The sequence below is a fragment of the Anser anser genome (assembly GCF_964211835.1).
Source record: "Anser anser genome assembly, chromosome: 13".
Taxonomy (NCBI): domain Eukaryota; kingdom Metazoa; phylum Chordata; class Aves; order Anseriformes; family Anatidae; genus Anser; species Anser anser.
This window is the reverse complement of record NC_139734.1, coordinates 935,292-1,007,380: the sequence shown is the minus strand read 5'-3', so window position 1 is coordinate 1,007,380 and position 72,089 is coordinate 935,292.

The window sequence follows — 72,089 nt, the reverse complement described above, 5'->3', positions numbered from 1 at the left end:
TGCATCCCCAGTGGTGCCATTGCACTCTCTGGACTCACTGCAGTACATCCCCAATGGTGCCAGTGTACTCTCTGCACTCACTGCAGTGCATCCCCAGTGGTGCCAGTGTACTCTCTGGACTCACTGCAGTGCATCCCCAGTGGTGCCAGTGCACTCACTGGAGTCACTGTACTGCATCCCCAGTGGTGCCAGTGCACTCTCTGGACTCACTGCACTGCATCCCCAGTGGTGCCAGTGCACTCTCTGGAGTCACTGCAGTGCATCCCCAGTGGTGCCAGTGCACTCTGTGGACTCACTGTACTGCATCCACAGTGGTGCCAGTGCACTCTCTGGACTCACCGCACTGCATCCAGAGTGGTGCCAGTGCACTCTCTGGACTCACTGCACTGCATCACCAGTGGTGCCAGTGCACTCTCTGGACTCACTGCACTGCATCCCCAGTGGTGCCAGTGCACTCTCTAGAGTCACTGCAGTGCATCCCCTGTGGTGCCAGTGCACTCTCTGGACTCACTGCACTGCATCCCCAGTGGAGCCAGTGCACTCTCTGGAGTCACTGCAGTGCATCCCCAATGGTGCCAGTGCACTCTGTGGACTCACTGCACTGCATCCCCAGTGGTGCCACTGCACTCTCTGGACTCACCGCACTGCATCCCCAGTGGTGCCAGTGCACTCTCTGGACTCACTGCAGTGCATCCCCAGTGGTGCCAGTGCACTCTCTGGACTCACTGCACTGCATCCCCAGTGGTGCCAGTGCACTCTCTGGACTCACTGCAGTGCATCCCCAGTGGTGCCAGTGCACTCTCTGGACTCACTGTACTGCATCCCCAGTGGTGCCAGTGCACTCTCTGGACTCACTGCACTGCATCACCAGTGGTGCCAGTGCACTCTCTGGACTCACTGTACTGCATCCCCAGTGGTGCCAGTGCACTCTCTAGAGTCACTGCAGTGCATCCCCAGTGGTGCCAGTACACTCTCTGGACTCACTGCACTGCATCACCAGTGGTGCCAGTGCACTCTCTGGACTCACCGCACTGCATCCCCAGTGGTGCCAGTGCACTCTCTGGACTCACTGCAGTGCATCCCCAGTGGTGCCAGTGCACTCTCTGGACTCACTGCAGTGCATCCCCAGTGGTGCCAGTGCACTCTCTGGACTCACTGCACTGCATCCCCAGTGGTGCCAGTGCACTCTCTAGAGTCACTGCAGTGCATCCCCAGTGGTGCCAGTGCACTCTCTGGACTCACTGCAGTGCATCCCCCGTGGTGCCAGTGCACTCTCTGGACTCACTGCAGTGCATCCCCAGTGGTGCCAGTGCACTCTCTGGACTCACTGCACTGCATCCCCAGTGGTGCCAGTGCACTCTATGTAGTCATTGCGCTGCATCCCCAGTGGTGCCAGTGCACTCTCTGGACTCACTGCATTGCATCCCCAGTGGTGCCAGTGCACTCTCTGGACTCACTGCAGTGCATCCCCAGTGGTGCCAGTGCACTCTCTGGACTCACAGCACTGCATCCCCAGTGGTGCCAGTGCACTCTCTGGACTCACTGCACTGCATCCCCAGTGGTGCCAGTGCACTCTCTGGAGTCTCTGCAGTGCATCCCCAGTGGTGCCAGTGCACTCTGTGGACTCACTGTACTGCATCCCCAGAGGTGCCAGTGCACTCTCTGGACTCACTGCACTGCATCCCCAGTGGTGCCATTGCACTCTCTGGACTCACTGCAGTAAATCGCCAGTGGTGCCAGTGTACTCTCTGCACTCACTGCAGTGCATCCCCAGTGGTGCCAGTGCACTCTCTGGACTCACTGCAGTCCATCCCCAGTGGTGCCAGTGCACTCTCTGGACTCACTGCAGTGCATCCCCAGTGGTGCCAGTGCACCCTCTGGACTCACTGCAGTGCATCCCCAGTGGTGCCAGTGCACTCTCTGGACTCACTGCACTGCATCCCCAGTGGGGCCAGTGCACTCTCTGGAGTCATTTCAGTGCATCCCCAGTGGTGCCAGTGCACTCTATGGACTCACTGCAGTGCATCCCCAGTGGTGCCAGTGCACTCTCTGGACTCACTGCAGTGCATCCCCAGTGGTGCCAATGCACTCTCTGGACTCACTGCAGTGCATCCCCAAGGTGCCAGTGCACTCTCTGCATTCACTACACTGCATCCCCAGTGGTGCCAGTGCACTCTCTGGACTCACAGCAGTGCATTCCCAGTGGTGCCAGTGCACTCTCTGGACTCACTGCAGTGCATCCCCAGTGGTGCCAGTGCACTATCTGGACTCACTGCACTGCATCCCCAGTGGTGCCAGTGCACTCTCTGGACTCACTGCACTGCATCCCCAGTGGTGCCAGTGCACTCTCTGGACTCACTGCAGTGCATCCCCAGTGGTGCCAGTGCACTCTCTGGACTCACTGCACTGCATCCCCAGTGGTGCCAGTGCACTCTGTGGACTCACTGTACTGCATCCCCAGTGGTGCCAGTGCACTCTCTGGACTCACTGCAGTACATCACCAATGGTGCCAGTGTATTCTCTGCACTCACTGCAGTGCATCCCCAGTGGTGCCAGTGCGCTCTCTGGAGTCTCTGCAGTGCATCCCCAGTGGTGCCAGTGCACTCTCTGGAGTCACTGTACTGCATCCCCAGTGGTGCCAGTGCACTCTCTGGACTCACTGCACTGCATCCCCAGTGGTGCCAGTGCGCTCTCTGGACTCACTGCAGTCCATCCCCAGTGGTGCCAGTGCACTCTCTGGACTCACAGCACTGCATCCCCAGTGGTGCCAGTGCACTCTCTGGACTCACTGCACTGCATCCCCAGTGGTGCCAGTGCACTCTGTGGACTCACTGTACGGCATCCACAGTGGTGCCAGTGCACTCTCTGGACTCACCGCACTGCATCCCCAGTGGTGCCAGTGCACTCTCTGGACTCACTGCAGTGCATCCCCAGTGGTGCCAGTGCACTCTCTGGACTCACTGCACTGCATCCCCAGTGGTGCCAGTACTCTCTCTGGACTCACTGCACTGCATCCCCAGTGGTGCCAGTGCACTCTCTGGACTCACTGCACTGCATCCCCAGTGGATCCAGTGCACTCTCTGGACTCACTGCAGTGCATCCCCAGTGGTGCCAGTGCACTCTCTGGACTCACTGCACTGCATCCCCAGTGGTGCCAGTGCACTCTATAGAGTCACTGCAGTGCATCCGCAGTGGTGCCAGTGCACTCTCTGGACTCACTGCACTGCATCAGCAGTGGTGCCAGTGCACTCTCTGGAGTAACTGCACTGCATCCCCAGTGGTGCCAGTGCGCTCTCTGGACTCACTGCACTGCATCCCCAGTGGTGCCAGTGCGCTCTCTGGACTCACCGCACTGCATCCCCAGTGGTGCCAGTGCACTCTCTGGACTCACTGCAGTGCATCCCCAGTGGTGCCAGTGCACTCTCTGGACTCACTGCACTGCATCCCCAGTGGTGCCAGTGCACTCTCTGGACTTACAGCACTGCATCCCCAGTGGTGCCAGTGCACTCTCTGGACTCACTGCGCTGCATCCCCAGTGGTGCCAGTGCACTCTCTGGACTCACTGTACTGCATCCCCAGTGGTGCCAGTGCACTCTCTGTAGTCATTGCGCTGCATCCCCAGTGGTGCCAGTGCACTCTCTGGAGTCACTGCACTGCATCCCCAGTGGTGCCAGTGCACTCTCTGGAGTCACTGCACTGCATCCCCAGTGGTGCCAGTGCACTCTCTGGAGTCACTGCAGTGCTTCCCCAGTGGTGCCAGTGCACTCTCTGGACTCACTGCACTGCATCCCCAGTGGTGCCGGTGCACTCTCTAGAGTCACTGCAGTGCATCCCCAGTGGTGCCAGTGCACTCTGTGGACTCACTGCACTGCATCCCCAGTGGTGCCAGTGCACTCTCTGGACTCACAGCACTGCATCCCCAGTGGTGCCAGTGCACTCTCTGGACTCACTGCACTGCATCCCCAGTGGTGCCAGTGCACTCTCTGGACTCACTGCACTGCATCCCCAGTGGTGCCAGTGCACTCTCTGGACTCACTGCAGTGCATCCCCAGTGGTGCCAATGCACTCTCTGGACTCACTGCAGTGCATCCCCAAGGTGCCAGTGCACTCTCTGCATTCACTACACTGCATCCCCAGTGGTGCCAGTGCACTCTCTGGACTCACAGCAGTGCATTCCCAGTGGTGCCAGTGCACTCTCTGGACTCACTGCAGTGCATCCCCAGTGGTGCCAGTGCACTATCTGGACTCACTGCACTGCATCCCCAGTGGTGCCAGTGCACTCTCTGGACTCACTGCACTGCATCCCCAGTGGTGCCAGTGCACTCTCTGGACTCACTGCAGTGCATCCCCAGTGGTGCCAGTGCACTCTCTGGACTCACTGCACTGCATCCCCAGTGGTGCCAGTGCACTCTGTGGACTCACTGTACTGCATCCCCAGTGGTGCCAGTGCACTCTCTGGACTCACTGCAGTACATCACCAATGGTGCCAGTGTATTCTCTGCACTCACTGCAGTGCATCCCCAGTGGTGCCAGTGCGCTCTCTGGAGTCTCTGCAGTGCATCCCCAGTGGTGCCAGTGCACTCTCTGGAGTCACTGTACTGCATCCCCAGTGGTGCCAGTGCACTCTCTGGACTCACTGCACTGCATCCCCAGTGGTGCCAGTGCGCTCTCTGGACTCACTGCAGTCCATCCCCAGTGGTGCCAGTGCACTCTCTGGACTCACAGCACTGCATCCCCAGTGGTGCCAGTGCACTCTCTGGACTCACTGCACTGCATCCCCAGTGGTGCCAGTGCACTCTGTGGACTCACTGTACGGCATCCACAGTGGTGCCAGTGCACTCTCTGGACTCACCGCACTGCATCCCCAGTGGTGCCAGTGCACTCTCTGGACTCACTGCAGTGCATCCCCAGTGGTGCCAGTGCACTCTCTGGACTCACTGCACTGCATCCCCAGTGGTGCCAGTACTCTCTCTGGACTCACTGCACTGCATCCCCAGTGGTGCCAGTGCACTCTCTGGACTCACTGCACTGCATCCCCAGTGGATCCAGTGCACTCTCTGGACTCACTGCAGTGCATCCCCAGTGGTGCCAGTGCACTCTCTGGACTCACTGCACTGCATCCCCAGTGGTGCCAGTGCACTCTATAGAGTCACTGCAGTGCATCCGCAGTGGTGCCAGTGCACTCTCTGGACTCACTGCACTGCATCAGCAGTGGTGCCAGTGCACTCTCTGGAGTAACTGCACTGCATCCCCAGTGGTGCCAGTGCGCTCTCTGGACTCACTGCACTGCATCCCCAGTGGTGCCAGTGCGCTCTCTGGACTCACCGCACTGCATCCCCAGTGGTGCCAGTGCACTCTCTGGACTCACTGCAGTGCATCCCCAGTGGTGCCAGTGCACTCTCTGGACTCACTGCACTGCATCCCCAGTGGTGCCAGTGCACTCTCTGGACTTACAGCACTGCATCCCCAGTGGTGCCAGTGCACTCTCTGGACTCACTGCGCTGCATCCCCAGTGGTGCCAGTGCACTCTCTGGACTCACTGTACTGCATCCCCAGTGGTGCCAGTGCACTCTCTGTAGTCATTGCGCTGCATCCCCAGTGGTGCCAGTGCACTCTCTGGAGTCACTGCACTGCATCCCCAGTGGTGCCAGTGCACTCTCTGGAGTCACTGCACTGCATCCCCAGTGGTGCCAGTGCACTCTCTGGAGTCACTGCAGTGCTTCCCCAGTGGTGCCAGTGCACTCTCTGGACTCACTGCACTGCATCCCCAGTGGTGCCGGTGCACTCTCTAGAGTCACTGCAGTGCATCCCCAGTGGTGCCAGTGCACTCTGTGGACTCACTGCACTGCATCCCCAGTGGTGCCAGTGCACTCTCTGGACTCACAGCACTGCATCCCCAGTGGTGCCAGTGCACTCTCTGGACTCACTGCACTGCATCCCCAGTGGTGCCAGTGCACTCTCTGGACTCACTGCACTGCATCCCCAGTGGTGCCAGTGCACTCTCTGGACTCACTGCACTGCATCCCCAGTGGTGCCAGTGCACTCTCTGGAGTCTCTGCAGTGCATCCCCAGTGGTGCCAGTGCACTCTGTGGACTCACTGTACTGCATCCTCAGTGGTGCCAGTGCACTCTCTGAACTCACAGCGCTGCATCCCCAGTGGTGCCATTGCACTCTCTGGACTCACTGCAGTACATCCCCAATGGTGCCAGTGTACTCTCTGCACTCACTGCAGTGCATCCCCAGTGGTGCCAGTGTACTCTCTGGACTCACTGCAGTGCATCCCCAGTGGTGCCAGTGCACTCACTGGAGTCACTGTACTGCATCCCCAGTGGTGCCAGTGCACTCTCTGGACTCACTGCACTGCATCCCCAGTGGTGCCAGTGCACTCTCTGGAGTCACTGCAGTGCATCCCCAGTGGTGCCAGTGCACTCTGTGGACTCACTGTACTGCATCCACAGTGGTGCCAGTGCACTCTCTGGACTCACCGCACTGCATCCAGAGTGGTGCCAGTGCACTCTCTGGACTCACTGCACTGCATCACCAGTGGTGCCAGTGCACTCTCTGGACTCACTGCACTGCATCCCCAGTGGTGCCAGTGCACTCTCTAGAGTCACTGCAGTGCATCCCCTGTGGTGCCAGTGCACTCTCTGGACTCACTGCACTGCATCCCCAGTGGAGCCAGTGCACTCTCTGGAGTCACTGCAGTGCATCCCCAATGGTGCCAGTGCACTCTGTGGACTCACTGCACTGCATCCCCAGTGGTGCCACTGCACTCTCTGGACTCACCGCACTGCATCCCCAGTGGTGCCAGTGCACTCTCTGGACTCACTGCAGTGCATCCCCAGTGGGGCCAGTGCACTCTCTGGACTCACTGCACTGCATCCCCAGTGGTGCCAGTGCACTCTCTGGACTCACTGCAGTGCATCCCCAGTGGTGCCAGTGCACTCTCTGGACTCACTGTACTGCATCCCCAGTGGTGCCAGTGCACTCTCTGGACTCACTGCACTGCATCACCAGTGGTGCCAGTGCACTCTCTGGACTCACTGTACTGCATCCCCAGTGGTGCCAGTGCACTCTCTAGAGTCACTGCAGTGCATCCCCAGTGGTGCCAGTACACTCTCTGGACTCACTGCACTGCATCCCCAGTGGTGCCAGTGCACTCTCTGGACTCACCGCACTGCATCCCCAGTGGTGCCAGTGCACTCTCTGGACTCACTGCAGTGCATCCCCAGTGGTGCCAGTGCACTCTCTGGACTCACTGCAGTGCATCCCCAGTGGTGCCAGTGCACTCTCTGGACTCACTGCACTGCATCCCCAGTGGTGCCAGTGCACTCTCTAGAGTCACTGCAGTGCATCCCCAGTGGTGCCAGTGCACTCTCTGGACTCACTGCAGTGCATCCCCCGTGGTGCCAGTGCACTCTCTGGACTCACTGCAGTGCATCCCCAGTGGTGCCAGTGCACTCTCTGGACTCACTGCACTGCATCCCCAGTGGTGCCAGTGCACTCTATGTAGTCATTGCGCTGCATCCCCAGTGGTGCCAGTGCACTCTCTGGACTCACTGCATTGCATCCCCAGTGGTGCCAGTGCACTCTCTGGACTCACTGCAGTGCATCCCCAGTGGTGCCAGTGCACTCTCTGGACTCACAGCACTGCATCCCCAGTGGTGCCAGTGCACTCTCTGGACTCACTGCACTGCATCCCCAGTGGTGCCAGTGCACTCTCTGGAGTCTCTGCAGTGCATCCCCAGTGGTGCCAGTGCACTCTGTGGACTCACTGTACTGCATCCCCAGAGGTGCCAGTGCACTCTCTGGACTCACAGCACTGCATCCCCAGTGGTGCCATTGCACTCTCTGGACTCACTGCAGTAAATCCCCAATGGTGCCAGTGTACTCTCTGCACTCACTGCAGTGCATCCCCAGTGGTGCCAGTGCACTCTCTGGACTCACTGCAGTCCATCCCCAGTGGTGCCAGTGCACTCACTGGAGTCACTGTACAGCATCCCCAGTGGTGCCAGTGCACTCTCTGTAGTCATTGCGCTGCATCCCCAGTGGTGCCAGTGCACTCTCTGGACTCACTGCACTGCATCCCCAGTGGGGCCAGTGCACTCTCTGGAGTCATTTCAGTGCATCCCCAGTGGTGCCAGTGCACTCTATGGACTCACTGCAGTGCATCCCCAGTGGTGCCAGTGCACTCTCTGGACTCACTGCAGTGCATCCCCAGTGGTGCCAATGCACTCTCTGGACTCACTGCAGTGCATCCCCAAGGTGCCAGTGCACTCTCTGCATTCACTACACTGCATCCCCAGTGGTGCCAGTGCACTCTCTGGACTCACAGCAGTGCATTCCCAGTGGTGCCAGTGCACTCTCTGGACTCACTGCACTGCATCCCCAGTGGTGCCAGTGCACTATCTGGACTCACTGCACTGCATCCCCAGTGGTGCCAGTGCACTCTCTGGACTCACTGCACTGCATCCCCAGTGGTGCCAGTGCACTCTCTGGACTCACTGCAGTGCATCCCCAGTGGTGCCAGTGCACTCTCTGGACTCACTGCACTGCATCCCCAGTGGTGCCAGTGCACTCTGTGGACTCACTGTACTGCATCCCCAGTGGTGCCAGTGCACTCTCTGGACTCACTGCAGTACATCACCAATGGTGCCAGTGTATTCTCTGCACTCACTGCAGTGCATCCCCAGTGGTGCCAGTGCACTCTCTGGAGTCTCTGCAGTGCATCCCCAGTGGTGCCAGTGCACTCTCTGGAGTCACTGTACTGCATCCCCAGTGGTGCCAGTGCACTCTCTGGACTCACTGCACTGCATCTAGAGTGGTGCCAGTGCACTCTCTGGACTCACTGCAGTCCATCCCCAGTGGTGCCAGTGCACTCTCTGGACTCACAGCACTGCATCCCCAGTGGTGCCAGTGCACTCTCTGGACTCACTGCACTGCATCCCCAGTGGTGCCAGTGCACTCTGTGGACTCACTGTACGGCATCCACAGTGGTGCCAGTGCACTCTCTGGACTCACCGCACTGCATCCCCAGTGGTGCCAGTGCACTCTCTGGACTCACTGCAGTGCATCCCCAGTGGTGCCAGTGCACTCTCTGGACTCACTGCACTGCATCCCCAGTGGTGCCAGTACTCTCTCTGGACTCACTGCACTGCATCCCCAGTGGTGCCAGTGCACTCTCTGGACTCACTGCACTGCATCCCCAGTGGATCCAGTGCACTCTCTGGACTCACTGCAGTGCATCCCCAGTGGTGCCAGTGCACTCTCTGGACTCACTGCACTGCATCCCCAGTGGTGCCAGTGCACTCTATAGAGTCACTGCAGTGCATCCGCAGTGGTGCCAGTGCACTCTCTGGACTCACTGCACTGCATCAGCAGTGGTGCCAGTGCACTCTCTGGAGTAACTGCACTGCATCCCCAGTGGTGCCAGTGCGCTCTCTGGACTCACTGCACTGCATCCCCAGTGGTGCCAGTGCGCTCTCTGGACTCACCGCACTGCATCCCCAGTGGTGCCAGTGCACTCTCTGGACTCACTGCAGTGCATCCCCAGTGGTGCCAGTGCACTCTCTGGACTCACTGCACTGCATCCCCAGTGGTGCCAGTGCACTCTCTGGACTTACAGCACTGCATCCCCAGTGGTGCCAGTGCACTCTCTGGACTCACTGCGCTGCATCCCCAGTGGTGCCAGTGCACTCTCTGGACTCACTGTACTGCATCCCCAGTGGTGCCAGTGCACTCTCTGTAGTCATTGCGCTGCATCCCCAGTGGTGCCAGTGCACTCTCTGGAGTCACTGCACTGCATCCCCAGTGGTGCCAGTGCACTCTCTGGAGTCACTGCACTGCATCCCCAGTGGTGCCAGTGCACTCTCTGGAGTCACTGCAGTGCTTCCCCAGTGGTGCCAGTGCACTCTCTGGACTCACTGCACTGCATCCCCAGTGGTGCCGGTGCACTCTCTAGAGTCACTGCAGTGCATCCCCAGTGGTGCCAGTGCACTCTCTGGAGTCTCTGCAGTGCATCCCCAGTGGTGCCAGTGCACTCTGTGGACTCACTGTACTGCATCCCCAGTGGTGCAGTGCACTCTCTGGACTCACTGCACTGCATCCCCAGTGGTGCCAGTGCACTCTCTGGACTCACTGCAGTACATCCCCAATGGTGCCAGTGTACTCTCTGGACTCACTGCAGTGCATCCCCAGTGGTGCCAGTGCACTCTCTGGACTCACAGCAGTGCATCCCCAGTGGTGCCAGTTCACTCTGTGGAGTCACTGTACTGCATCCCCAGTGGTGCCAGTGCACTCTCTGGACTCACTGCACTGCATCCCCAGTGGTGCCAGTGCACTCTCTGGACTAACTGAACTGCATCCCCAATTGATCCAGTGCACTCTCTGGACTCACTGCACTGCATCCCCAGTGGTGCCAGTGCACTCTCTGGAGTCACTGCAGTGCATCCCCAGTGCTGCCAGTGCACTCTGTGGACTCACTGTACTGCATCCCCAGTGGCGCCAGTGCACTCTCTGGACTCACCGCACTGCATCCCCAGTGGTGCCAGTGCACTCTCTGGACTCACTGCACTGCATCCCCAGTGGTGCCAGTGCACTCTCTGGAGTCACTGCACTTCATCCCCAGTGGTGCCAGTGCACTCTCTGGACTCACTGCACTGCATCCACAGTGGTGCCAGTGCACTCTATGTAGTCATTGCGCTGCATCCCCAGTGGTGCCAGTGCACTCTCTGGACTCACTGCACTGCATCCCCAGTGGTGCCAGTGCACTCTCTGGAGTCACTGCAGTGCATCCCCAGTGGTGCCAGTGCACTCTCTAGAGTCACTGCAGTGCATCCCCAGTGGTGCCAGTGCACTCTCTGGACTCACTGCACTGCATCCCCAGTGGTGCCAGTGCACTCTGTGGACGCACTGTACTGCATCACCAGTGGTGCCAGTGCACTCTGTGGACTCACTGCAACGCATCCCCAGTGGTGCCAGTGCACTCTCTGCACTCACTGCACTGCATCCCCAGTGGTGCCAGTGTACTCTCTGGACTCACTGCACTGCATCCCCAGTGGAGCCAGTTCACTCTCTGGAGTCACTGTACTGCATCCCCAGTGGTGCCAGTGCAGTCTCTGGACTCACTGCAGTGCATCCCCAGTGGTGCCAGTGCACCCTCTGGACTCACTGCAGTGCAACCCCAGTGGTGCCAGTGCACTCTCTGGACTCACTGCACTGCATCCTCAGTGGTGCCAGTGCACTCTCTGCACTCACTGCACTGCATCCCCAGTGGTGCCAGTGCACTCTCTGGAGTCACTGCACTGCATCCCCAGTGGTGCCAGTGCACTCTCTGGACTCACAGCACTGCATCCCCAGTGGTGCCAGTGCACTCTCTGGACTCACTGCACTGCATCCCCAGTGGTGCCAGTGCACTCTCTGGACTCACTGCACTGCATCCCCAGTGGTGCCAGTGCACTCTCTGGAGTCTCTGCAGTGCATCCCCAGTGGTGCCAGTGCACTCTGTGGACTCACTGTACTGCATCCTCAGTGGTGCCAGTGCACTCTCTGGAGTCACTGCACTGCATCCCCAGTGGTGCCATTGCACTCTCTGGACTCACTGCAGTACATCCCCAATGGTGCCAGTTTACTCTCTGCACTCACTACAGTGCATCCCCAGTGGTGCCAGTGTACTCTCTGGACTCACTGCAGTGCATCCCCAGTGGTGCCAGTGCACTCACTGGAGTCACTGTACTGCATCCCCAGTGGTGCCAGTGCACTCTCTGGACTCACTGCACTGCATCCCCAGTGGTGCCAGTGCACTCTCTGGAGTCACTGCAGTGCATCCCCAGTGGTGCCAGTGCACTCTGTGGACTCACTGTACTGCATCCCCAGTGGTGCCAGTGCACTCTCTGGACTCACCGCACTGCATCCAGAGTGGTGCCAGTGCACTCTCTGGACTCACTGCACTGCATCACCAGTGGTGCCAGTGCACTCTCTGGACTCACTGCACTGCATCCCCAGTGGTGCCAGTGCACTCTCTAGAGTCACTGCAGTGCATCCCCAGTGGTGCCAGTGCACTCTCTGGACTCACTGCACTGCATCCCCAGTGGTGCCAGTGCACTCTCTGGAGTCACTGCAGTGCATCCCCAGTGGTGCCAGTGCACTCTGTGGACTCACTGCACTGCATCCCCAGTGGTGCCACTGCACTCTCTGGACTCACTGCACTGCATCCCCAGTGGTGCCAGTGCACTCTCTGGACTCACTGCAGTGCATCCCCAGTGGTGCCAGTGCACTCTCTGGACTCACTGCACTGCATCCCCAGTGGTGCCAGTGCACTCTCTGGACTCACTGCGCTGCATCCCCAGTGGTGCCAGTGCACTCTCTGGACTCACTGCACTGCATCCACAGTGGTGCCAGTGCACTCTCTGGACTCACTGCAGTGCCTCCCCAGTGGTGCCAGTGCACTCTCTGGACTCACTGTACTGCATCCCCAGTGGTGCCAGTGCACTCTCTAGAGTCACTGCAGTGCATCCCCAGTGGTGCCAGTACACTCTCTGGACTCACTGCACTGCATCACCAGTGGTGCCAGTGCACTCTCTGGACTCACCGCACTGCATCCCCAGTGGTGCCAGTGCACTCTCTGGACTCACTGCAGTGCATCCCCAGTGGTGCCAGTGCACTCTCTGGACTCACTGCAGTGCATCCCCAGTGCTGCCAGTTCACTCTCTGGACTCACTGTACTGCATCCCCAGTGGTGCCAGTGCACTCTCTGGACTCACTGCAGTGCATCCCCAGTGGTGCCAGTGCACTCTCTGGACTAACTCAACTGCATCCCCAATTGATCCAGTGCACTCTCTAGACGCACTGCACTGCATCCCCAGTGGTGCCAGTGCACTCTCTGGAGTCATTTCAGTGCATCCCCAGTGGTGCCAGTGCACTCTATGGACTCACTGTACTGCATCCCCAGTGGTGCCAGTGCACTCTCTGGACTCACCGCACTGCATCCAGAGTGGTGCCAATGCACTCTCTGGACTCACTGCACTGCATCCCCAAGGTGCCAGTGCACTCTCTGCACTCACTACACTGCATCCCCAGTGGTGTCAGTGCACTCTCTGCAGTCTCTGCAGTGCATCCCCAGTGGTGCCAGTGCACTCTGTGGACCCACTTCACTGCATCCCCAGTGGTGCCAGTGCACTCTCTGGACTCACTGCAGTACATCCCCAATGGTGCCAGTGTACTCTCTGCACTCACTGCAGTGCATCCCCAGTGGTGCCAGTGCACTCTCTGGACTCACTGCAGTGCATCCCCAGTGGTGCCAGTTCACTCTCTGGAGTCACTGTACTGCATCCCCAGTGGTGCCAGTGCACTCTCTGGACTCACTGCAGTGCATCCCCAGTGGTGCCAGTGCACTCTCTGGACTAACTGAACTGCATCCCCAATTGATCCAGTGCACTCTCTGGACTCACTGCACTGCATCCCCAGTGGTGCCAGTGCACTCTCTGGAGTCACTGCAGTGCATCCCCAGTGCTGCCAGTGCACTCTCTGGACTCACTGCACTGCATCCCCAGTGGTGCCAGTGCACTCTCTGGAGTCACTGCAGTGCATCCCCAGTGGTGCCAGTGCACTCTGTGGGCTCACTGTACTGCATCCACAGTGGTGCCAGTGCACTCTCTGGACTCACCGCACTGCATCCAGAGTGGTGCCAGTTCCCTCTCTGGAGTCACTGTACTGCATTCCCAGTGGTGCCAGTGCACTCTCTGGACTAACTGTACTGCATCCCCAATTGATCCACTGCACTCTCTGGACTCACTGCAGTGCATCCCCAGTGGTGCCAGTGCACTCTCTGGACTCACTGCACTGCATCCCCAGTGGTGCCAGTGCTCTCTCTGGACTCACTGCACTGCATCCCCAGTGGTGCCAGTGCACTCTCTGGACTCACTGCACTGCATCACCAGTGGTGCCAGTGCACTCTCTGGACTCACTGCAGTGCATCCCCAGTGGTGCCAGTGCACTCTCTGGACTCACTGCACTGCATCCCCAGTGGTGCCAGTGCACTCTCTAGAGTCATTGCAGTGCATCCCCAGTGGTGGCAGTGCACTCTCTGGACTCACTGCAGTGCATCCCCCGTGGTGCCAGTGCACTCTCTGGACTCACTGCACTGCATCCCCAGTGGTGCCAGTGCACTCTCTGGACTCACTGCACTGCATCCCCAGTGGTGCCAGTGCACTCTATGTAGTCATTGCGCTGCATCCCCAGTGGTGCCAGTTCACTCTCTGGACTCACTGCATTGCATCCCCAGTGGTGCCAGTGCACTCTCTGGACTCACTGCACTGCATCCCCAGTGGTGCCAGTGCACTCTCTGGACTCACAGCACTGCATCCCCAGTGGTGCCAGTGCACTCTCTGGACTCACTGCACTGCATCCCCAGTGGTGCCAGTGTACTCTCTGGACTCACTGCACTGCATCCCCAGTGGTGCCAGTGCACTCTGTGGACTCACTGCACTGCATCCCCAGTGGTGCCAGTGCACTCTCTGGAGTCTCTGCAGTGCATCCCCAGTGGTGCCAGTGCACTCTGTGGACTCACTGTACTGCATCCCCAGTGGTGCCAGTGCACTCTCTGGACTCACAGGACTGCATCTCCAGTGGTGCCATTGCACTCTCTGGACTCACTGCAGTACATCCCCAATGGTGCCAGTGTACTCTCTGCACTCACTGCAGTGCATCCCCAGTGGTGCCAGTGCACTCTCTGGACTCACTGCAGTCCATCCCCAGTGGTGCCAGTGCACTCACTGGAGTCACTGTACTGCATCCCCAGTGGTGCCAGTGCACTCTCTGGACTCACTGCACTGCATCCCCAGTGGTGCCAGTGCACTCTCTGGACTCACTGCAGTGCATCCCCAGTGGTGCCAGTGCACTCTCTGGACTCACAGCACTGCATCCCCAGTGGTGCCAGTGCACTCTCTGTAGTCATTGCGCTGCATCCCCAGTGGTCTCAGTGCACTCTCTGGACTCACTGCACTGCATCCCCAGTGGGGCCAGTGCACTCTCTGGAGTCATTTCAGTGCATCCCCAGTGGTGCCAGTGCACTCTATGGACTCACTGCAGTGCATCCCCAGTGGTGCCAGTGCACTCTCTGGACTCACTGCAGTGCATCCCCAGTGGTGCCAATGCACTCTCTGGACTCACTGCACTGCATCCCCAAGGTGCCAGTGCACTCTCTGCATTCACTACACTGCATCCCCAGTGGTGCCAGTGCACTCTCTGGACTCACTGCAGTGCATCCCCAGTGGTGCCAGTGCACTCTCTGGACTCACAGCAGTGCATTCCCAGTGCTGCCAGTGCACTCTCTGGACTCACTGCACTGCATCCCCAGTGGTGCCAGTGCACTCTCTGGACTCACTGCAGTGCATCCCCAGTGGTGCCAGTGCACTCTCTGGAGTCTCTGCAGTGCATCCCCAGTGGTGCCAGTGCACTCTGTGGACTCACTGTACTGCATCACCAGTGGTGCCAGTGCACTCTCTGGACTCACTGCAGTACATCCCCAATGGTGCCAGTGTACTCTCTGCACTCACTGCAGTGCATCCCCAGTGGTGCCAGTGCACTCTCTGGACTCACTGTACTGCATCCACAGTGGTGCCAGTGCACTCTCTGGACTCACCGCACTGCATCCAGAGTGGTGCCAGTGCACTCTCTGGACTCACTGCAGTGCATCCCCAGTGGTGCCAGTGCACTCTCTGGACTCACTGCACTGCATCCCCAGTGGTGCCAGTGCTCTCTCTGGACTCACTGCACTGCATCCCCAGTGGTGCCAGTGCACTCTCTGGACTCACTGCACTGCATCACCAGTGGATCCAGTGCACTCTCTGGACTCACTGCAGTGCATCCCCAGTGGTGCCAGTGCACTCTCTGGACTCACTGCACTGCATCCCCAGTGGTGCCAGTGCACTCTCTAGAGTCACTGCAGTGCATCCCCAGTGGTGCCAGTGCACTCTCTGGACTCACTGCACTGCATCACCAGTGGTGCCAGTGCACTCTCTGGAGTCACTGCACTGCATCCCCAGTGGTGCCAGTGCGCTCTGTGGACTCACTGCACTGCAACCCCAGTGGTGCCAGTGCACTCTCTGGACTCACCGCACTGCATCCCCAGTGGTGCCAGTGCACTCTCTGGACTCACTGCAGTGCATCCCCAGTGGTGCCAGTGCACTCTCTGGACTCACTGCAGTGCATCCCCAGTGGTGCCAGTGCACTCTCTGGACTTACAGCACTGCATCCCTAGTGGTGCCAGTGCACTCTCTGGACTCACTGCGCTGCATCCCCAGTGGTGCCAGTGCACTCTCTGGACTCACTGTACTGCATCCCCAGTGGTGCCAGTGCACTCTCTGTAGTCATTGCGCTGCATCCCCAGTGGTGCCAGTGCACTCACTGGAGTCACTGCACTGCATCCCCAGTGCTGCCAGTGCACTCTCTGGAGTCACTGCAGTGCTTCCCCAGTGGTGCCAGTGCACTCTCTGGAATCTCTGCAGTGCATCCCCAGTGGTGCCAGTGCACTCTGTGGACTCACTGTACTGCATCCCCAGTGGTGCCAGTGCACTCTCTGGACTCACAGCACTGCATCCCCAGTGGTGCCATTGCACTCTCTGGACGCACTGCAGTACATCCCCAATGGAGCCAGTGTACTCTCTGCACTCACTGCAGTGCATCCCCAGTGGTGCCAGTGCACTCTCTGGACTCACTGCACTGCATCCCCAGTGGTGCCAGTGCACTCTGTGGACTCACTGTACTGCATCCCCAGTGGTGCCAGTGCACTCTCTGGACTCACTGCACTGCATCCCCAGTGGTGCCAGTGCACTCTCTGGACTCACTGCAGTGCATCCCCAGTGGTGCCAGTGCACTCTCTGGACTCACTGCAGTGCATCCCCAGTGGTGCCAGTGCACTCTCTGTAGTCATTGCGCTGCATCCCCAGTGGTGCCAGTGCACTCTCTGGACTCACTGCACTGCATCCCCAGTGGGGCCAGTGCACTCTCTGGAGTCATTTCAGTGCATCCCCAGTGGTGCCAGTGCACTCTATGGACTCACTGCAGTGCATCCCCAGTGGTGCCAGTGCACTCTCTGGACTCACTGCAGTGCATCCCCAGTGGTGCCAATGCACTCTCTGGACTCACTGCACTGCATCCCCAAGGTGCCAGTGCACTCTCTGCATTCACTACACTGCATCCCCAGTGGTGCCAGTGCACTCTCTGGACTCACTACAGTGCATCCCCAGTGGTTCCAGTGCACTCTCTGGACTCACAGCAGTGCATTCCCAGTGGTGCCAGTGCACTCTCTGGACTCACTGCACTGCATCCCCAGTGGTGCCAGTGCACTATCTGGACTCACTGCACTGCATCCCCAGTGCTGACAGTGCACTCTCTGGACTCACTGCACTGCATCCCCAGTGGTGCCAGTGCACTCTCTGGACTCACTGCAGTGCATCCCCAGTGGTGCCAGTGCACTCTCTGGACTCACTGCACTGCATCCCCAGTGGGGCCAGTGCACTCTCTGGAGTCATTTCAGTGCATCCCCAGTGGTGCCAGTGCACTCTATGGACTCACTGCAGTGCATCCCCAGTGGTGCCAGTGCACTCTCTGGACTCACTGCAGTGCATCCCCAGTGGTGCCAATGCACTCTCTGGACTCACTGCACTGCATCCCCAAGGTGCCAGTGCACTCTCTGCATTCACTACACTGCATCCCCAGTGGTGCCAGTGCACTCTCTGGACTCACTGCAGTGCATCCCCAGTGGTGCCAGTGCACTCTCTGGACTCACAGCAGTGCATTCCCAGTGGTGCCAGTGCACTCTCTGGACTCACTGCACTGCATCCCCAGTGGTGCCAGTGCACTATCTGGACTCACTGCACTGCATCCCCAGTGCTGACAGTGCACTCTCTGGACTCACTGCAGAGCATCCCCAGTGGTGCCAGTGCACTCTCTGGACTCACTGCAGTGCATCCCCAGTGGTGCCAGTGCACTCTCTGGAGTCTCTGCAGTGCATCCCCAGTGGTGCCAGTGCACTCTCTGGACTCACTGTACTGCATCCCCAGTGGTGCCAGTGCACTCTCTGGACTCACTGCAGTACATCCCCAATGGTGCCAGTGTACTCTCTGCACTCACTGCAGTGCATCCCCAGTGGTGCCAGTGCACTCTCTGGACTCACTGCAGTGCATCCCCAGTGGTGCCAGTTCACTCTCTGGAGTCACTGTACTGCATCCCCAGTGGTGCCAGTGCACTCTCTGGACTCACTGCACTGCATCCCCAGTGGTGCCAGTGCACTCTCTGGACTCACTGCAGTCCATCCCCAGTGGTGCCAGTGCACTCTCTGGACTCACTGCACTGCATCCCCAGTGGTGCCAGTGCACTCTCTGGAGTCACTGCAGTGCATCCCCAGTGGTGCCAGTGCACTCTGTGGACTCACTGTACTGCATCCACAGTGGTGCCAGTGCACTCTCTGGACTCACCGCACTGCATCCAGAGTGGTGCCAGTGCACTCTCTGGACTCACTGCAGTGCATCCCCAGTGGTGCCAGTGCACTCTCTGGACTCACTGCACTGCATCCCCAGTGGTGCCAGTGCTCTCTCTGGACTCACTGCACTGCATCCCCAGTGGTGCCAGTGCACTCTCTGGACTCACTGCACTGCATCACCAGTGGATCCAGTGCACTCTCTGGACTCACTGCAGTGCATCCCCAGTGGTGCCAGTGCACTCTCTGGACTCACTGCACTGCATCCCCAGTGGTGCCAGTGCACTCTCTAGAGTCACTGCAGTGCATCCCCAGTGGTGCCAGTGCACTCTCTGGACTCACTGCACTGCATCACCAGTGGTGCCAGTGCACTCTCTGGACTCACTGCACTGCATCCCCAGTGGTGCCAGTGCGCTCTGTGGACTCACTGCACTGCATCCCCAGTGGTGCCAGTGCACTCTCTGGACTCACTGCACTGCATCCCCAGTGGTGCCAGTGCACTCTCTGGACTCACTGCAGTGCATCCCCAGTGGTGCCAGTGCACTCTCTGGACTCACTGCAGTGCATCCCCAGTGGTGCCAGTGCACTCTCTGGACTTACAGCACTGCATCCCTAGTGGTGCCAGTGCACTCTCTGGACTCACTGCGCTGCATCCCCAGTGGTGCCAGTGCACTCTCTGGACTCACAGCACTGCATCCCCAGTGGTGCCAGTGCACTCTCTGTAGTCATTGCGCTGCATCCCCAGTGGTGCCAGTGCACTCTCTGGAGTCACTGCACTGCATCCCCAGTGGTGCCAGTGCACTCTCTGGAGTCACTGCAGTGCTTCCCCAGTGGTGCCAGTGCACTCTCTGGACTCACTGCACTGCATCCCCAGTGGTGCCGATGCACTCTCTAGAGTCACTGCAGTGCATCCCCAGTGGTGCCAGTGCACTCTCTGGAGTCTCTGCAGTGCATCCCCAGTGGTGCCAGTGCACTCTGTGGACTCACTGTACTGCATCCCCAGTGGTGCAGTGCACTCTCTGGACTCACTGCACTGCATCCCCAGTGGTGCCAGTGCACTCTCTGGACTCACTGCAGTACATCCCCAATGGTGCCAGTGTACTCTCTGGACTCACAGCACTGCATCCCCAGTGGTGCCAGTGCACTCTCTGGACTCACTGCAGTGCATCCCCAGTGGTGCCAGTTCACTCTCTGGATTCACTGTACTGCATCCCCAGTGGTGCCAGTGCACTCTCTGGACTCACTGCACTGCATCCCCAGTGGTGCCAGTGCACTCTCTGGACTAACTGAACTGCATCGCCAATTGATCCTGTGCACTCTCTGGACTCACTGCTCTGCATCCCCAGTGGTGCCAGTGCACTCTCTGGAGTCACTGCAGTGCATCCCCAGTGGTGCCAGTGCACTCTGTGGACTCACTGTACTGCATCCCCAGTGGCGCCAGTGCACTCTCTGGACTCACCGCACTGCATCCCCAGTGGTGCCAGTGCACTCTCTGGACTCACTGCACTGCATTCCCAGTGGTGCCAGTGCACTCTCTGGAGTCACTGCACTGCATCCCCAGTGGTGCCAGTGCACTCTCTGGACTCACTGCACTGCATCCCCAGTGGTGCCAGTGCACTCTCTGTAGTCATTGCGCTGCATCACCAGTGGTACCAGTGCACTCTCTGGACTCACTGCACTGCATCCCCAGTGGGGCCAGTGCACTCTCTGGAGTCATTTCAGTGCATCCCCAGTGGTGCCAGTGCACTCTATGGACTCACTGCAGTGCATCCCCAGTGGTGCCAGTGCACTCTCTGGACTCACTGCACTGCATCCCCAGTGGTGTCAATGCACTCTCTGGACTCACTGCACTGCATCCCCAAGGTGCCAGTGCACTCTCTGCACTCACTACACTGCATCCCCAGTGGTGTCAGTGCACTCTCTGGACACACTGCACTGCATCCCCAGTGGTGCCAGTGCACTCTCTGGACTCACTGCACTGCATCCACAGTGGTGCCAGTGCACTCTATGTAGTCATTGCGCTGCATCCCCAGTGGTGCCAGGGCACTCTGTGGACTCACTGCACTGCATCCCCAGTGGTGCCAGTGCACTCTCTGGACTCACTGCACTGCATCCCCAGTGGTGCCAGTGCACTCTCTAGAGTCACTGCAGTGCATCCCCAGTGGTGCCAGTGCACTCTCTGGACTCACTGCACTGCATCCCCAGTGGTGCCAGTGCACTCTGTGGACGCACTGTACTGCATCCCCAGTGGTGCCAGTGCACTCTGTGGACTCACTGCACTGCATCCCCAGTGGTGCCAGTGCACTCTCTGCACTCACTGCACTGCATCCCCAGTGGTGCCAGTGTACTCTCTGGACTCACTGCACTGCATCCCCAGTGGAGCCAGTTCACTCTCTGGAGTCACTGTACTGCATCCCCAGTGGTGCCAGTGCAGTCTCTGGACTCACTGCAGTGCATCCCCAGTGGTGCCAGTGCACCCTCTGGACTCACTGCAGTGCATCCCCAGTTGTGCCAGTGCACTCTCTGGACTCACTGCACTGTATCACCAGTGGTGCCAGTGCACTCTCTGCACTCACTGCACTGCTTCCCCAGTGGTGCCACTGCACTCTCTGGACTCACTGCACTGCATCCCCAGTGGTGCCAGTGCACTCTCTGGACTCACTGCACTGCATCCCCAGTGGTGCCAGTGCACTCTCTGGACTCACTGCACTGCATCCCCAGTGGTGCCAGTGCACTCTCTGCACTCACAGCACTGCATCCCCAGTGGTGCCAGTGCACTCTCTGGACTCACAGCACTGCATCCCCAGTGGTGCCAGTGCACTCTCTGGACTCACTGCACTGCATCCCCAGTGGTGCCAGTGCACTCTCAGGAGTCTCTGCAGTGCATCCCCAGTGGTGCCAGTGCACTCTGTGGACTCACTGTACTGCATCCCCAGTGGTGCCAGTGCACTCTCTGGACTCACAGCACTGCATCCCCAGTGGTGCCATTGCACTCTCTGGACTCACTGCAGTACATCCCCAATGGTGCCAGTGTACTCTCTGCACTCACTGCAGTGCATCCCCAGTGGTGTCAGTGTACTCTCTGGACTCACTGCAGTGCATCCCCAGTGGTGCCAGTGCACTATCTGGACTCACTGTACTGCATCCCCAGTGGTGCCAGTGCACTCTCTGGACTCACTGCACTGCATCCCCAGTGGTGTCAGTGCACTCTCTGGACTAACTGAACTGCATCCCCAATTGATCCAGTGCACTCTCTGGACTCACTGCACTGCATCACCAGTGGTGCCAGTGCACTCTCTGGAGTCACTGCAGTGCATCCCCAGTGGTGCCAGTGCACTCTGTGGACTCACTGTACTGCATCCACAGTAGTGCCAGTGCACTCTCTGGACTCACCGCACTGCATCCAGAGTGGTGCCAGTGCACTCTCTGGACTCACTGCACTGCATCACCAGTGGTGCCAGTGCACTCTCTGGACTCACTGCACTGCATCCCCAGTGGTGCCAGTGCACTCTCTAGAGTCACTGCAGTGCATCCCCAGTGGTGCCAGTGCACTCTCTGGACTCACTGCACTGCATCCCCAGTGGTGCCAGTGCACTCTCTGGAGTCACTGCACTGCATCCCCAGTGGTGCCAGTGCACTCTGTGGACTCACTGCACTGCATCCCCAGTGGTGCCACTGCACTCTCTGGACTCACCGCACTGCATACCCCAGTGGTGCCAGTGCACTCTCTGGACTCACTGCAGTGCATCCCCAGTGGTGCCAGTGCACTCTCTGGACTCACTGCAGTGCATCCCCAGTGGTGCCAGTGCACTCTCTGGACTCACTGCGCTGCATCCCCAGTGGTGCCAGTGCACTCTCTGGACTCACTGTACTGCATCCCCAGTGGTGCCAGTGCACTCTCTGGACTCACTGCAGTGCATCCCCAGTGGTGCCAGTGCACTCTCTGGAGTCTCTGCAGTGCATCCCCAGTGGTGCCAGTGCACTCTCTGGACTCACTGCAGTGCTTCCCCAGTGGTGCCAGTGCACTCTCTGGACTCACTACACTGCATCCCCAGTGGTGCCGGTGCACTCTCTAGAGTCACTGCAGTGGATCCCCAGTGGTGCCAGTGCACTCTGTGGACTCACTGTACTGCATCCCCAGTGGTGCCAGTGCACTCTCTGGACTCACTGCACTGCATCCCCAGTGGTGCCAGTGTACTCTCTGCACTCACTGCAGTACATCCCCAGTGGTGCCAGTGCACTCTCTGGACTCACTGCAGTGCATCCCCAGTGGTGCCAGTTCACTCTCTGAAGTCACTGTAATGCATCCCCAGTGGTGCCAGTGCACTCTCTGGACTCAGTGCACTGCATCCCCAGTGGTGCCAGTGCACTCTCTGGACTAACTGAACTGCATCCCCAATTGATCCAGTGCACTCTCTGGACTCACTGCACTGCATCCCCAGTGGTGCCAGTGCACTCTCTGGAGTCACTGCAGTGCATCCCCAGTGGTGCCAGTGCACTCTGTGGACTCACTGTACTGCATCCACAGTGGCGCCACTGTACTCTCTGGACTCACCGCACTGCATCCAGAGTGGTGCCAGTGCACTCTCTGGACTCACTGCACTGCATCCCCAGTGGTGCCAGTTCACTCTCTGGACTCACTGCAGTGCATCCCCAGTGGTGCCAGTGCACTCTCTGGACTCACTGCACTGCATCCCCAGTGGTGCCAGTGCACTCTCTGGACTCACTGCAGTGCATCCCCAGTGGTGCCAGTGCACTCTCTGTAGTCATTGCGCTGCATCCCCAGTGGTGCCAGTGCACTCTCTGGACTCACTGCACTGCATCCCCAGTGGGGCCAGTGCACTCTCTGGAGTCATTTCAGTGCATCCCCAGTGGTGCCAGTGCACTCTATGGACTCACTGCAGTGCATCCCCAGTGGTGCCAGTGCACTCTCTGGACTCACTGCAGTGCATCCGCAGTGGTGCCAATGCACTCTCTGGACTCACTGCACTGCATCCCAAGGTGCCAGTGCACTCTCTGCACTCAGTGCACTGCATCCCCAGTGGTGCCAGTGCACTCTCTGGACTCACTGCACTGCATCCCCAGTGCTGACAGTGCACTCTCTGGACTCACTGCACTGCATCCCCAGTGGTGCCAGTGCACTCTCTGGACTCACTGCAGTGCATCCCCACTGGTGCCAGTGCACTCTCTGGACTCACTGCACTGCATCCCCAGTGGTGCCAGTGCACTCTCTGGAGTCTCTGCTGTGCATCCCCAGTGGTGCCAGTGCACTCTGTGGAGTCACTGTACTGCATCCCCAGTGGTGCCAGTGCACTCTCTGGACTCACTGCAGTACATCCCCAATGGTGCCAGTGTACTCTCTGCACTCACTGCAGTGCATCCCCAGTGGTGCCAGTGCACTCTCTGGACTCACTGCAGTGCATCCCCAGTGGTGCCACTGCACTCTGTGGAGTCACTGTACTGCATCCACAGTGGTACCAGTGCACTCTCTGGACTCACTGCAGTGCATCCACAGTGGTGCCAGTGCACTCTCTGGACTCACTGCAGTCCATCCCCAGTGGTGCCAGTGCACTCTCTGTAGTCATTGCGCTGCATCCCCAGTGGTGCCAGTGCACTCTCTGGACTCACTGCACTGCATCCCCAGTGGGGCCAGTGCACTCTCTGGAGTCATTTCAGTGCATCCCCAGTGGTGCCAGTGCACACTATGGACTCACTCCAGTGCATCCCCAGTGGTGCCAGTGCACTCTCTGGACTCACTGCTGTGCATCCCCAGTGGTGCCAATGCACTCTCTGGACTCACTGCACTGCATCCCCAAGGTGCCAGTGCACTCTCTGCACTCACTACACTGCATCCCCAGTGGTGCCAGTGCACTCTCTGGACTCACTGCAGTGCATCCCCAGTGGTGCTAGTGCACTCTCTGGACTCACAGCAGTGCATTCCCAGTGGTGCCAGTGCACTCTCTGGACTCACTGCACTGCATCCCCAGTGGTGCCAGTGCACTCTCTGGACTCACTGCACTGCATCCTCAGTGCTGACAGTGCACTCTCTGGACTCACAGCAGTGCATCCCCAGTGGTGCCAGTGCACTCTCTGGAGTCACTGCAGTGCATCCCCAGTGGTGCCAGTGCACTCTCTGGACTCACTGCACTGCATCCCCAGTGGTGCCAGTGCACTCTCTGGAGTCTCTGCAGTGCATCCCCAGTGGTGCCAGCGCACTCTCTGGACTCACTGCAGTATATCCCCAATGGTGCCAGTGTACTCTCTGCACTCACTGCAGTGCATCCCCAGTGGTGCCAGTGCACTCTCTGGACTCACTGCAGTGCATCCCCAGTGGTGCCAGTTCACTCTCTGTAGTCACTGTACTGCATCCCCAGTGGTGCCAGTGCACTCTCTGGACTCACTGCACTGCATCCCCAGTGGTGCCAGTGCACTCTCTGGAGTCACTGCAGTGCATCCCCAGTGGTGCCAGTGCACTCTGTGGACTCACTGTACTGCATCCACAGTGGTGCCAGTGCACTCTCTGGACTCACCGCACTGCATCCAGAGTGGTGACAGTGCACTCTCTGGACTCACTGCACTGCATCCCCAGTGGTGCCAGTGCTCTCTCTGGACTCACTACAATGCATCCCCAGTGGTGCCAGTGCACTCTCTGGACTCACTGCACTGCATCCCCAGTGGTGCCAGTGCTCTCTCTGGACTCACTGCAAGCATCCCCAGTGGTGCCAGTGCACTCTCTGGACTCACTGCACTGCATCACCAGTGGATCCAGTGCACTCTCTGGACTCACTGCAGTGCATCACCAGTGGTGCCAGTGCACTCTCTGGACTCACTGTACTGCATCCCCAGTGGTGCCAGTGCACTCTCTAGAGTCACTGCAGTGCATCCCCAGTGGTGCCAGTGCACTCTCTGGAGTTACTGCAGTGCATCCCCAGTGGTGCCAGTGCACTCTCTGGACTCACTGCTGTGCATCCCCAGTGGTGCCAGTGCACTCTCTGGACTCACTGCAGTGCATCCCCAGTGGTGCCAGTTCACTCTCTGGACTCACTGCACTGCATCCCCAGTGGTGCCAGTGCACTCTCTGGACTCACTGCACTGCATCCCCAGTGGTGCCAGTGCACTCTCTGGAGTCACTGCACTGCATCCCCAATTGGTCCAGTGCACTCTCTGGACTCACTGCCCTGCATCCCCAGTGGTGCCAGTGCACTCTGTGGACTCACTGTACTGCATCCACAGTGGCGCCAGTGCACTCTCTGGACTCACCACACTGCATCACCAGTGGTGCCAGTGCACTCTCTGTAGTCATTGCGCTGCATCACCAGTGGTACCAGTGCACTCTCTGGACTCACTGCACTGCATCCCCAGTGGGGCCAGTGCACTCTCTGGAGTCATTTCAGTGCATCCCCAGTGGTGCCAGTGCACTCTATGGACTCACTGCAGTGCATCCCCAGTGGTGCCAGTGCACTCTCTGGACTCACTGCAGTGCATACCCAGTGGTGCCAATGCACTCTCTGGACTCACTGCACTGCATCCCCAAGGTGCCAGTGCACTCTCTGCACTCACTACACTGCATCCCCAGTGGTGTCACTGCACTCTCTGGACTCACTGCAGTGCATCCCCAGTGGTGCCAGTGCACTCTCTGGACTCACAACAGTGAATTCCCAGTGGTGCCAGTGCACTCTCTGGACTCACTGCACTGCATCCCCAGTGGTGCCAGTGCACTCTGTGGACTCACTGCACTGCATCCCCAGTGGTGCCAGTGCACTCTCTGCAGTCTCTGCAGTGCATCCCCAGTGGTGCCAGTTCACTCTCTGGAGTCACTGTACTGCATCACCAGTGGTGCCAGTGCACTCTCTGGACTAACTGAACTGCATCCCCAATTGATCCAGTGCACTCTCTGGACTCACTGCACTGCATCCCCAGTGGTGCCAGTGCACTCTCTGGAGTCACTGCAGTGCATCCCCAGTGCTGCCAGTGCACTTTCTGGACTCACTGCACTGCATCACCAGTGGTGCCAGTGCACTCTATGGAGTCACTGCAGTGCATCCCCAGTGGTGCCAGTGTACTCTGTGGACTCACTGTACTGCATCCACAGTGGTGCCAGTACACTCTCTGGACTCACCACACTGCATCCAGAGTGGTGCCAGTGCACTCTCTCGACTCACTGCACTGCATCCCCAGTGGTGCCAGTGCACTCTCTGGACTAACTGTACTGCATCCCCAATTGATCCAGTGCACTCTCTGGACTCACTGCACTGCATCCCCAGTGGTGCCAGTGCACTCTCTGGACTCACTGCACTGCATCCCCAGTGGTGCCAGTGCTCTCTCTGGACTCACTGCACTGCATCCCCTGTGGTGCCAGTGCACTCTCTGGACTCACTGCACTGCATCACCAGTGGTGCCAGTGCACTCTCTGGACTCACTGCACTGCATCCCCAGTGGTGCCAGTGCACTCTCTAGAGTCACTGCAGTGCATCCCCAGCGGTGCCAGTGCACTCTCTGGACTCACTGCAGTGCATCCCCAGTGGTGCCAGTGCACTCTCTGGAGTTACTGCACTGCATCCTCAGTGGTGCCAGTGCACTCTCTGGACTCACCGCACTGCATCCCCTGTGGTGCCAGTGCACTCTCTGGACTCACTGCAGTGCATCCCCAGTGGTGCCAGTGCACTCTCTGGACTCACTGCAGTCCATCCCCAGTGGTGCCAGTGCACTCTCTGGACTCACAGCACTGCATCCCCAGTGGTGCCAGTGCACTCTCTGGACTCACTGGACTGCATCACCAGTGGTGCCAGTGCACTCTGTGGACTCACTGTACTGCATCCCCAGTGGTGCCAGTGCACTCTCTGGACTCACCGCACTGCATCCAGAGTGGTGCCAGTGCACTCTCTGGACTCGCTGCAGTGCATCCCCAGTGGTGCCAGTGCACTCTCTGGACTCACTGCACTGCATCCCCAGTGGTGCCAGTGCTCTCTCTGGACTCACTGCACTGCATCCCCAGTGGTGCCAGTGCACTCTCTGGACTCACTGCACTGCATAACCAGTGGTGCCAGTGCACTCTCTGGAGTCACTGCAGTGCATCCCCAGTGGTGCCAGTGCACTCTCTGGACTCACTGCACTGCATCCCCAGTGGTGCCAGTGCACTCTCTAGAGTCACTGCACTGCATCCCCAGTGGTGCCAGTGCACTCTCTGGACTCACTGCACTGCATCACCAGTGGTGCCAGTGCAGTCTCTGGAATCACTGCACTGCATCCCCAGTGGTGCCAGTGCGCTCTGTGGACTCACTGCACTGCATCCCCAGTGGTGCCAGTGCACTCTCTGGACTCACCGCACTGCATCCCCAGTGGTGCCAGTGCACTCTCTGGACTCACTGCACTGCATCCCCAGTGGTGCCAGTGCACTCTCTGGACTCACTGCAGTGCATCCCCAGTGGTGCCAGTGCACTCTCTGGACTTACAGCACTGCATCCCCAGTGGTGCCAGTGCACTCTCTGGACTCACTGTGCTGCATCACCAGTGGTGCCAGTGCACTCTCTGTAGTCATTGCGCTGCATCACCAGTCGTGCAAGTGCACTCTCTGGAGTCACTGCCCTGCATCCCTAGTGGTGCCAGTGCACTCTCTGGAGTCAGTGCAGTGCTTCCCCAGTGGTGCCAGTGCACTCTCTGGACTCACTGCACTGCATCCCCAGTGGTGCCGGTGCACTCTCTAGAGTCACTGCAGTGCATCCCCAGTGGTGCCAGTGCACTCTCTGGAGTCTCTGCAGTGCATCCCCAGTGGTGCCAGTGCACTCTGTGGACTCACTGTACTGCATCCCCAGTGGTGCCAGTGCACTCTCTGGACTCACTGCACTGCATCCCCAGTGGTGCCAGTGCACTCTCTGGACTCACTGCAGTACATCCCCAATGGTGCCAGTGTACTCTCTGCACTCACTGCAGTGCATCCCCAGTGGTGCCAGTGCACTCTCTGGATTCACTGCAGTGCATCCCCAGTGGTGCCAGTTCACTCTCTGGAGTCACTGTACTGCATCCCCAGTGGTGCCAGTGCACTCTCTGGACTCACTGCACTGCATCCCCAGTGGTGCCAGTGCACTCTCTGGACTAACTGAACTGCATCCCCAATTGATCCAGTGCACTCTCTGGACTCACTGCACTGCATCCCCAGTGGTGCCAGTGCACTCTCTGGAGTCACTGCAGTGCGTCCCCAGTGCTGCCAGTGCACTCTGTGGACTCACTGTACTGCATCCCCAGTGGCGCCAGTGCACTCTCTGGACTCACCGCACTTCATCCCCAGTGGTGCCAGTGCACTCTCTGGACTCACTGCAGTGCATTCCCAGTGGTGCCAGTGCACTCTCTGGAGTCACTGCACTGCATCCCCAGTGGTGCCAGTGCACTCTCTGGACTCACTGCACTGCATCCCCAGTGGTGCCAGTGCCCTCTCTGTAGTCATTGCGCTGCATCACCAGTGGTACCAGTGCACTCTCTGGACTCACTGCACTGCATCCCCAGTGGGGCCAGTGCACTCTCTGGAGTCATTTCAGTGCATCCCCAGTGGTGCCAGTGCACTCTCTGGACTCACGGCAGTGCATCCCCAGTGGTGCCAGTGCACTCTCTGGACTCACTGCACTGCATCCCCAGTGGTGCCAATGCACTCTCTGGACTCACTGCACTGCATCCCCAAGGTGCCAGTGCACTCTCTGCACTCACTACACTGCATCCCCAGTGGTGTCAGTGCACTCTCTGGACTCACTGCAGTGCATCCCCAGTGGTGCCAGTGCACTCTGTGGACTCACTGCACTGCATCCCCAGTGGTGCCAGTGCACTCTCTGGACTCACTGCAGCACATCCCCAATGGTGCCAGTGTACTCTCTGCACTCACTGCAGTGCATCCCCAGTGGTGCCAGTGCACTCTGTGGACTCACTGTACTGCATCCCCAGTGGTGCCAGTGCACTCTCTGGACTCACTGCAGTACATCCCCAATGGAGCCAGTGTACTCTCTGCACTCACTGCAGTGCATCCCCAGTGGTGCCAGTGCACTCTCTGGACTCACTGCAGTGCATCCCCAGTGGTAACAGTTCACTCTCTGGAGTCACTGTACTGCATCCCCAGTTGTGCCAGTGCACTCTCTGGAGTCACTGCAGTGCATCCCCAGTGGTGCCAGTGCACTCTCTGGACTAACTGAACTGCATCCCCAATTGATCCAGTGCACTCTCTGGACTCACTGCACTGCATTCCCAGTGGTGCCAGTGCACTCTCTGGAGTCACTGCAGTGCATCCCCAGTGCTGCCAGTGCACTCTCTGGACTCACTGCACTGCATCACCAGTGGTGCCAGTGCACTCTCTGGACTCACAGCACTGCATCCCCAGTGGTGCCAGTGCACTCTCTGGACTCACTGCAGTGCATCCCCAGTGGTGCCAGTGCACTCTCTGGACTCACTGCAGTGCATCCCCATGGTGCCAGTGCACTCTCTGGACTCACTGCAGTGCATCCCCAGTGGTGCCAGTGCAATCTCTGGAGTCACTGCACTGCATCCCCAGTGGTGCCAGTGCACTCTCTGGACTCACTGCACTGCATCCACAGTGGTGCCAGTGCACTCTATGTAGTCATTGCGCTGCATCCCCAGTGGTGCCAGTGCACTCTCTGGACTCACTGCACTGCATCCCCAGTGGTGCCAGTGCACTCTCTGGAGTCACTGCAGTGCATCCCCTGTGGTGCCAGTGCACTCTCTGGACTCACTGCACTGCATCCCCAGTGGTGCCAGTGCACTCTCTAGAGTCACTGCAGTGCATCCCCAGTGGTGCCAGTGCACTCTCTGGACGCACTGTACTGCATCCCCAGTGGTGCCAGTGCACTCTGTGGACTCACTGCACTGCATCCCCAGTGGTGCCAGTGCACTCTCTGCACTCACTACACTGCATCCCCAGTGGTGCCAGTGTACTCTCTGGACTCAATGCACTGCATCCCCAGTGGAGCCAGTTCACTCTCTGGAGTCACTGTACTGCATCCCCAGTGGTGCCAGTGCAGTCTCTGGACTCACTGCAGTGCATCCCCAGTGGTGCCAGTGCACCCTCTGGACTCACTGCACTGCATCCCCAGTGGTGCCAGTGCACTCTCTGCACTCACTGCACTGCATCCCCAGTGGTGCCACTGCACTCTCTGGACTCACTTCACTGCATCCCCAGTGGTGCCAGTGCACTCTCTGGACTCACTGCACTGCATCCACAGTGGTGCCAGTGCACTCTCTGCACTCACTGCACTGCATCCCCAGTGGTGCCAGTGCACTCTCTGGACTCACTGCAGTGCATCCCCAGTGGTGCCAGTGCACTCTCTGGACTCACAGCACTGCATCCCCAGTGGTGCCAGTGCACTCTCTGGACTCACTGCAGTGCATCCCCAGTGGTGCCAGTGCACTCTCTGGACTCACTGCACTGCATCCCCAGTGGTGCCATTGCACTCTCTGGACTCACTGCAGTACATCCCCAATGGTGCCAGTGTACTCTCTGCACTCACTGCAGTGCATCCCCAGTGGTGCCAGTGTACTCTCTGGACTCACTGCAGTGCATCCCCAGTGGTGCCAGTGCACTCACTGGAGTCAATGTACTGCATCCCCAGTGGTGCCAGTGCACTCTCTGGACTCACTGCACTGCATCCCCAGTGGTGTCAGTGCACTCTCTGGACTAACTGAACTGCATCCCCAATTGATCCAGTGCACTCTCTGGACTCACTGCACTGCATCCCCAGTGGTGCCAGTGCACTCTCTGGAGTCACTGCAGTGCATCCCCAGTGGTTCCAGTGCACTCTGTGGACTCACTGTACTGCATCCACAGTGGTGCCAGTGCACTCTCTGGACTCACCGCACTGCATCCAGAGTGGTGCCAGTGCACTCTCTGGACTCACTGCACTGCATCACCAGTGGTGCCAGTGCACTCTCTGGACTCACTGCAGTGCATCCCCAGTGGTGCCAGTGCACTCTCTGGACTCACTGCACTGCATCGCCAGTGGTGCCAGTGCACTCTCTAGAGTCACTGCAGTGCAACCCCAGTGGTGCCAGTGCACTCTCTGGACTCACTGCACTGCATCCCCAGTGGTGCCAGTGCACTCTCTGGAGTCACTGCAGTGCATCCCCAGTGGTGCCAGTGCACTCTCTGGACTCACTGCACTGCATCCCCAGTGGTGCCACTGCACTCTCTGGACTCACCGCACTGCATCCCCAGTGGTGCCAGTGCACTCTCTGGACTCACTGCAGTGCATGCCCAGTGGTGTCAGTGCACTCTCTGGACTCACTGCAGTGCATCCCCAGTGGTGCCAGTGCACTCTCTGGACTCACTGCGCTGCATCCCCAGTGGTGCCAGTGCACTCTCTGGACTCACTGTACTGCATCCCCAGTGGTGCCAGTGCACTCTCTGGACTCACTGCAGTGCATCCCCAGTGGTGCCAGTGCACTCTCTGGACTCACTGCAGTGCATCCCCAGTGGTGCCAGTGCACTCTCTGGAGTCACTGCAGTGCTTCCCCAGTGGTGCCAGTGCACTCTCTGGATTCACTGCTCTGCATCCCCAGTGGTGCCGGTGCACTCTCTAGAGTCACTGCAGTGCATTCCCAGTGGTGCCAGTGCACTCTCTGGAGTCTCTGCAGTGCATCCCCAGTGGTGCCAGTGCACTCTGTGGACTCACTGTACTGCATCCCCAGTGGTGCCAGTGAACTCTCTGGACTCACTGCACTGCATCCCCAGTGGTGCCAGTGTACTCTCTGCACTCACTGCAGTACATCCCCAGTGGTGCCAGTGCACTCTCTGGACTCACTGCAGTGCATCCCCAGTGGTGCCAGTTCACTCTCTGAAGTCACTGTAATGCATCCCAAGTGGTGCCAGTGCACTCTCTGGACTCAGTGCAGTGCATCACCAGTGGTGCCAGTGCACTCTCTGGACTCACTGCACTGCATCCCCAGTGGTGCCAGTGCACTCTCTGGACTCACTGCAGTGCATCCCCAGTGGTGCCAGTTCACTCTCTGAAGTCACTGTAATGCATCCCCAGTGGTGCCAGTGCACTCTCTGGACTCACTGCAGTGCATCCCCAATGGTGCCAGTGCACTCTCTGGACTCACTGCACTGCATCCCCAGTGGTGCCAGTGCACTCTCTGGACTCACTGCAGTGCATCCCCAGTGGTGCCAGTGCACTCTCTGTAGTCATTGCGCTGCATCCCGAGTGGTATCAGTGCACTCTCTGGACTCACTGCACTGCATCCCCAGTGGGGCCAGTGCACTCTCTGGAGTCATTTCAGTGCATCCCCAGTGGTGCCAGTGCACTCTATGGACTCACTGCAGTGCATCCCCAGTGGTGCCAGTGCACTCTCTGGACTCACTGCACTGCATCCCCAGTGGTGCCAATGCACTCTCTGGACTCACTGCACTGCATCCCCAAGGTGCCAGTGCACTCTCTGCACTCACTACACTGCATCCCCAGTGGTGCCAGTGCACTCTCTGGACTCACTGCAGTGCATCCCCAGTGGTGCCAGTGCACTCTCTGGACTCACAGCACTGCATCCCCAGTGGTGCCAGTGCACTCTCTGGACTCACTGCACTGCATCCCCAGTGGTGCCAGTGCACTCTCTGGACTCACTGCACTGCATCCCCAGTGGTGCCAGTGCACTCTCTGGACTCACTGCAGTGCATCCCCAGTGGTGCCAGTGCACTCTCTGGACTCACTGCACTGCATCCCCAGTGGTGCCAGTGCACTCTCTGGAGTCTCTGCAGTGCATCCCCAGTGGTGCCAGTGCACTCTCTGGACTCACTGTACTGCATCCCCAGTGGTGCCAGTGCACTCTCTGGACTCACTGCAGTACATCCCCAGTGGTGCCAGTGTACTCTCTGCACTCACTGCAGTGCATCCCCAGTGGTGCCAGTGCACTCTCTGGACTCACTGCAGTGCATCCCCAGTGGTGCCAGTTCACTCTCTGGAGTCACTGTACTGCATCCACAGTGGTGCCAGTGCACTCTCTGGACTCACTGCACTGCATCCCCAGTGGTGCCAGTGCACTCTCTGGACTCACTGCAGTCCATCCCCAGTGGTGCCAGTGCACTCTCTGGACTCACAGCACTGCATCCCCAGTGGTGCCAGTGCACTCTCTGGAGTCACTGCAGTGCATCCCCAGTGGTGCCAGTGCACTCTGTGGACTCACTGTACTGCATCCACAGTGGTGCCAGTGCACTCTCTGGACTCACCGCACTGCATCCCCAGTGGTGCCAGTGCACTCTCTGGACTCACTGCAGTGCATCCCCAGTGGTGCCAGTGCACTCTCTGGACTCACTGCAGTGCATCCCCAGTGGTGCCAGTGCACTCTCTGGACTCACTGCAGTGCATCCCCAGTGCTGCCAGTTCACTCTCTGGAGTCACTGTACTGCATCCCCAGTGGTGCCAGTGCACTCTCTGGACTCACTGCACTGCATCCCCAGTGGTGCCAGTGCACTCTCTGGACTCACTGCCCTGCATCCCCAGTGGTGCCAGTGCACTCTCTGGAGTCACTGCAGTGCAGCCCCAGTGCTGCCAGTGCACTCTGTGGACTCACTGTACTGCATCCCCAGTGGCGCCAGTGCACTCTCTGGACTCACCGCACTGCATCCCCAGTGGTGCCAGTGCACTCTCTGTAGTCATTGCGCTGCATCACCAGTGGTACCAGTGCACTCTCTGGACTCACTGCACTGCATCCCCAGTGGGGCCAGTGCACTCTCTGGAGTCATTTCAGTGCATCCCCAGTGGTGCCAGTGCACTCTATGGACTCACTGTAGTGCATCCCCAGTGGTTCCAGTGCACTCTCTGGACTCACTGCAGTGCATCCCCAGTGGTGCCAATGCACTCTCTGGACTCACTGCACTGCATCCCCAAGGTGCCAGTGCACTCTCTGCACTCACTACACTGCATCCCCAGTGGTGTCAGTGCACTCTCTGGACTCACTGCAGTGCATCCCCAGTGGTGCCAGTGCACTCTCTGGACTCACAGCAGTGCATTCCCAGTGGTGCCAGTGCACTCTCTGGACTCACTGCACTGCATCCCCAGTGGTGCCAGTGCACTATCTGGACTCACTGCACTGCATCCCCAGTGGTGCCAGTGCACTCTGTGGACTCACTGCACTGCATCACCAGTGGTGCCAGTGCACTCTCTGCAGTCTCTGCAGTGCATCCCCAGTGGTGCCAGTGCACTCTGTGGACTCACTGTACTGCATCCCCAGTGGTTCCAGTGCACTCTCTGGACTCACTGCAGTACATCCCCAATGGTGCCAGTGTACTCTCTGCACTCACTGCAGTGCATCCCCAGTGGTGCCAGTGCACTCTCTGGACTCACTGCAGTGCATCCCCAGTGGTGCCAGTTCACTCTCTGGAGTCACTGTACTGCATCCCCAGTGGTGCCAGGGCACTCTCTGGACTCACTGCAGTGCATCCCCAGTGGTGCCAGTGCACTCTCTGGACTATCTGAACTGCATCCCCAATTGATCCAGTGCACTCTCTGGACTCACTGCACTGCATCCCCAGTGGTGCCAGTGCACTCTCTGGAGTCACTGCAGTGCATCCCCAGTGCTGCAAGTGCACTCTCTGGACTCACTGCACTGCATCACCAGTGGTGCCAGTGCATTCTCTGTAGTCATCGCGCTGCATCACCAGTGGTGCCAATGCACTCTCTGGACTCACTGCACTGCATCCCCAGTGGTGCCAGTGCACTCTCTGGACTCACTGCACTGCATCACCAGTGGTGCCAGTGCACTCTCTGGACTCACTGCAGTGCATCCCCAGTGGTGCCAGTGCACTCTCTGGACTCACTGCACTGCATCCCCAGTGGTGCCAGTGCACTCTCTAGAGTCACTGCAGTGCATCCCCAGTGGTGCCAGTGCACTCTCTGGACTCACTGCAGTGCATCCCCCGTGGTGCCAGTGCACTCTCTGGACTCACTGCAGTGCATCCCCAGTGGTGCCAGTGCACTCTCTGGACTCACTGCACTGCATCCCCAGTGGTGCCAGTGCACTCTATGTAGTCATTGCGCTGCATCCCCAGTGGTGCCAGTGCACTCTCTGGACTCACTGCATTGCATCCCCAGTGGTGCCAGTGCACTCTCTGGACTCACTGCAGTGCATCCCCAGTGGTGCCAGTGCACTCTCTGGACTCACAGCACTGCATCCCCAGTGGTGCCAGTGCACTCTCTGGACTCACTGCACTGCATCCCCAGTGGTGCCAGTGCACTCTCTGGACTCACTGCACTGCATCCCCAGTGGTGCCAGTGCACTCTCTGGAGTCTCTGCACTGCATCCAGAGTGGTGCCAGTGCACTCTGTGGACTCACTGTACTGCATCCCCAGTGGTGCCAGTGCACTCTCTGGACTCACAGCACTGCATCCCCAGTGGTGCCATTGCACTCTCTGGACTCACTGCAGTAAATCCCCAATGGTGCCAGTGTACTCTCTGCACTCACTGCAGTGCATCCCCAGTGGTGCCAGTGCACTCTCTGGACTCACTGCAGTCCATCCCCAGTGGTGCCAGTGCACTCACTGGAGTCACTGTACAGCATCCCCAGTGGTGCCAGTGCACTCTCTGTAGTCATTGCGCTGCATCCCCAGTGGTGCCAGTGCACTCTCTGGACTCACTGCACTGCATCCCCAGTGGGGCCAGTGCACTCTCTGGAGTCATTTCAGTGCATCCCCAGTGGTGCCAGTGCACTCTCTGGACTCACTGCAGTGCATCCCCAGTGGTGCCAGTGCACTCTCTGGACTCACTGCAGTGCATCCCCAGTGGTGCCAATGCACTCTCTGGACTCACTGCACTGCATCCCCAAGGTGCCAGTGCACTCTCTGCATTCACTACACTGCATCACCAGTGGTGCCAGTGCACTCTCTGGACTCACAGCAGTGCATTCCCAGTGGTGCCAGTGCACTCTCTGGACTCACTGCACTGCATCCCCAGTGGTGCCAGTGCACTCTCTGGACTCACTGCACTGCATCCCCAGTGGTGCCAGTGCACTCTCTGGACTCACTGCACTGCATCCCCAGTGGTGCCAGTGCACTCTGTGGACTCACTGTACTGCATCCCCAGTGGTGCCAGTGCACTCTCTGGACTCATTGCGCTGCATCCCCAGTGGTGCCAGTGCACTCTCTGGAGTCACTGCACTGCATCCCCAGTGGTGCCAGTGCACTCTCTGGAGTCACTGCAGTGCTTCCCCAGTGGTGCCAGTGCACTCTCTGGACTCACTGCACTGCATCCCCAGTGGTGCCGGTGCACTCTCTGGACTCACTGCAGTGCATCCCCAGTGGTGCCAGTGCACTCTCTGGAGTCTCTGCAGTGCATCCCCAGTGGTGCCAGTGCACTCTGTGGACTCACTGTACTGCATCCCCAGTGGTGCAGTGCACTCTCTGGACTCACTGCACTGCATCCCCAGTGGTGCCAGTGCACTCTCTGGACTCACTGCAGTACATCCCCAATGGTGCCAGTGTACTCTCTGCACTCACTGCACTGCATCCCCAGTGGTGCCAGTGCACTCTCTGGACTCACAGCAGTGCATCCCCAGTGGTGCCAGTGCACTCACTGGAGTCACTGTACTGCATCCCCAGTGGTGCCAGTGCACTCTCTGGACTCACTGCACTGCATCTCCAGTGGTGCCAGTGCACTCTCTGGACTAACTGAACTGCATCCCCAATTGATCCAGTGCACTCTCTGGACTCACTGCACTGCATCCCCAGTGGTGCCAGTGCACTCTCTGGAGTCACTGCAGTGCATCCCCAGTGCTGCCAGTGCACTCTGTGGACTCACTGTACTGCATCCCCAGTGGCGCCAGTGCACTCTCTGGACTCACCGCACTGCATCCCCAGTGGTGCCAGTGCTCTCTCTGGACTCACTGCAGTGCATTCCCAGTGGTGCCAGTGCACTCTCTGGAGTCACTGCACTGCATCCCCAGTGGTGCCAGTGCACTCTCTGGACTCACTGCACTGCATCCACAGTGGTGCCAGTGCACTCTATGTAGTCATTGCGCTGCATCCCCAGTGGTGCCAGTGCACTCTCTGGACTCACTGCACTGCATCCCCAGTGGTGCCAGTGCACTCTCTGGAGTCACTGCAGTGCATCCCCAGTGGTGCCAGTGCACTCTCTAGAGTCACTGCAGTGCATCCCCAGTGGTGCCAGTGCACTCTCTGGACTCACTGCACTGCACCCCAGTGGTGCCAGTGCACTCTGTGGACGCACTGTACTGCATCCCCAGTGGTGCCAGTGCACTCTGTGGACTCACTGCAACGCATCCCCAGTGGTGCCAGTGCACTCTCTGGACTCACTGCACTGCATCCCCAGTGGTGCCAGTGTACTCTCTGGACTCACTGCACTGCATCCCCAGTGGAGCCAGTTCACTCTCTGGAGTCACTGTACTGCATCCCCAGTGGTGCCAGTGCAGTCTCTGGACTCACTTCAGTGCATCCCCAGTGGTGCCAGTGCACCCTCTGGACTCACTGCAGTGCATCCCCAGTGGTGCCAGTGCACTCTCTGGACTCACTGCACTGCATCCCCAGTGGTGCCAGTGCACTCTCTGCACTCACTGCACTGCATCCCCAGTGGTGCCACTGCACTCTCTGGACTCACTTCACTGCATCCCCAGTGGTGCCAGTGCACTCTCTAGAGTCACTGCACTGCATCCCCAGTGGTGCCAGTGCACTCTCTGGACTCACTGCACTGCATCCCCAGTGGTGCCAGTGCACTCTCTGCACTCACTGCACTGCATCCCCAGTGGTGCCAGTGCACTCTCTGGACTCACTGCACTGCATCCCCAGTGGAGCCAGTGCACTCTCTGGACTCACAGCACTGCATCCCCAGTGGTGCCAGTGCACTCTCTGGACTCACTGCACTGCATCCCCAGTGGTGCCAGTGCACTCTCTGGACTCACTGCACTGCATCCCCAGTGGTGCCAGTGCACTCTCTGGAGTCTCTGCAGTGCATCCCCAGTGGTGCCAGTGCACTCTGTGGACTCACTGTACTGCATCCTCAGTGGTGCCAGTGCACTCTCTGGACTCACTGCACTGCATCCCCAGTGGTGCCAGTGCACTCTCTGGACTCACTGCAGTACATCCCCAATGGTGCCAGTGTACTCTCTGCACTCACTGCAGTGCATCCCCAGTGGTGCCAGTGTACTCTCTGGACTCACTGCAGTGCATCCCCAGTGGTGCCAGTGCACTCACTGGAGTCACTGTACTGCATCCCCAGTGGTGCCAGTGCACTCTCTGGACTCACTGCACTGCATCCCCAGTGGTGCCAGTGCACTCTCTGGAGTCACTGCAGTGCATCCCCAGTGGTGCCAGTGCACTCTCTGGACTCACTGTACTGCATCCACAGTGGTGCCAGTGCACTCTCTGGACTCACCGCACTGCATCCCCAGTGGTGCCAGTGCACTCTCTGGACTCACTGCACTGCATCACCAGTGGTGCCAGTGCACTCTCTGGAGTCACTGCAGTGCATCCCCAGTGGTGCCAGTGCACTCTCTAGAGTCACTGCAGTGCATCCCCAGTGGTGCCAGTGCACTCTCTGGACTCACTGCACTGCACCCCAGTGGTGCCAGTGCACTCTGTGGACGCACTGTACTGCATCCCCAGTGGTGCCAGTGCACTCTGTGGACTCACTGCAACGCATCCCCAGTGGTGCCAGTGCACTCTCTGCACTCACTGCACTGCATCCCCAGTGGTGCCAGTGTACTCTCCGGACTCACTGCACTGCATCCCCAGTGGAGCCAGTTCACTCTCTGGAGTCACTGTACTGCATCCCCAGTGGTGCCAGTGCAGTCTCTGGACTCACTGCAGTGCATCCCCAGTGGTGCCAGTGCACCCTCTGGACTCACTGCAGTGCATCCCCAGTGGTGCCAGTGCACTCTCTGGACTCACTGCACTGCATCCCCAGTGGTGCCAGTGCACTCTCTGCACTCACTGCACTGCATCCCCAGTGGTGCCACTGCACTCTCTGGACTCACTTCACTGCATCCCCAGTGGTGCCAGTGCACTCTCTGGACTCACTGCACTGCATCCCCAGTGGTGCCAGTGCACTCTCTGGACTCACTGCACTGCATCCCCAGTGGTGCCAGTGCACTCTCTGCACTCACTGCACTGCATCCCCAGTGGTGCCAGTGCACTCTCTGGACTCACTGCACTGCATCCCCAGTGGAGCCAGTGCACTCTCTGGACTCACAGCACTGCATCCCCAGTGGTGCCAGTGCACTCTCTGGACTCACTGCACTGCATCCCCAGTGGTGCCAGTGCACTCTCTGGACTCACTGCACTGCATCCCCAGTGGTGCCAGTGCACTCTCTGGAGTCTCTGCAGTGCATCCCCAGTGGTGCCAGTGCACTCTGTGGACTCACTGTACTGCATCCCCAGTGGTGCCAGTGCACTCTCTGGACTCACAGCACTGCATCCCCAGTGGTGCCATTGCACTCTCTGGACTCACTGCAGTACATCCCCAATGGTGCCAGTGTACTCTCTGCACTCACTGCAGTGCATCCCCAGTGGTGCCAGTGTACTCTCTGGACTCACTGCAGTGCATCCCCAGTGGTGCCAGTGCACTCACTGGAGTCACTGTACTGCATCCCCAGTGGTGCCAGTGCACTCTCTGGACTCACTGCACTGCATCCCCAGTGGTGCCAGTGCACTCTCTGGACTCACTGCACTGCATCCCCAGTGGTGCCAGTGCACTCTGTGGACTCACTGTACTGCATCCACAGTGGTGCCAGTGCACTCTCTGGACTCACCGCACTGCATCCAGAGTGGTGCCAGTGCACTCTCTGGACTCACTGCACTGCATCACCAGTGGTGCCAGTGCACTCTCTGGACTCACTGCACTGCATCCCCAGTGGTGCCAGTGCACTCTCTAGAGTCACTGCAGTGCATCCCCAGTGGTGCCAGTGCACTCTCTGGACTCACTGCACTGCATCCCCAGTGGTGCCAGTGCACTCTCTGGAGTCACTGCAGTGCATCCCCAGTGGTGCCAGTGCACTCTGTGGACTCACTGCACTGCATCCCCAGTGGTGCCACTGCACTCTCTGGACTCACCGCACTGCATCCCCAGTGGTGCCAGTGCACTCTCTGGACTCACTGCAGTGCATCCCCAGTGGTGCCAGTGCACTCTCTGGACTCACTGCGCTGCATCCCCAGTGGTGCCAGTGCACTCTCTGGACTCACTGTACTGCATCCCCAGTGGTGCCAGTGCACTCTCTGGACTCACTGCAGTGCATCCCCAGTGGTGCCAGTGCACTCTCTGGACTCACTGTACTGCATCCCCAGTGGTGCCAGTGCACTCTCTAGAGTCACTGCAGTGCATCCCCAGTGGTGCCAGTACACGCTCTGGACTCACTGCACTGCATCACCAGTGGTGCCAGTGCACTCTCTGGACTCACCGCACTGCATCCCCAGTGGTGCCAGTGCACTCTCTGGACTCACTGCAGTGCATCCCCAGTGGTGCCAGTGCACTCTCTGGACTCACTGCAGTGCATCCCCAGTGCTGCCAGTTCACTCTCTGGAGTCACTGTACTGCATCCCCAGTGGTGCCAGTGCACTCTCTGGACTCACTGCACTGCATCCCCAGTGGTGCCAGTGCACTCTCTGGACTAAATCAACTGCATCCCCAATTGATCCAGTGCAGTCTCTGGACTCACTGCACTGCATCCACAGTGGTGCCAGTGCACTCTCTGGAGTCATTTCAGTGCATCCCCAGTGGTGCCAGTGCACTCTATGGACTCACTGTACTGCATCCCCAGTGGTGCCAGTGCACTCTCTGGACTCACTGAACTGCATCCCCAGTGGTGCCAATGCACTCTCTGGACTCACTGCACTGCATCCCCAAGGTGCCAGTGCACTCTCTGCACTCACTACACTGCATCCCCAGTGGTGTCAGTGCACTCTGTGGACTCACTGTACTGCATCCCCAGTGGTGGCAGTGCACTCTCTGGACTCACAGCAGTGCATTCCCAGTGGTGCCAGTGCACTATCTGGACTCACTGCACTGCATCCCCAGTGGTGCCAGTGCACTATCTGGACTCACTGCACTGCATCCCCAGTGGTGCCAGTGCACTCTCTGGACTCACTGCACTGCATCCGCAGTGGTGCCAGTGCACTCTGTGGACTCACTGCACTGCATCCCCAGTGGTTCCAGTGCACTCTCTGCAGTCTCTGCAGTGCATCCCCAGTGGTGCCAGTGCACTCTGTGGACTCACTTCACTGCATCCCCAGTGGTGCCAGTGCACTCTCTGGACTCACTGCAGTACATCCCCAATGGTGCCAGTGTACTCTCTGCACTCACTGCAGTGCATCCCCAGTGGTGCCAGTGCACTCTCTGGACTCACTGCAGTGCATCCCCAGTGGTGCCAGTTCACTCTCTGGAGTCACTGTACTGCATCCCCAGTGGTGCCAGTGCACTCTCTGGACTCACTGCAGTGCATCCCCAGTGGTGCCAGTGCACTCTCTGGACTAACTGAACTGCATCCCCAATTGATCCAGTGCACTCTCTGGACTCACTGCACTGCATCCCCAGTGGTGCCAGTGCACTCTCTGGAGTCACTGCAGTGCATCCCCAGTGCTACCAGTGCACTCTCTGGACTCACTGTACTGCATCACCAGTGGTGCCAGTGCACTCTCTGGAGTCACTGCAGTGCATCCCCAGTGGTGCCAGTGCACTCTGCGGACTCACTGTACTGCATCCCCAGTGGTGCCAGTGCACTCTCTGGACTCACCGCACTGCATCCAGAGTGGTGCCAGTTCACTCTCTGGAGTCACTGTACTGCATTCCCAGTGGTGCCAGTGCACTCTCTGGACTAACTGTACTGCATCCCCAATTGATCCAGTGCACTCTCTGGACTCACTGCAGTGCAACCCCAGTGGTGACAGTGCACTCTCTGGACTCACTGCACTGCATCCCCAGTGGTGCCAGTGCTCTCTCTGGACTCACTGCACTGCATCCCCAGTGGTGCCAGTGCACTCTCTGGACTCACTGCACTGCATCACCAGTGGTGCCAGTGCACTCTCTGGACTCACTGCACTGCATCCCCAGTGGTGCCAGTGCACTCTCTGGACTCACTGCACTGCATCCCCAGTGGTGCCAGTGCACTCTCTAGAGTCACTGCAGTGCATCCCCAGTGGTGGCAGTGCACTCTCTGGACTCACTGCAGTGCATCCCCCGTGGTGCCAGTGCACTCTCTGGACTCACTGCACTGCATCCCCAGTGGTGCCAGTGCACTCTCTGGACTCACTGCACTGCATCCCCAGTGGTGCCAGTGCACTCTATGTAGTCATTGCGCTGCATCCCCAGTGGTGCCAGTGCACTCTCTGGACTCACTGCAGTGCATCCCCAGTGGTGCCAGTGCACTCTGTGGACTCACTGCACTGCATCCCCAGTGGTGCCAGTGCACTCTGTGGACTCACTGCACTGCATCCCCAGTGGTGCCAGTGCACTCTCTGCAGTCTCTGCAGTGCATCCCCAGTGGTGCCAGTGCACTCTGTGGACTCACTGTACTGCATCCCCAGTGGTTCCAGTGCACTCTCTGGACTCACTGCAGTACATCCCCAATGGTGCCAGTGTATTCTCTGCACTCACTGCAGTGCATCCCCAGTGGTGCCAGTGCACTCTCTGGACTAACTGTACTGCATCCCCAATTGATCCAGTGCACTCTCTGGACTCACTGCAGTGCATCCCCAGTGGTGCCAGTGCATTCTCTGTAGTCATCGCGCTGCATCACCAGTGGTACCAGTGCTCTCTCTGGACTCACTGCACTGCATCCCCAGTGGTGCCAGTGCACTCTCTGGACTCACTGCACTGCATCCCCAGTGGTGCCAGTGCACTCTCTGGTCTCACTGCAGTGCATCCCCAGTGGTGCCAGTGCACTCTCTGGACTCACTGCACTGCATCCCCAGTGGTGCCAGTGCACTCTCTAGAGTCACTGCAGTGCATCCCCAGTGGTGCCAGTGCACTCTCTGGACTCACTGCAGTGCATCCCCCGTGGTGCCAGTGCACTCTCTGGACTCACTGCAGTGCATCCCCAGTGGTGCCAGTGCACTCTCTGGACTCACTGCACTGCATCCCCAGTGGTGCCAGTGCACTCTATGTAGTCATTGCGCTGCATCCCCAGTGGTGCCAGTGCACTCTCTGGACTCACTGCATTGCATCCCCAGTGGTGCCAGTGCACTCTCTGGACTCACTGCAGTGCATCCCCAGTGGTGCCAGTGCACTCTCTGGACTCACAGCACTGCATCCCCAGTGGTGCCAGTGCACTCTCTGGACTCACAGCAGTGCATCCCCAGTGGTGCCAGTGCACTCTCTGGACTCACTGCACTGCATCCCCAGTGGTGCCAGTGCACTCTCTGGAGTCTCTGCAGTGCATCCCCAGTGGTGCCAGTGCACTCTGTGGACTCACTGTACTGCATCCCCAGTGGTGCCAGTGCACTCTATGGACTCACGGCACTGCATCCCCAGTGGTGCCATTGCACTCTCTGGACTCACTGCAGTAAATCCCCAATGGTGCCAGTGTACTCTCTGCACTCACTGCAGTGCATCCCCAGTGGTGCCAGTGCACTCTCTGGACTCACTGCAGTCCATCCCCAGTGGTGCCAGTGCACTCACTGGAGTCACTGTACAGCATCCCCAGTGGTGCCAGTGCACTCTCTGTAGTCATTGCGCTGCATCCCCAGTGGTGCCAGTGCACTCTCTGGACTCACTGCACTGCATCCCCAGTGGGGCCAGTGCACTCTCTGGAGTCATTTCAGTGCATCCCCAGTGGTGCCAGTGCACTCTCTGGACTCACTGCAGTGCATCCCCAGTGGTGCCAATGCACTCTCTGGACTCACTGCACTGCATCCCCAAGGTGCCAGTGCACTCTCTGCATTCACTACACTGCATCACCAGTGGTGCCAGTGCACTCTCTGGACTCACAGCAGTGCATTCCCAGTGGTGCCAGTGCACTCTCTGCACTCACTGCAGTGCATCCCCAGTGGTGCCAGTGCACTCTCTGGACTCACTGCACTGCATCTCCAGTGGTGCCAGTGCACTCACTGGAGTCACTGTACAGCATCCCCAGTGGTGCCAGTGCACTCTCTGTAGTCATTGCGCTGCATCCCCAGTGGTGCCAGTGCACTCTCTGGACTCACTGCACTGCATCCCCAGTGGGGCCAGTGCACTCTCTGGAGTCATTTCAGTGCATCCCCAGTGGTGCCAGTGCACTCTCTGGACTCACTGCAGTGCATCCCCAGTGGTGCCAATGCACTCTCTGGACTCACTGCACTGCATCCCCAAGGTGCCAGTGCACTCTCTGCATTCACTACACTGCATCACCAGTGGTGCCAGTGCACTCTCTGGACTCACAGCAGTGCATTCCCAGTGGTGCCAGTGCACTCTCTGGACTCACTGCACTGCATCCCCAGTGGTGCCAGTGCACTATCTGGACTCACTGCACTGCATCCCCAGTGGTGCCAGTGCACTCTCTGGACTCACTGCACTGCATCCCCAGTGGTGCCAGTGCACTCTCTGGACTCACTGCAGTGCATCCCCAGTGGTGCCAGTGCACTCTCTGGACTCACTGCACTGCATCCCCAGTGGTGCCAGTGCACTCTGTGGACTCACTGTACTGCATCCCCAGTGGTGCCAGTGCACTCTCTGGACTCACTGCAGTACATCCCCAATGGTGCCAGTGTATTCTCTGCACTCACTGCAGTGCATCCCCAGTGGTGCCAGTGCACTCTCTGGACTCACTGCAGTGCATCCCCAGTGGTGCCAGTTCACTCTCTGGAGTCACTGTACTGCATCCCCAGTGGTGCCAGTGCACTCTCTGGACTCACTGCACTGCATGCCCAGTGGTGCCAGTGCACTCTCTGGACTCACTGCAGTCCATCCCCAGTGGTGCCAGTGCACTCTCTGGACTCACAGCACTGCATCCCCAGTGGTGCCAGTGCACTCTCTGGAGTCACTGCAGTGCATCCCCAGTGGTGCCAGTGCACTCTGTGGACTCACTGTACGGCATCCACAGTGGTGCCCGTGCACTCTCTGGACTCACCGCACTGCATCCAGAGTGGTGCCAGTGCACTCTCTGGACTCACTGCAGTGCATCCCCAGTGGTGCCAGTGCACTCTCTGGACTCACTGCACTGCATCCCCAGTGGTGCCAGTGCTCTCTCTGGACTCACTGCACTCCATCCCCAGTGGTGCCAGTGCACTCTCTGGACTCACTGCACTGCATCACCAGTGGATCCAGTGCACTCTCTGGACTCACTGCAGTGCATCCCCAGTGGTGCCAGTGCACTCTCTGGACTCACTGCACTGCATCCCCAGTGGTGCCAGTGCACTCTATAGAGTCACTGCAGTGCATCCCCAGTGGTGCCAGTGCACTCTCTGGACTCACTGCACTGCATCACCAGTGGTGCCAGTGCACTCTCTGGAGTAACTGCAGTGCATCCCCAGTGGTGCCAGTGCGCTCTGTGGACTCACTGCACTGCATCCCCAGTGGTGCCAGTGCACTCTCTGGACTCACCGCACTGCATCCCCAGTGGTGCCAGTGCACTCTCTGGACTCACTGCAGTGCATCCCCAGTGGTGCCAGTGCACTATCTGGACTCACTGCACTGCATCCCCAGTGGTGCCAGTGCACTCTCTGGACTTACAGCACTGCATCCCCAGTGGTGCCAGTGCACTCTCTGGACTCACTGCGCTGCATCCCCAGTGGTGCCAGTGCACTCTCTGGACTCACTGTACTGCATCCCCAGTGGTGCCAGTGCACTCTCTGTAGTCATTGCGCTGCATCCCCAGTGGTGCCAGTGCACTCTCTGGAGTCACTGCACTGCATCCCCAGTGGTGCCAGTGCACTCTCTGGAGTCACTGCAGTGCTTCCCCAGTGGTGCCAGTGCACTCTCTGGACTCACTGCACTGCATCCCGAGTGGTGCCGGTGCACTCTCTGGACTCACTGCAGTGCATCCCCAGTGGTGCCAGTGCACTCTCTGGAGTCTCTGCAGTGCATCCCCAGTGGTGCCAGTGCACTCTGTGGACTCACTGTACTGCATCCCCAGTGGTGCAGTGCACTCTCTGGACTCACTGCACTGCATCCCCAGTGGTGCCAGTGCACTCTCTGGACTCACTGCAGTACATCCCCAATGGTGCCAGTGTACTCTCTGCACTCACTGCAGTGCATCCCCAGTGGTGCCAGTGCACTCTCTGGACTCACAGCAGTGCATCCCCAGTGGTGCCAGTGCACTCACTGGAGTCACTGTACTGCATCCCCAGTGGTGCCAGTGCACTCTCTGGACTCACTGCACTGCATCTCCAGTGGTGCCAGTGCACTCTCTGGACTAACTGAACTGCATCCCCAATTGATCCAGTGCACTCTCTGGACTCACTGCACTGCATCCCCAGTGGTGCCAGTGCACTCTCTGGAGTCACTGCAGTGCATCCCCAGTGCTGCCAGTGCACTCTGTGGACTCACTGTACTGCATCCCCAGTGGCGCCAGTGCACTCTCTGGACTCACCGCACTGCATCCCCAGTGGTGCCAGTGCTCTCTCTGGACTCACTGCAGTGCATTCCCAGTGGTGCCAGTGCACTCTCTGGAGTCACTGCACTGCATCCCCAGTGGTGCCAGTGCACTCTCTGGACTCACTGCACTGCATCCACAGTGGTGCCAGTGCACTCTATGTAGTCATTGCGCTGCATCCCAAGTGGTGCCAGTGCACTCTCTGGACTCACTGCACTGCATCCCCAGTGGTGCCAGTGCACTCTCTGGAGTCACTGCAGTGCATCCCCAGTGGTGCCAGTGCACTCTCTAGAGTCACTGCAGTGCATCCCCAGTGGTGCCAGTGCACTCTCTGGACTCACTGCACTGCACACCAGTGGTGCCAGTGCACTCTGTGGACGCACTGTACTGCATCCCCAGTGGTGCCAGTGCACTCTGTGGACTCACTGCAGTGCATCCCCAGTGGTGCCAGTGCACTCTCTGGACTCACTGCAGTGCATCCCCAGTGGTGCCAGTGCACTCTCTGGACTCACTGCACTGCATCCCCAGTGGTGCCAATGCACTCTCTGGACTCACTGCACTGCATCCCCAAGGTGCCAGTGCACTCTCTGCACTCACTACACTGCATCCCCAGTGGTGCCAGTGCACTCTCTGGACTCACTGCAGTGCATCCCCAGTGGTGCCAGTGCACTCTCTGGACTCACTGCACTGCATCCCCAGTGGTGCCAGTGCACTCTCTGGACTCACTGCACTGCATCCCCAGTGGTGCCAGTGCACTCTCTGGACTCACTGCACTGCATCCCCAGTGGTGCCAGTGCACTCTCTGGACTCACTGCAGTGCATCCCCAGTGGTGCCAGTGCACTCTCTGGACTCACTGCACTGCATCCCCAGTGGTGCCAGTGCACTCTCTGGAGTCTCTGCAGTGCATCCCCAGTGGTGCCAGTGCACTCTCTGGACTCACTGTACTGCATCCCCAGTGGTGCCAGTGCACTCTCTGGACTCACTGCAGTACATCCCCAGTGGTGCCAGTGTACTCTCTGCACTCACTGCAGTGCATCCCCAGTGGTGCCAGTGCACTCTCTGGACTCACTGCAGTGCATCCCCAGTGGTGCCAGTTCACTCTCTGGAGTCACTGTACTGCATCCACAGTGGTGCCAGTGCACTCTCTGGACTCACTGCACTGCATCCCCAGTGGTGCCAGTGCACTCTCTGGACTCACTGCAGTCCATCCCCAGTGGTGCCAGTGCACTCTCTGGACTCACAGCACTGCATCCCCAGTGGTGCCAGTGCACTCTCTGGAGTCACTGCAGTGCATCCCCAGTGGTGCCAGTGCACTCTGTGGACTCACTGTACTGCATCCACAGTGGTGCCAGTGCACTCTCTGGACTCACCGCACTGCATCCCCAGTGGTGCCAGTGCACTCTCTGGACTCACTGCAGTGCATCCCCAGTGGTGCCAGTGCACTCTCTGGACTCACTGCAGTGCATCCCCAGTGGTGCCAGTGCACTCTCTGGACTCACTGCAGTGCATCCCCAGTGCTGCCAGTTCACTCTCTGGAGTCACTGTACTGCATCCCCAGTGGTGCCAGTGCACTCTCTGGACTCACTGCACTGCATCCCCAGTGGTGCCAGTGCACTCTCTGGACTCACTGCCCTGCATCCCCAGTGGTGCCAGTGCACTCTCTGGAGTCACTGCAGTGCAGCCCCAGTGCTGCCAGTGCACTCTGTGGACTCACTGTACTGCATCCCCAGTGGCGCCAGTGCACTCTCTGGACTCACCGCACTGCATCCCCAGTGGTGCCAGTGCACTCTCTGTAGTCATTGCGCTGCATCACCAGTGGTACCAGTGCACTCTCTGGACTCACTGCACTGCATCCCCAGTGGGGCCAGTGCACTCTCTGGAGTCATTTCAGTGCATCCCCAGTGGTGCCAGTGCACTCTATGGACTCACTGTAGTGCATCCCCAGTGGTTCCAGTGCACTCTCTGGACTCACTGCAGTGCATCCCCAGTGGTGCCAATGCACTCTCTGGACTCACTGCACTGCATCCCCAAGGTGCCAGTGCACTCTCTGCACTCACTACACTGCATCCCCAGTGGTGTCAGTGCACTCTCTGGACTCACTGCAGTGCATCCCCAGTGGTGCCAGTGCACTCTCTGGACTCACAGCAGTGCATTCCCAGTGGTGCCAGTGCACTCTCTGGACTCACTGCACTGCATCCCCAGTGGTGCCAGTGCACTATCTGGACTCACTGCACTGCATCCCCAGTGGTGCCAGTGCACTCTGTGGACTCACTGCACTGCATCACCAGTGGTGCCAGTGCACTCTCTGCAGTCTCTGCAGTGCATCCCCAGTGGTGCCAGTGCACTCTGTGGACTCACTGTACTGCATCCCCAGTGGTTCCAGTGCACTCTCTGGACTCACTGCAGTACATCCCCAATGGTGCCAGTGTACTCTCTGCACTCACTGCAGTGCATCCCCAGTGGTGCCAGTGCACTCTCTGGACTCACTGCAGTGCATCCCCAGTGGTGCCAGTTCACTCTCTGGAGTCACTGTACTGCATCCCCAGTGGTGCCAGGGCACTCTCTGGACTCACTGCAGTGCATCCCCAGTGGTGCCAGTGCACTCTCTGGACTATCTGAACTGCATCCCCAATTGATCCAGTGCACTCTCTGGACTCACTGCACTGCATCCCCAGTGGTGCCAGTGCACTCTCTGGAGTCACTGCAGTGCATCCCCAGTGCTGCAAGTGCACTCTCTGGACTCACTGCACTGCATCACCAGTGGTGCCAGTGCATTCTCTGTAGTCATCGCGCTGCATCACCAGTGGTGCCAATGCACTCTCTGGACTCACTGCACTGCATCCCCAGTGGTGCCAGTGCACTCTCTGGACTCACTGCACTGCATCACCAGTGGTGCCAGTGCACTCTCTGGACTCACTGCAGTGCATCCCCAGTGGTGCCAGTGCACTCTCTGGACTCACTGCACTGCATCCCCAGTGGTGCCAGTGCACTCTCTAGAGTCACTGCAGTGCATCCCCAGTGGTGCCAGTGCACTCTCTGGACTCACTGCAGTGCATCCCCCGTGGTGCCAGTGCACTCTCTGGACTCACTGCAGTGCATCCCCAGTGGTGCCAGTGCACTCTCTGGACTCACTGCACTGCATCCCCAGTGGTGCCAGTGCACTCTATGTAGTCATTGCGCTGCATCCCCAGTGGTGCCAGTGCACTCTCTGGACTCACTGCATTGCATCCCCAGTGGTGCCAGTGCACTCTCTGGACTCACTGCAGTGCATCCCCAGTGGTGCCAGTGCACTCTCTGGACTCACAGCACTGCATCCCCAGTGGTGCCAGTGCACTCTCTGGACTCACTGCACTGCATCCCCAGTGGTGCCAGTGCACTCTCTGGACTCACTGCACTGCATCCCCAGTGGTGCCAGTGCACTCTCTGGAGTCTCTGCACTGCATCCAGAGTGGTGCCAGTGCACTCTGTGGACTCACTGTACTGCATCCCCAGTGGTGCCAGTGCACTCTCTGGACTCACAGCACTGCATCCCCAGTGGTGCCATTGCACTCTCTGGACTCACTGCAGTAAATCCCCAATGGTGCCAGTGTACTCTCTGCACTCACTGCAGTGCATCCCCAGTGGTGCCAGTGCACTCTCTGGACTCACTGCAGTCCATCCCCAGTGGTGCCAGTGCACTCACTGGAGTCACTGTACAGCATCCCCAGTGGTGCCAGTGCACTCTCTGTAGTCATTGCGCTGCATCCCCAGTGGTGCCAGTGCACTCTCTGGACTCACTGCACTGCATCCCCAGTGGGGCCAGTGCACTCTCTGGAGTCATTTCAGTGCATCCCCAGTGGTGCCAGTGCACTCTCTGGACTCACTGCAGTGCATCCCCAGTGGTGCCAGTGCACTCTCTGGACTCACTGCAGTGCATCCCCAGTGGTGCCAATGCACTCTCTGGACTCACTGCACTGCATCCCCAAGGTGCCAGTGCACTCTCTGCATTCACTACACTGCATCACCAGTGGTGCCAGTGCACTCTCTGGACTCACAGCAGTGCATTCCCAGTGGTGCCAGTGCACTCTCTGGACTCACTGCACTGCATCCCCAGTGGTGCCAGTGCACTCTCTGGACTCACTGCACTGCATCCCCAGTGGTGCCAGTGCACTCTCTGGACTCACTGCACTGCATCCCCAGTGGTGCCAGTGCACTCTGTGGACTCACTGTACTGCATCCCCAGTGGTGCCAGTGCACTCTCTGGACTCATTGCGCTGCATCCCCAGTGGTGCCAGTGCACTCTCTGGAGTCACTGCACTGCATCCCCAGTGGTGCCAGTGCACTCTCTGGAGTCACTGCAGTGCTTCCCCAGTGGTGCCAGTGCACTCTCTGGACTCACTGCACTGCATCCCCAGTGGTGCCGGTGCACTCTCTGGACTCACTGCAGTGCATCCCCAGTGGTGCCAGTGCACTCTCTGGAGTCTCTGCAGTGCATCCCCAGTGGTGCCAGTGCACTCTGTGGACTCACTGTACTGCATCCCCAGTGGTGCAGTGCACTCTCTGGACTCACTGCACTGCATCCCCAGTGGTGCCAGTGCACTCTCTGGACTCACTGCAGTACATCCCCAATGGTGCCAGTGTACTCTCTGCACTCACTGCACTGCATCCCCAGTGGTGCCAGTGCACTCTCTGGACTCACAGCAGTGCATCCCCAGTGGTGCCAGTGCACTCACTGGAGTCACTGTACTGCATCCCCAGTGGTGCCAGTGCACTCTCTGGACTCACTGCACTGCATCTCCAGTGGTGCCAGTGCACTCTCTGGACTAACTGAACTGCATCCCCAATTGATCCAGTGCACTCTCTGGACTCACTGCACTGCATCCCCAGTGGTGCCAGTGCACTCTCTGGAGTCACTGCAGTGCATCCCCAGTGCTGCCAGTGCACTCTGTGGACTCACTGTACTGCATCCCCAGTGGCGCCAGTGCACTCTCTGGACTCACCGCACTGCATCCCCAGTGGTGCCAGTGCTCTCTCTGGACTCACTGCAGTGCATTCCCAGTGGTGCCAGTGCACTCTCTGGAGTCACTGCACTGCATCCCCAGTGGTGCCAGTGCACTCTCTGGACTCACTGCACTGCATCCACAGTGGTGCCAGTGCACTCTATGTAGTCATTGCGCTGCATCCCCAGTGGTGCCAGTGCACTCTCTGGACTCACTGCACTGCATCCCCAGTGGTGCCAGTGCACTCTCTGGAGTCACTGCAGTGCATCCCCAGTGGTGCCAGTGCACTCTCTAGAGTCACTGCAGTGCATCCCCAGTGGTGCCAGTGCACTCTCTGGACTCACTGCACTGCACCCCAGTGGTGCCAGTGCACTCTGTGGACGCACTGTACTGCATCCCCAGTGGTGCCAGTGCACTCTGTGGACTCACTGCAACGCATCCCCAGTGGTGCCAGTGCACTCTCTGGACTCACTGCACTGCATCCCCAGTGGTGCCAGTGTACTCTCTGAACTCACTGCACTGCATCCCCAGTGGAGCCAGTTCACTCTCTGGAGTCACTGTACTGCATCCCCAGTGGTGCCAGTGCAGTCTCTGGACTCACTTCAGTGCATCCCCAGTGGTGCCAGTGCACCCTCTGGACTCACTGCAGTGCATCCCCAGTGGTGCCAGTGCACTCTCTGGACTCACTGCACTGCATCCCCAGTGGTGCCAGTGCACTCTCTGCACGCACTGCACTGCATCCCCAGTGGTGCCACTGCACTCTCTGGACTCACTTCACTGCATCCCCAGTGGTGCCAGTGCACTCTCTAGAGTCACTGCACTGCATCCCCAGTGGTGCCAGTGCACTCTCTGGACTCACTGCACTGCATCCCCAGTGGTGCCAGTGCACTCTCTGCACTCACTGCACTGCATCCCCAGTGGTGCCAGTGCACTCTCTGGACTCACTGCACTGCATCCCCAGTGGAGCCAGTGCACTCTCTGGACTCACAGCACTGCATCCCCAGTGGTGCCAGTGCACTCTCTGGACTCACTGCACTGCATCCCCAGTGGTGCCAGTGCACTCTCTGGACTCACTGCACTGCATCCCCAGTGGTGCCAGTGCACTCTCTGGAGTCTCTGCAGTGCATCCCCAGTGGTGCCAGTGCACTCTGTGGACTCACTGTACTGCATCCTCAGTGGTGCCAGTGCACTCTCTGGACTCACTGCACTGCATCCCCAGTGGTGCCAGTGCACTCTCTGGACTCACTGCAGTACATCCCCAATGGTGCCAGTGTACTCTCTGCACTCACTGCAGTGCATCCCCAGTGGTGCCAGTGTACTCTCTGGACTCACTGCAGTGCATCCCCAGTGGTGCCAGTGCACTCACTGGAGTCACTGTACTGCATCCCCAGTGGTGCCAGTGCACTCTCTGGACTCACTGCACTGCATCCCCAGTGGTGCCAGTGCACTCTCTGGAGTCACTGCAGTGCATCCCCAGTGGTGCCAGTGCACTCTCTGGACTCACTGTACTGCATCCACAGTGGTGCCAGTGCACTCTCTGGACTCACCGCACTGCATCCCCAGTGGTGCCAGTGCACTCTCTGGACTCACTGCACTGCATCACCAGTGGTGCCAGTGCACTCTCTGGAGTCACTGCAGTGCATCCCCAGTGGTGCCAGTGCACTCTCTAGAGTCACTGCAGTGCATCCCCAGTGGTGCCAGTGCACTCTCTGGACTCACTGCACTGCACCCCAGTGGTGCCAGTGCACTCTGTGGACGCACTGTACTGCATCCCCAGTGGTGCCAGTGCACTCTGTGGACTCACTGCAACGCATCCCCAGTGGTGCCAGTGCACTCTCTGCACTCACTGCACTGCATCCCCAGTGGTGCCAGTGTACTCTCCGGACTCACTGCACTGCATCCCCAGTGGAGCCAGTTCACTCTCTGGAGTCACTGTACTGCATCCCCAGTGGTGCCAGTGCAGTCTCTGGACTCACTGCAGTGCATCCCCAGTGGTGCCAGTGCACCCTCTGGACTCACTGCAGTGCATCCCCAGTGGTGCCAGTGCACTCTCTGGACTCACTGCACTGCATCCCCAGTGGTGCCAGTGCACTCTCTGCACTCACTGCACTGCATCCCCAGTGGTGCCACTGCACTCTCTGGACTCACTTCACTGCATCCCCAGTGGTGCCAGTGCACTCTCTGGACTCAGTGCACTGCATCCCCAGTGGTGCCAGTGCACTCTCTGGACTCACTGCACTGCATCCCCAGTGGTGCCAGTGCACTCTCTGCACTCACTGCACTGCATCCCCAGTGGTGCCAGTGCACTCTCTGGACTCACTGCACTGCATCCCCAGTGGAGCCAGTGCACTCTCTGGACTCACAGCACTGCATCCCCAGTGGTGCCAGTGCACTCTCTGGACTCACTGCACTGCATCCCCAGTGGTGCCAGTGCACTCTCTGGACTCACTGCACTGCATCCCCAGTGGTGCCAGTGCACTCTCTGGAGTCTCTGCAGTGCATCCCCAGTGGTGCCAGTGCACTCTGTGGACTCACTGTACTGCATCCCCAGTGGTGCCAGTGCACTCTCTGGACTCACAGCACTGCATCCCCAGTGGTGCCATTGCACTCTCTGGACTCACTGCAGTACATCCCCAATGGTGCCAGTGTACTCTCTGCACTCACTGCAGTGCATCCCCAGTGGTGCCAGTGTACTCTCTGGACTCACTGCAGTGCATCCCCAGTGGTGCCAGTGCACTCACTGGAGTCACTGTACTGCATCCCCAGTGGTGCCAGTGCACTCTCTGGACTCACTGCACTGCATCCCCAGTGGTGCCAGTGCACTCTCTGGACTCACTGCACTGCATCCCCAGTGGTGCCAGTGCACTCTGTGGACTCACTGTACTGCATCCACAGTGGTGCCAGTGCACTCTGTGGACTCACCGCACTGCATCCAGAGTGGTGCCAGTGCACTCTCTGGACTCACTGCACTGCATCACCAGTGGTGCCAGTGCACTCTCTGGACTCACTGCACTGCATCCCCAGTGGTGCCAGTGCACTCTCTAGAGTCACTGCAGTGCATCCCCAGTGGTGCCAGTGCACTCTCTGGACTCACTGCACTGCATCCCCAGTGGTGCCAGTGCACTCTCTGGAGTCACTGCAGTGCATCCCCAGTGGTGCCAGTGCACTCTGTGGACTCACTGCACTGCATCCCCAGTGGTGCCACTGCACTCTCTGGACTCACCGCACTGCATCCCCAGTGGTGCCAGTGCACTCTCTGGACTCACTGCAATGCATCCCCAGTGGTGCCAGTGCACTCTCTGGACTCACTGCGCTGCATCCCCAGTGGTGCCAGTGCACTCTCTGGACTCACTGTACTGCATCCCCAGTGGTGCCAGTGCACTCTCTGGACTCACTGCAGTGCATCCCCAGTGGTGCCAGTGCACTCTCTGGACTCACTGTACTGCATCCCCAGTGGTGCCAGTGCACTCTCTAGAGTCACTGCAGTGCATCCCCAGTGGTGCCAGTACACGCTCTGGACTCACTGCACTGCATCACCAGTGGTGCCAGTGCACTCTCTGGACTCACCGCACTGCATCCCCAGTGGTGCCAGTGCACTCTCTGGACTCACTGCAGTGCATCCCCAGTGGTGCCAGTGCACTCTCTGGACTCACTGCAGTGCATCCCCAGTGCTGCCAGTTCACTCTCTGGAGTCACTGTACTGCATCCCCAGTGGTGCCAGTGCACTCTCTGGACTCACTGCACTGCATCCCCAGTGGTGCCAGTGCACTCTCTGGACTAAATCAACTGCATCCCCAATTGATCCAGTGCAGTCTCTGGACTCACTGCACTGCATCCACAGTGGTGCCAGTGCACTCTCTGGAGTCATTTCAGTGCATCCCCAGTGGTGCCAGTGCACTCTATGGACTCACTGTACTGCATCCCCAGTGGTGCCAGTGCACTCTCTGGACTCACTGAACTGCATCCCCAGTGGTGCCAATGCACTCTCTGGACTCACTGCACTGCATCCCCAAGGTGCCAGTGCACTCTCTGCACTCACTACACTGCATCCCCAGTGGTGTCAGTGCACTCTCTGGACTCACTGCAGTGCATCCCCAGTGGTGGCAGTGCACTCTCTGGACTCACAGCAGTGCATTCCCAGTGGTGCCAGTGCACTATCTGGACTCACTGCACTGCATCCCCAGTGGTGCCAGTGCACTATCTGGACTCACTGCACTGCATCCCCAGTGGTGCCAGTGCACTCTCTGGACTCACTGCACTGCATCCGCAGTGGTGCCAGTGCACTCTGTGGACTCACTGCACTGCATCCCCAGTGGTTCCAGTGCACTCTCTGCAGTCTCTGCAGTGCATCCCCAGTGGTGCCAGTGCACTCTGTGGACTCACTTCACTGCATCCCCAGTGGTGCCAGTGCACTCTCTGGACTCACTGCAGTACATCCCCAATGGTGCCAGTGTACTCTCTGCACTCACTGCAGTGCATCCCCAGTGGTGCCAGTGCACTCTCTGGACTCACTGCAGTGCATCCCCAGTGGTGCCAGTTCACTCTCTGGAGTCACTGTACTGCATCCCCAGTGGTGCCAGTGCACTCTCTGGACTCACTGCAGTGCATCCCCAGTGGTGCCAGTGCACTCTCTGGACTAACTGAACTGCATCCCCAATTGATCCAGTGCACTCTCTGGACTCACTGCACTGCATCCCCAGTGGTGCCAGTGCACTCTCTGGAGTCACTGCAGTGCATCCCCAGTGCTACCAGTGCACTCTCTGGACTCACTGTACTGCATCACCAGTGGTGCCAGTGCACTCTCTGGAGTCACTGCAGTGCATCCCCAGTGGTGCCAGTGCACTCTGCGGACTCACTGTACTGCATCCCCAGTGGTGCCAGTGCACTCTCTGGACTCACCGCACTGCATCCAGAGTGGTGCCAGTTCACTCTCTGGAGTCACTGTACTGCATTCCCAGTGGTGCCAGTGCACTCTCTGGACTAACTGTACTGCATCCCCAATTGATCCAGTGCACTCTCTGGACTCACTGCAGTGCAACCCCAGTGGTGACAGTGCACTCTCTGGACTCACTGCACTGCATCCCCAGTGGTGCCAGTGCTCTCTCTGGACTCACTGCACTGCATCCCCAGTGGTGCCAGTGCACTCTCTGGACTCACTGCACTGCATCACCAGTGGTGCCAGTGCACTCTCTGGACTCACTGCACTGCATCCCCAGTGGTGCCAGTGCACTCTCTGGACTCACTGCACTGCATCCCCAGTGGTGCCAGTGCACTCTCTAGAGTCACTGCAGTGCATCCCCAGTGGTGGCAGTGCACTCTCTGGACTCACTGCAGTGCATCCCCCGTGGTGCCAGTGCACTCTCTGGACTCACTGCACTGCATCCCCAGTGGTGCCAGTGCACTCTCTGGACTCACTGCACTGCATCCCCAGTGGTGCCAGTGCACTCTATGTAGTCATTGCGCTGCATCCCCAGTGGTGCCAGTGCACTCTCTGGACTCACTGCAGTGCATCCCCAGTGGTGCCAGTGCACTCTGTGGACTCACTGCACTGCATCCCCAGTGGTGCCAGTGCACTCTGTGGACTCACTGCACTGCATCCCCAGTGGTGCCAGTGCACTCTCTGCAGTCTCTGCAGTGCATCCCCAGTGGTGCCAGTGCACTCTGTGGACTCACTGTACTGCATCCCCAGTGGTTCCAGTGCACTCTCTGGACTCACTGCAGTACATCCCCAATGGTGCCAGTGTATTCTCTGCACTCACTGCAGTGCATCCCCAGTGGTGCCAGTGCACTCTCTGGACTAACTGTACTGCATCCCCAATTGATCCAGTGCACTCTCTGGACTCACTGCAGTGCATCCCCAGTGGTGCCAGTGCATTCTCTGTAGTCATCGCGCTGCATCACCAGTGGTACCAGTGCACTCTCTGGACTCACTGCACTGCATCCCCAGTGGTGCCAGTGCACTCTCTGGACTCACTGCACTGCATCCCCAGTGGTGCCAGTGCACTCTCTGGTCTCACTGCAGTGCATCCCCAGTGGTGCCAGTGCACTCTCTGGACTCACTGCACTGCATCCCCAGTGGTGCCAGTGCACTCTCTAGAGTCACTGCAGTGCATCCCCAGTGGTGCCAGTGCACTCTCTGGACTCACTGCAGTGCATCCCCCGTGGTGCCAGTGCACTCTCTGGACTCACTGCAGTGCATCCCCAGTGGTGCCAGTGCACTCTCTGGACTCACTGCACTGCATCCCCAGTGGTGCCAGTGCACTCTATGTAGTCATTGCGCTGCATCCCCAGTGGTGCCAGTGCACTCTCTGGACTCACTGCATTGCATCCCCAGTGGTGCCAGTGCACTCTCTGGACTCACTGCAGTGCATCCCCAGTGGTGCCAGTGCACTCTCTGGACTCACAGCACTGCATCCCCAGTGGTGCCAGTGCACTCTCTGGACTCACAGCAGTGCATCCCCAGTGGTGCCAGTGCACTCTCTGGACTCACTGCACTGCATCCCCAGTGGTGCCAGTGCACTCTCTGGAGTCTCTGCAGTGCATCCCCAGTGGTGCCAGTGCACTCTGTGGACTCACTGTACTGCATCCCCAGTGGTGCCAGTGCACTCTCTGGACTCACGGCACTGCATCCCCAGTGGTGCCATTGCACTCTCTGGACTCACTGCAGTAAATCCCCAATGGTGCCAGTGTACTCTCTGCACTCACTGCAGTGCATCCCCAGTGGTGCCAGTGCACTCTCTGGACTCACTGCAGTCCATCCCCAGTGGTGCCAGTGCACTCACTGGAGTCACTGTACAGCATCCCCAGTGGTGCCAGTGCACTCTCTGTAGTCATTGCGCTGCATCCCCAGTGGTGCCAGTGCACTCTCTGGACTCACTGCACTGCATCCCCAGTGGGGCCAGTGCACTCTCTGGAGTCATTTCAGTGCATCCCCAGTGGTGCCAGTGCACTCTCTGGACTCACTGCAGTGCATCCCCAGTGGTGCCAATGCACTCTCTGGACTCACTGCACTGCATCCCCAAGGTGCCAGTGCACTCTCTGCATTCACTACACTGCATCACCAGTGGTGCCAGTGCACTCTCTGGACTCACAGCAGTGCATTCCCAGTGGTGCCAGTGCACTCTCTGCACTCACTGCAGTGCATCCCCAGTGGTGCCAGTGCACTCTCTGGACTCACTGCACTGCATCTCCAGTGGTGCCAGTGCACTCACTGGAGTCACTGTACAGCATCCCCAGTGGTGCCAGTGCACTCTCTGTAGTCATTGCGCTGCATCCCCAGTGGTGCCAGTGCACTCTCTGGACTCACTGCACTGCATCCCCAGTGGGGCCAGTGCACTCTCTGGAGTCATTTCAGTGCATCCCCAGTGGTGCCAGTGCACTCTCTGGACTCACTGCAGTGCATCCCCAGTGGTGCCAATGCACTCTCTGGACTCACTGCACTGCATCCCCAAGGTGCCAGTGCACTCTCTGCATTCACTACACTGCATCACCAGTGGTGCCAGTGCACTCTCTGGACTCACAGCAGTGCATTCCCAGTGGTGCCAGTGCACTCTCTGGACTCACTGCACTGCATCCCCAGTGGTGCCAGTGCACTATCTGGACTCACTGCACTGCATCCCCAGTGGTGCCAGTGCACTCTCTGGACTCACTGCACTGCATCCCCAGTGGTGCCAGTGCACTCTCTGGACTCACTGCAGTGCATCCCCAGTGGTGCCAGTGCACTCTCTGGACTCACTGCACTGCATCCCCAGTGGTGCCAGTGCACTCTGTGGACTCACTGTACTGCATCCCCAGTGGTGCCAGTGCACTCTCTGGACTCACTGCAGTACATCCCCAATGGTGCCAGTGTATTCTCTGCACTCACTGCAGTGCATCCCCAGTGGTGCCAGTGCACTCTCTGGACTCACTGCAGTGCATCCCCAGTGGTGCCAGTTCACTCTCTGGAGTCACTGTACTGCATCCCCAGTGGTGCCAGTGCACTCTCTGGACTCACTGCACTGCATGCCCAGTGGTGCCAGTGCACTCTCTGGACTCACTGCAGTCCATCCCCAGTGGTGCCAGTGCACTCTCTGGACTCACAGCACTGCATCCCCAGTGGTGCCAGTGCACTCTCTGGAGTCACTGCAGTGCATCCCCAGTGGTGCCAGTGCACTCTGTGGACTCACTGTACGGCATCCACAGTGGTGCCCGTGCACTCTCTGGACTCACCGCACTGCATCCAGAGTGGTGCCAGTGCACTCTCTGGACTCACTGCAGTGCATCCCCAGTGGTGCCAGTGCACTCTCTGGACTCACTGCACTGCATCCCCAGTGGTGCCAGTGCTCTCTCTGGACTCACTGCACTCCATCCCCAGTGGTGCCAGTGCACTCTCTGGACTCACTGCACTGCATCACCAGTGGATCCAGTGCACTCTCTGGACTCACTGCAGTGCATCCCCAGTGGTGCCAGTGCACTCTCTGGACTCACTGCACTGCATCCCCAGTGGTGCCAGTGCACTCTATAGAGTCACTGCAGTGCATCCCCAGTGGTGCCAGTGCACTCTCTGGACTCACTGCACTGCATCACCAGTGGTGCCAGTGCACTCTCTGGAGTAACTGCAGTGCATCCCCAGTGGTGCCAGTGCGCTCTGTGGACTCACTGCACTGCATCCCCAGTGGTGCCAGTGCACTCTCTGGACTCACCGCACTGCATCCCCAGTGGTGCCAGTGCACTCTCTGGACTCACTGCAGTGCATCCCCAGTGGTGCCAGTGCACTATCTGGACTCACTGCACTGCATCCCCAGTGGTGCCAGTGCACTCTCTGGACTTACAGCACTGCATCCCCAGTGGTGCCAGTGCACTCTCTGGACTCACTGCGCTGCATCCCCAGTGGTGCCAGTGCACTCTCTGGACTCACTGTACTGCATCCCCAGTGGTGCCAGTGCACTCTCTGTAGTCATTGCGCTGCATCCCCAGTGGTGCCAGTGCACTCTCTGGAGTCACTGCACTGCATCCCCAGTGGTGCCAGTGCACTCTCTGGAGTCACTGCAGTGCTTCCCCAGTGGTGCCAGTGCACTCTCTGGACTCACTGCACTGCATCCCGAGTGGTGCCGGTGCACTCTCTGGACTCACTGCAGTGCATCCCCAGTGGTGCCAGTGCACTCTCTGGAGTCTCTGCAGTGCATCCCCAGTGGTGCCAGTGCACTCTGTGGACTCACTGTACTGCATCCCCAGTGGTGCAGTGCACTCTCTGGACTCACTGCACTGCATCCCCAGTGGTGCCAGTGCACTCTCTGGACTCACTGCAGTACATCCCCAATGGTGCCAGTGTACTCTCTGCACTCACTGCAGTGCATCCCCAGTGGTGCCAGTGCACTCTCTGGACTCACAGCAGTGCATCCCCAGTGGTGCCAGTGCACTCACTGGAGTCACTGTACTGCATCCCCAGTGGTGCCAGTGCACTCTCTGGACTCACTGCACTGCATCTCCAGTGGTGCCAGTGCACTCTCTGGACTAACTGAACTGCATCCCCAATTGATCCAGTGCACTCTCTGGACTCACTGCACTGCATCCCCAGTGGTGCCAGTGCACTCTCTGGAGTCACTGCAGTGCATCCCCAGTGCTGCCAGTGCACTCTGTGGACTCACTGTACTGCATCCCCAGTGGCGCCAGTGCACTCTCTGGACTCACCGCACTGCATCCCCAGTGGTGCCAGTGCTCTCTCTGGACTCACTGCAGTGCATTCCCAGTGGTGCCAGTGCACTCTCTGGAGTCACTGCACTGCATCCCCAGTGGTGCCAGTGCACTCTCTGGACTCACTGCACTGCATCCACAGTGGTGCCAGTGCACTCTATGTAGTCATTGCGCTGCATCCCAAGTGGTGCCAGTGCACTCTCTGGACTCACTGCACTGCATCCCCAGTGGTGCCAGTGCACTCTCTGGAGTCACTGCAGTGCATCCCCAGTGGTGCCAGTGCACTCTCTAGAGTCACTGCAGTGCATCCCCAGTGGTGCCAGTGCACTCTCTGGACTCACTGCACTGCACACCAGTGGTGCCAGTGCACTCTGTGGACGCACTGTACTGCATCCCCAGTGGTGCCAGTGCACTCTGTGGACTCACTGCAGTGCATCCCCAGTGGTGCCAGTACACTCTCTGGACTCACTGCGCTGCATCCCCAGTGGTGCCAGTGCACTCTCTGGACTCACTGTACTGCATCCCCAGTGGTGCCAGTGCACTCTCTGGACTCACTGCAGTGCATCCCCAGTGGTGCCAGTGCACTCTCTGGACTCACTGTACTGCATCCCCAGTGGTGCCAGTGCACTCTCTAGAGTCACTGCAGTGCATCCCCAGTGGTGCCAGTACACTCTCTGGACTCACTGCACTGCATCACCAGTGGTGCCAGTGCACTCTCTGGACTCACCGCACTGCATCCCCAGTGGTGCCAGTGCACTCTCTGGACTCACTGCAGTGCATCCCCAGTGGTGCCAGTGCACTCTCTGGACTCACTGCAGTGCATCCCCAGTGCTGCCAGTTCACTCTCTGGAGTCACTGTACTGCATCCCCAGTGGTGCCAGTGCACTCTCTGGACTCACTGCACTGCATCCCAAGTGGTGCCAGTGCACTCTCTGGACTAACTCAACTGCATCCCAAATTGATCCAGTGCACTCTCTGGACTCACTGCACTGCATCCCCAGTGGTGCCAGTGCACTCTCTGGAGTCATGTCAGTGCATCCCCAGTGGTGCCAGTGCACTCTATGGACTCACTGTACTGCATCCCCAATTGATCCAGTGCACTCTCTGGACTCACTGCACTGCATCCCCAGTGGTGCCAATGCACTCTCTGGACTCACTGCACTGCATCCCCAAGGTGCCAGTGCACTCTCTGCACTCACTACACTGCATCCCCAGTGGTGTCAGTGCACTCTCTGGACTCACTGCACTGCATCCCCAGTGGTGCCAGTGCACTCTCTGGACTCACAGCAGTGCATTCCCAGTGGTGCCACTGTACTCTCTGGACTCACTGCACTGCATCCCCAGTGGTGCCAGTGCACTATCTGGACTCACTGCACTGCATCCCCAGTGGTGCCAGTGCACTCTCTGGACTCACTGCACTGCATCCGCAGTGGTGCCAGTGCACTCTGTGGACTCACTGCACTGCATCCCCAGTGGTTCCAGTGCACTCTCTGCAGTCTCTGCAGTGCATCCCCAGTGGTGCCAGTGCACTCTCTGGACTCACTTCACTGCATCCCCAGTGGTGCCAGTGCACTCTCTGGACTCACTGCAGTACATCCCCAGTGGTGCCAGTGTACTCTCTGCACTCACTGCAGTGCATCCCCAGTGGTGCCAGTGCACTCTCTGGACTCACTGCAGTGCATCCCCAGTGGTGCCAGTTCACTCTCTGGAGTCACTGTACTGCATCCCCAGTGGTGCCAGTGCACTCTCTGGACTCACTGCAGTGCATCCCCAGTGGTGCCAGTGCACTCTCTGGACTCACTGCAGTGCATCCCCAGTGGTGCCAGTGCACTCTCTGGACTAACTGAACTGCATCCCCAATTGATCCAGTGCACTCTCTGGACTCACTGCACTGCATCCCCAGTGGTGCCAGTGCACTCTCTGGAGTCACTGCAGTGCATCCCCAGTGCTGCCAGTGCACTCTCTGGACTCACTGTACTGCATCACCAGTGGTGCCAGTGCACTCTCTGGAGTCACTGCAGTGCATCCCCAGTGGTGCCAGTGCACTCTGTGGACTCACTGTACTGCATCCCCAGTGGTGCCAGTGCACTCTCTGGACTCACCGCACTGCATCCAGAGTGGTGCCAGTTCACTCTCTGGAGTCACTGTACTGCATTCCCAGTGGTGCCAGTGCACTCTCTGGACTAACTGTACTGCATCCCCAATTGATCCAGTGCACTCTCTGGACTCACTGCAGTGCATCCCCAGTGGTGCCAGTGCACTCTCTGGACTCACTGCACTGCATCCCCAGTGGTGCCAGTGCTCTCTCTGGACTCACTGCACTGCATCCCCAGTGGTGCCAGTGCACTCTCTGGACTCACTGCACTGCATCACCAGTGGTGCCAGTGCACTCTCTGGACTCACTGCAGTGCATCCCCAGTGGTGCCAGTGCACTCTCTGGACTCACTGCACTGCATCCCCAGTGGTGCCAGTGCACTCTCTAGAGTCACTGCAGTGCATCCCCAGTGGTGGCAGTGCACTCTCTGGACTCACTGCAGTGCATCCCCCGTGGTGCCAGTGCACTCTCTGGACTCACTGCACTGCATCCCCAGTGGTGCCAGTGCACTCTCTGGACTCACTGCACTGCATCCCCAGTGGTGCCAGTGCACTCTATGTAGTCATTGCGCTGCATCCCCAGTGGTGCCAGTGCACTCTCTGGACTCACTGCATTGCATCCCCAGTGGTGCCTGTGCACTCTCTGGACTCACTGCACTGCATCCCCAGTGGTGCCAGTGCACTCTCTGGACTCACAGCACTGCATCCCCAGTGGTGCCAGTGCACTCTCTGGACTCACTGCAGTGCATCCCCAGTGGTGCCAGTGCACTCTCTGGACTCACTGCACTGCATCCCCAGTGGTGCCGGTGCACTCTCTAGAGTCACTGCAGTGCATCCCCAGTGGTGCCAGTGCACTCTCTGGAGTCTCTGCAGTGCATCCCCAGTGGTGCCAGTGCACTCTGTGGACTCACTGTACTGCATCCCCAGTGGTGCCAGTGCACTCTCTGGACTCACAGCACTGCATCCCCAGTGGTGCCATTGCACTCTCTGGACTCACTGCAGTACATCCCCAATGGTGCCAGTGTACTCTCTGCACTCACTGCAGTGCATCCCCAGTGGTGCCAGTGCACTCTCTGGACTCACTGCACTGCATCCCCAGTGGTGCCAGTGCACTCTGTGGACTCACTGTACTGCATCCCCAGTGGTGCCAGTGCACTCTCTGGACTCACTGCACTGCATCCCCAGTGGTGCCAGTGCACTCTCTGGACTCACTGCAGTGCATCCCCAGTGGTGCCAGTGCACTCTCTGGACTCACTGCAGTGCATCCCCAGTGGTGCCAGTGCACTCTCTGGACGCACAGCACTGCATCCCCAGTGGTGCCAGTGCACTCTCTGTAGTCATTGCGCTGCATCCCCAGTTGTGCCAGTGCACTCTCTGGACTCACTGCAGTGCATCCCCAGTGGGGCCAGTGCACTCTCTGGAGTCATTTCACTGCATCCCCAGTGGTGCCAGTGCACTCTATGGACTCACTGCAGTGCATCCCCAGTGGTGCCAGTGCACTCTCTGGACTCACTGCAGTGCATCCCCAGTGGTGCCAATGCACTCTCTGGACTCACTGCACTGCATCCCCAAGGTGCCAGTGCACTCTCTGCATTCACTACACTGCATCCCCAGTGGTGCCAGTGCACTCTCTGGACTCACTGCAGTGCATCCCCAGTGGTGCCAGTGCACTCTCTGGACTCACAGCAGTGCATTCCCAGTGGTGCCAGTGCACTCTCTGGACTCACTGCACTGCATCCCCAGTGGTGCCAGTGCACTATTTGGACTCACTGCACTGCATCCCCAGTGCTGACAGTGCACTCTCTGGACTCACTGCACTGCATCCCCAGTGGTGCCAGTGCACTCTCTGGACTCACTGCAGTGCATCCCCAGTGGTGCCAGTGCACTCTCTGGAGTCTCTGCAGTGCATCCCCAGTGGTGCCAGTGCACTCTCTGGACTCACTGTACTGCATCCCCTGTGGTGCCAGTGCACTCTCTGGACTCACTGCAGTACATCCCCAATGGTGCCAGTGTACTCTCTGCACTCACTACAGTGCATCCCCAGTGGTGCCAGTGCACTCTCTGGACTCACTGCAGTGCATCCCCAGTGGTGCCAGTTCACTCTCTGGAGTCTATGTACTGCATCCCCAGTGGTGCCAGTGCACTCTCTGGACTCACTGCAGTGCATCCCCAGTGGTGCCAGTGCACTCTCTGGACTCACTGCAGTCCATCCCCAGTGGTGCCAGTGCACTCTCTGGACTCACAGCACTGCATCCCCAGTGGTGCCAGTGCACTCTCTGGAGTCACTGCAGTGCATCCCCAGTGGTGCCAGTGCACTCTGTGGACTCACTGTACTGCATCCACAGTGGTGCCAGTGCACTCTCTGGACTCACCGCACTGCATCCAGAGTGGTGCCAGTGCACTCTCTGGACTCACTGCAGTGCATCCCCAGTGGTGCCACTGCACTCTCTGGACTCACTGCACTGCATCCCCAGTGGTGCCAGTGCTCTCTCTGGACTCACTGCACTGCATCCCCAGTGGTGCCAGTGCACTCTCTGGACTCACTGCACTGCATCACCAGTGGATCCAGTGCACTCTCTGGACTCACTGCAGTGCATCCCCAGTGGTGCCAGTGCACTCTCTGGACTCACTGCACTGCATCCCCAGTGGTGCCAGTGCGCTCTGTGGACTCACTGTACTGCATTCCAAGTGGTGCAGTGCACTCTCTGGACTCACTGCACTGCATCCCCAATGGTGCCAGTGCACTCTCTGGACTCACTGCAGTACATCCCCAATGGTGCCAGTGTACTCTCTGCACTCACTGCAGTGCATCCCCAGTGGTGCCAGTGCACTCTCTGGACTCACTGCAGTGCATCCCCAGTGGTGCCAGTTCACTCTCTGGATTCACTGTACTGCATCCCCAGTGGTGCCAGTGCACTCTCTGGACTCACTGCACTGCATCCCCAGTGGTGCCAGTGCACTCTCTGGACTAACTGAACTGCATCCCCAATTGATCCAGTGCACTCTCTGGACTCACTGCACTGCATCCCCAGTGGTGCCAGTGCACTCTCTGGAGTCACTGCAGTGCATCCCCAGTGCTGCCAGTGCACTCTGTGGACTCACTGTACTGCATCCCCAGTGGCGCCAGTGCACTCTCTGGACTCACCGCACTGCATCCCCAGTGGTGCCAGTGCACTCTCTGGACTCACTGCACTGCATCCCCAGTGGTGCCAGTGCACTCTCTGGAGTCACTGCACTGCATCCCCAGTGGTGCCAGTGCACTCTCTGGACTCACTGCACTGCATCCCCAGTGGTGCCAGTGCACTCTCTGTAGTCATTGCGCTGCATCACCAGTGGTACCAGTGCACTCTCTGGACTCACTGCACTGCATCCCCAGTGGGGCCAGTGCACTCTCTGGAGTCATTTCAGTGCATCCCCAGTGGTGCCAGTGCACTCTATGGACTCACTGCAGTGCATCCCCAGTGGTGCCAGTGCACTCTCTGGACTCACTGCACTGCATCCCCAGTGGTGCCAATGCACTCTCTGGACTCACTGCACTGCATCCCCAAGGTGCCAGTGCACTCTCTGCACTCACTACACTGCATCCCCAGTGGTGTCAGTGCACTCTCTGGACTCACTGCAGTGCATCCGCAGTGGTGCCAGTGCACTCTCTGGACTCACTGCACTGCATCCACAGTGGTGCCAGTGCACTCTATGTAGTCATTGCGCTGCATCCCCAGTGGTGCCAGTGCACTCTCTGGACTCACTGCACTGCATCCCCAGTGGTGCCAGTGCACTCTCTGGAGTCACTGCAGTGCATCCCCTGTGGTGCCAGTGCACTCTCTGGACTCACTGCACTGCATCCCCAGTGCTGACAGTGCACTCTCTAGAGTCACTGCAGTGCATCCCCAGTGGTGCCAGTGCACTCTCTGGACTCACTGCACTGCATCCCCAGTGGTGCCAGTGCACTCTGTGGACGCACTGTACTGCATCCCCAGTGGTGCCAGTGCACTCTGTGGACTCACTGCACTGCATCCCCAGTGGTGCCAGTGCACTCTCTGCACTCACTGCACTGCATCCCGAGTGGTGCCAGTGTACTCTCTGGACTCACTGCACTGCATCCCCAGTGGAGCCAGTTCACTCTCTGGAGTCACTGTACTGCATCCCCAGTGGTGCTAGTGCAGTCTCTGGACTCACTGCAGTGCATCCCCAGTGGTGCCAGTGCACCCTCTGGACTCACTGCAGTGCATCCCCAGTGGTGCCAGTGCACTCTCTGGACTCACTGCACTGTATCCCCAGTGGTGCCAGTGCACTCTCTGCACTCACTACACTGCATCCCCAGTGGTGCCACTGCACTCTCTGGACTCACTGCACTGCATCCCCAGTGGTGCCAGTGCACTCTCTGGACTCACTGCACTGCATCCCCAGTGGTGCCAGTGCACTCTGTGGACTCACTGTACTGCATCCCCAGTGGTGCCAGTGCACTCTCTGGACTCACAGCACTGCATCCCCAGTGGTGCCATTGCACTCTCTGGACTCACTGCAGTACATCCCCAATGGTGCCAGTGTACTCTCTGCACTCACTGCAGTGCATCCCCAGTGGTGCCAGTGTACTCTCTGGACTCACTGCAGTGCATCCCCAGTGGTGCCAGTGCACTATCTGGACTCACTGTACTGCATCCCCAGTGGTGCCAGTGCACTCTCTGGACTCACTGCACTGCATCCCCAGTGGTGTCAGTGCACTCTCTGGACTAACTGAACTGCATCCCCAATTGATCCAGTGCACTCTCTGGACTCACTGCACTGCATCACCAGTGGTGCCAGTGCACTCTCTGGACTCACTGTACTGCATCCCCAGTGGTGCCAGTGCACTCTCTGGAGTCACTGCACTGCATCCCCAGTGGTGCCACTGCACTCTCTGGACTCACTGCACTGCAACCCCAGTGGTGCCAGTGCACTCTCTGGACTCACTGCAGTGCATCCCCAGTGGTGCCAGTGCACTCTCTGGACTCACTGCAGTGCATCCCCAGTGGTGCCAGTGCACTCTCTGGACGCACAGCACTGCATCCCCAGTGGTGCCAGTGCACTCTCTGTAGTCATTGCGCTGCATCCCCAGTTGTGCCAGTGCACTCTCTGGACTCACTGCAGTGCATCCCCAGTGGTGCCAGTGCACTCTCTGGACTCACTGCAGTGCATCCCCAGTGGTGCCAGTTCACTCTCTGGAGTCTATGTACTGCATCCCCAGTGGTGCCAGTGCACTCTCTGGACTCACTGCACTGCATCCCCAGTGGTGCCAGTGCACTCTCTGGACTCACTGCAGTCCATCCCCAGTGGTGCCAGTGCACTCTCTGGACTCACAGCACTGCATCCCCAGTGGTGCCAGTGCACTCTCTGGAGTCACTGCAGTGCATCCCCAGTGGTGCCAGTGCACTCTGTGGACTCACTGTACTGCATCCACAGTGGTGCCAGTGCACTCTCTGGACTCACCGCACTGCATCCAGAGTGGTGCCAGTGCACTCTCTGGACTCACTGCAGTGCATCCCCAGTGGTGCCACTGCACTCTCTGGACTCACTGCACTGCATCCCCAGTGGTGCCAGTGCTCTCTCTGGACTCACTGCACTGCATCCCCAGTGGTGCCAGTGCACTCTCTGGACTCACTGCACTGCATCACCAGTGGATCCAGTGCACTCTCTGGACTCACTGCAGTGCATCCCCAGTGGTGCCAGTGCACTCTCTGGACTCACTGCACTGCATCCCCAGTGGTGCCAGTGCACTCTGTGGACTCACTGTACTGCATCCCCAGTGGTGCAGTGCACTCTCTGGACTCACTGCAGTACATCCCCAATGGTGCCAGTGTACTCTCTGCACTCACTGCAGTGCATCCCCAGTGGTGCCAGTGCACTCTCTGGACTCACTGCAGTGCATCCCCAGTGGTGCCAGTTCACTCTCTGGATTCACTGTACTGCATCCCCAGTGGTGCCAGTGCACTCTCTGGACTCACTGCACTGCATCCCCAGTGGTGCCAGTGCACTCTCTGGACTAACTGAACTGCATCCCCAATTGATCCAGTGCACTCTCTGGAGTCACTGTACTGCATCCCCAGTGGTGCCAGTGCACTCTCTGGAGTCACTGCAGTGCATCCCCAGTGCTGCCAGTGCACTCTGTGGACTCACTGTACTGCATCCCCAGTGGCGCCAGTGCACTCTCTGGACTCACCGCACTGCATCCCCAGTGGTGCCAGTGCACTCTCTGGACTCACTGCACTGCATCCCCAGTGGTGCCAGTGCACTCTCTGGAGTCACTGCACTGCATCCCCAGTGGTGCCAGTGCACTCTCTGGACTCACTGCACTGCATCCCCAGTGGTGCCAGTGCACTCTCTGTAGTCATTGCGCTGCATCACCAGTGGTACCAGTGCACTCTCTGGACTCACTGCACTGCATCCCCAGTGGGGCCAGTGCACTCTCTGGAGTCATTTCAGTGCATCCCCAGTGGTGCCAGTGCACTCTATGGACTCACTGCAGTGCATCCCCAGTGGTGCCAGTGCACTCTCTGGACTCACTGCACTGCATCCCCAGTGGTGCCAATGCACTCTCTGGACTCACTGCACTGCATCCCCAAGGTGCCAGTGCACTCTCTGCACTCACTACACTGCATCCCCAGTGGTGTCAGTGCACTCTCTGGACTCACTGCAGTGCATCCCCAGTGGTGCCAGTGCACTCTCTGGACTCACTGCACTGCATCCACAGTGGTGCCAGTGCACTCTATGTAGTCATTGCGCTGCATCCCCAGTGGTGCCAGTGCACTCTCTGGACTCACTGCACTGCATCCCCAGTGGTGCCAGTGCACTCTCTGGAGTCACTGCAGTGCATCCCCTGTGGTGCCAGTGCACTCTCTGGACTCACTGCACTGCATCCCCAGTGCTGACAGTGCACTCTCTAGAGTCACTGCAGTGCATCCCCAGTGGTGCCAGTGCACTCTCTGGACTCACTGCACTGCATCCCCAGTGGTGCCAGTGCACTCTGTGGACGCACTGTACTGCATCCCCAGTGGTGCCAGTGCACTCTTTGGACTCACTGCACTGCATCCCCAGTGGTGCCAGTGCACTCTCTGCACTCACTGCACTGCATCCCCAGTGGTGCCAGTGTACTCTCTGGACTCACTGCACTGCATGCCCAGTGGAGCCAGTTCACTCTCTGGAGTCACTGCACTGCATCACCAGTGGTGCCAGTGCACTCTCTGGACTCACTGCAGTGCATCCCCAGTGGTGCCAGTGCACCCTCTGGACTCACTGCAGTGCATTCCCCAGTGGTGCCAGTGCACTCTCTGGACTCACTGCACTGTATCCCCAGTGGTGCCAGTGCACTCTCTGCACTCACTGCACTGCATCCCCAGTGGTGCCACTGCACTCTCTGGACTCACTGCACTGCATCCCCAGTGGTGCCAGTGCACTCTCTGGACTCACTGCACTGCATCCCCAGTGGTGCCAGTGCACTCTCTGGACTCACTGCACTGCATCCCCAGTGGTGCCAGTGCACTCTCTGGAGTCACTGCACTGCACCCCCAGTGGTGCCAGTGCACTCTCTGGACTCACAGCACTGCATCCCCAGTGGTGCCAGTGCACTCTCTGGACTCACTGCACTGCATCCCCAGTGGTGCCAGTGCACTCTCAGGAGTCTCTGCAGTGCATCCCCAGTGGTGCCAGTGCACTCTGTGGACTCACTGTACTGCATCCCCAGTGGTGCCAGTGCACTCTCTGGACTCACAGCACTGCATCCCCAGTGGTGCCATTGCACTCTCTGGACTCACTGCAGTACATCCCCAATGGTGCCAGTGTACTCTCTGCACTCACTGCAGTGCATCCCCAGTGGTGCCAGTGTACTCTCTGGACTCACTGCAGTGCATCCCCAGTGGTGCCAGTGCACTATCTGGACTCACTGTACTGCATCCCCAGTGGTGCCAGTGCACTCTCTGGACTCACTGCACTGCATCCCCAGTGGTGTCAGTGCACTCTCTGGACTAACTGAACTGCATCCCCAATTGATCCAGTGCACTCTCTGGACTCACTGCACTGCATCACCAGTGGTGCCAGTGCACTCTCTGGAGTCACTGCAGTGCATCCCCAGTGGTGCCAGTGCACTCTGTGGACTCACTGTACTGCATCCACAGTGGTGCCAGTGCACTCTCTGGACTCACCGCACTGCATCCAGAGTGGTGCCAGTGCACTCTCTGGACTCACTGCACTGCATCACCAGTGGTGCCAGTGCACTCTGTGGACTCACTGCACTGCATCCCCAGTGGTGCCAGTGCACTCTCTAGAGTCACTGCAGTGCATCCCCAGTGGTGCCAGTGCACTCTCTGGACTCACTGCACTGCATCCCCAGTGGGGCCAGT